At 48.1% G+C, this 70,724-nt stretch overlaps 3 protein-coding genes and 2 pseudogenes across 5 annotated transcripts; 3 read left to right on the top strand and 2 right to left on the bottom strand.

The window, feature by feature from the left end:
* The first annotated feature begins 3,364 nt into the window (after positions 1-3,364).
* LOC124697546 (UDP-sugar pyrophosphorylase-like) lies at positions 3,365-10,992 on the top strand. Of its 2 annotated transcripts, XR_007000806.1 has the most exons (18): positions 3,365-3,499; positions 3,945-4,049; positions 4,310-4,426; positions 4,630-4,770; positions 5,636-5,732; positions 6,499-6,626; positions 6,723-6,794; positions 6,910-6,974; positions 7,163-7,223; positions 7,299-7,416; positions 7,658-7,782; positions 8,125-8,201; positions 8,636-8,741; positions 9,383-9,442; positions 9,923-10,003; positions 10,087-10,329; positions 10,419-10,645; positions 10,738-10,992. XR_007000806.1 is itself a non-coding variant. In XM_047230124.1 (17 exons), exons 1-17 carry the CDS (start codon positions 3,365-3,367, stop codon positions 10,584-10,586), a joined length of 1,899 nt encoding a protein of 632 aa, XP_047086080.1. In that variant the 3' UTR covers positions 10,587-10,992. The 2 variants fall into 2 exon arrangements, 1 of the variants encoding a protein (XP_047086080.1); XM_047230124.1 differs by having other exon boundaries at positions 10,419-10,992.
* A 1,341-nt stretch (positions 10,993-12,333) lies between these two features.
* Positions 12,334-40,520, top strand: LOC124697531 (eukaryotic initiation factor 4A). Of its 2 annotated transcripts, XM_047230117.1 has the most exons (6): positions 12,334-12,465; positions 13,638-13,710; positions 13,848-13,954; positions 14,037-14,467; positions 14,855-15,272; positions 39,995-40,520. In XM_047230117.1, the coding sequence occupies exons 2-6, from the start codon at positions 13,640-13,642 to the stop codon at positions 40,210-40,212; spliced, it is 1,245 nt and encodes a 414-aa protein (XP_047086073.1). In that variant the 5' UTR covers positions 12,334-12,465; positions 13,638-13,639; the 3' UTR covers positions 40,213-40,520. The 2 variants fall into 2 exon arrangements, with proteins under 2 accessions (XP_047086073.1, XP_047086070.1); XM_047230114.1 differs by lacking the exon at positions 39,995-40,520 and having other exon boundaries at positions 14,855-15,794.
* Positions 23,059-38,451, bottom strand: LOC124698099 (putative disease resistance protein RGA3). The gene is made up of 6 exons (XM_047230622.1): positions 38,300-38,451; positions 36,475-36,916; positions 32,244-32,296; positions 23,511-25,759; positions 23,232-23,309; positions 23,059-23,153 (listed from the first exon to the last, which is right to left on the bottom strand). The coding sequence occupies exons 1-6, from the start codon at positions 38,449-38,451 to the stop codon at positions 23,059-23,061; spliced, it is 3,069 nt and encodes a 1,022-aa protein (XP_047086578.1).
* Positions 40,521-43,617: 3,097 nt separating the features above from the next.
* LOC124661209 lies at positions 43,618-49,382 on the bottom strand (annotated as a pseudogene).
* A 1,967-nt stretch (positions 49,383-51,349) lies between these two features.
* Positions 51,350-53,096, top strand: LOC124661199 (annotated as a pseudogene).
* Positions 53,097-70,724: the final 17,628 nt, after the last annotated feature.

Raw genomic sequence — 70,724 nt, 5'->3', positions numbered from 1 at the left:
ATGCCTTCTTTATTTGTCAATTGCCCAACTGTAATTCGTTCACCCAACATGCTATTTATCTTATGGGAGAGACACCACTAGTGAACTGTGGACCCCGGTCCATTCTTTACATCTAAAATACAATCTCTTGCAATACTTGTTCTTTCTTGTTCTTCGCAAACAAACATCATCTTCCACACTATACGGTTAATCCTTTGTTTTCGGCAAGCCGGTGAGATTGACAACCTCACATCGTTACGTTGGGGCAAAGTACTTTGATTGTGTTGTGCGGGTTCCACGTTGGCGCGGAATCCCTGGTGTTGCGCCGCACTACACTCCGTCACCAACGACCTTCACGTGTTCCTTGACTCCTACTGGTTCGATAACCTTGGTTTCTTACTGAGGGAAAACTTGCTACTGTATGCATCACACCTTCCTCTTGGGGTTCCCAACGAACGTGTGTTAACTGCACGCATCAAGTCCGTCGTAGACATTCGGAACTGATGCGTTCTTCACGTAGAACCATCTGGCGTTCCAGTACCAGACGAACTCGTGGGAATCGTGAGGCGGATACATGCGGCCGGAGCGGTGCATAAATGTCATACTCCCACAGTTCAACATGGCTTTGTCTTTCGTCTCTTTCTTCACTCGGAAGAAAAACTGCCACAATGTGACATTTGGTCGGATCCCAAGATGCCCTTCGCAGAGAGTTGCGAAGTTGGAGAGGAGGAGGTACGAGTTTGGGCAGATGTTGTGGGGTTGGAGCCCGTACGTGTCGAGGACGGAGAGGAAAAACTCCGAACAGGGGAGCGATAGACCGCGCTCAACCCATGCCTTGGTCATGACTCGTTCGTCCGCATCGGGTTTGGGGACGTCGGAGTCACGCATGAAGCTCCAGTGCTCGGAGATCATGCCCTCATTCTGGAGCTCTCTAAGCTCCGCGTCAGTGGTCTCGCAGGGCCACCATTGACCCCTCACGCCTTCGCGGATCCGGGCCTTGGATGCCTTCTTATTTTCCGATTCCTGAACCTTGGCTGCCATTCTAGCTTGGCCTTGAAGTTCTTCTTGGAGCTCTTGTGCGGTTGGAATCCGGCCTAATATGGTACTGGAAGAGGCGGAGAATGGTTGAACAAGCCTAATGTCGGAAACGTATGGTGGCATATATGCAATGGGATCCGGACAGATTGGTTCTACAGTACTGGGTTCCGGGCTACTCGGAGAACTACCAGTACAATGCGGTGAACCATGCGGCATGCTTCCGGCTGCACCCATGCAAACTAGTTGAGTAACCGGAATCTACACTAGTCTACTTCTTCTTCTACAAGGCCGGTGCACGTACCGTTAATGGCGCGGCGGACCGGCGAGGCCCCGGTGAGATGAAGGTCGCCGAACTTGGAGCAAGCTTCGCACTTTGACCACGGATCAGCGGCGCGGAAGGATTCCCGGTCAACCGTGGTAATCTCAGTGCGGAGGGAGGCTTGGAATGGCGGCGCGCGAAGCTCTCCGTGCGGAAGCTCGCCGGAGTTTAGATCCAATGGGCGGCGCGGCGCGAGGTGGAAGATGATGCGGTGAGGATGCGGTGAAAGAATGCGAAGTTACCGTGCGTGGGGGTATTTATAGACCTCGCGCGGAGATTCATGATTTGGATCCTACGGTGGGAACGGAACGGTCACACCGTCAGATGATCGACACGTATCTTAGGTCAAAAACGGTAAAACGACGTGGAGGTAACTTAACTGTGCGCTCCCGAAATTTCCGGCTAAGGATTCGCATCTCCGAAAATTTAGCGCGGGAAAAAAGGAAGTTGTGCGCGGGAAAAGTGGAATCTCCGTTGCATTACCAATTCAGAAGAAAGGAAGGTTTCCGAATGGATGATACCGGAAACAAGTAAAGTTTTGAAGCTCTTCAAGATTCTCTTCGGATCTGAGCTGAATGAAGTCGGAGGAATGATGAATCTCGGAGAACTTCGGGGGCTACTGTTGTGGGTATACTTTATGGGTATATCAACGGCACAGCCTAGATCCGGCAAACCCGGGTGCCCCATAGATGGTGATGTGGTATGTGGCCCATCGGGCGGCCCAGTTGCTGTAGATCCTGAAGGATGAAGTCCAGCCCAGGAACAGGAAGCCGGATCCCAACCGATCTACGAAGGAGGCCGGATCCGTGAAGGCCCATGAAGTATCCGGATCCAGCACGTTCTTAGAGGAAGGCGGATCCTTGACGTACACGGCAAGACATTGTACCGTAGTTAGGCAACTTGTATTCCGGCTAGGACTATCCGGGTAAACCCTAGATCCGTGCGCCTTTATAAGCCGGATCCCGGGAGCCCTAGAGGGACAACCACAACTCATTGTAATAACGCGAAAGCGTCCAGATAATTTCAGACAAAGCAGCAGTAGGCTCTATCATCGTGCAGGTGTTCCGAAGCTGGGTAAATCGCGTACCACCGTCCCGAGTGCACTCCGCCCTATGGCCCCTACTTCTTCTCCCCCTCGTGAGGATTCCTCCTCCGAGGTACCGTCGAATAGGCAACGACAGCAGGCCAAGCAGTAGAGCAAGAGTAGCAGTAGTAGCAGGCACAACAAGGAGCAGCACGGCATGGACATCATCCTCAGAGAGGGAGGCATGGCCAGTGACCAATGCATGGAGAAGGAAAGGAGAAGAGAGGAAGAAGGGAACATGAGGCGTACCTGGAGCATGGCGCTGTAGGCGTGCCATGGTGGCACGGCGGCACACGCCTGGTCATGGCGGCGTCAGGCGAAGACCAAGCCGTGGTTACGCTGAGCACCACCGCTCCGGCACACCACCAGCAACTAGTCGGTTTGTCCCTGTCCGATCGGCCTGCTGCAGGCCGACTGAGTCATATTTTTGGAAAATTTTGAAAACGCTTGGTAGTCCTGGGAATTAAAAATTAATTCGTACGGAGTATTATTTTTAAAAAATCGCCTATCCACGTGGGGTTATGCGGTGAAGGTTGTGCGAGATGCTTGATAAAATTCCCCTGTTCAGCGATCAGCTGCCAGTAAAACTAATCTTATTTTACTCATCATCAAACTAATCTTCTCTAATCCATGGAATAGAGCAGAGGAAGCCGCATAGCAGCGCAGGCGCCTCTCCTCCGCCGTCTCCTCTTTGCTGCCTGCCGGGATCACACGGACGCCGCCCCATCAGGCGAGGGCGAGGCGACCTCAAGCACGAATCTGACAGCCTGGCCCCACGCACCAGTCTCCATCCGTCCAACCGACCCTCTTCAAGTCGCGACGCCACCGCAGCGGAGCAAACGCCAACGGTTCTGCCCCGACACTCTCTTCCGCCGGCGCGAGACGACGACACAGACCACCGCCGCCGCTTCACCGTCGTCGTCCGCCTCCCCGTCCCTCGCGCGATGGCTTCCGGCGCCGTCGACGCGGCGGCGGAGGGCGTCGCCGCGCTCGGGATCTCCGCCGGCGGCGGCGACGACGAGTGCGCCAAGCCGAGCTCCCCGCTGCGGAGGAACCTACGCCTCCTCTCCGACGACCAGGTTACCAACTCCACTGCAAACTTCTAGCAACTCCTACTTACTTGCGGTGGACCGGTAGTCGCAGCAGTATCCCTTGACCATTCCTTCCAAATTCACTCTTTTCTGGCCTCCCTTTTCGGATACTTTAATCACGAAATTTTGGTGCGACGGTGTTCGCCAACTACCTCGGCGCGCTGCGGTTTAGTTCCCTCACGTGCTGATGCTCACTGCCTCGCCCGGTCCACTCTCACCTCACCTGCTGCAAAGTTAACTTTGGAAGTGCGATTTTTGGCCCTACTGTACTTCATCGGTTCATCCGGATCAAATCTGAATATTGAGCAGACATTGTACTGTTTGATTTCACGCATGGATTATGCACATAAGCACATTGTTTGGGTTCGGGAGTTCTGTACTATATTTTTCGTGTAAAATGTGTTCCGTAATACCTGTTGCCTGGTGGCTGTAGGTTGAACTTGCCAAGATGCTACTGAGCGAAGGCCAGGGCCACCTGTTTGAACACTGGCCGGAGCTGGGCGTCGACGACGACAAGAAAAGGAGCTTCCTTGACCAGGTTTGTCTTCGCTGTATCCATGGAATATCTCAGTCACATGGATTTGTAGGATTTGTGCCAAGAACCTAAGAAAAGTGGTAGTTACTTTATTGTGAGAAGAAGTTTTAATACCAGAGGCACCTACGAATTCTTATGCTACCCGCTTTCTATTGGAAGTTAACAAACTTTTTTTTTTACACAGCAAGTTAGCAAACTCCACAAGCACAAGTGCATACAAAATTTAAGATTCTTCTTTTCCTGCTAAAGTTTACATTATATAGGTCCGGCGACTTCATTCAAGCTATCCTGGTGGGCTGGCATCATACATCCAGAATGCCAAGAAGCTTTTAGCTGATTCCAAGGCAGGACAAAATCCATATGATGGTTTCACGCCTTCGGTAAGTCCTGTAATGCCCCCTTTTTCATGAATTTACTGGTCTGTCTTCAGATTCACTTTCTTGTGTTGTATGTGATCTCAATTGTCAATTCCAGATTCTTGATTGCTTCTTCTTTTACTACTCTGAACCTTTGTGTGTACTGATATGCCTCCTGTATTATGTGAAAGCAATGCATGGTGTTAACAGAGTAACTGTACTTTCAGGTTCCCTCAGGGGAAGTATTGACCTTTGGTGATGATAACTTCCTTTCGTTGGAAGCAGCTGGGGTAAAAGAAGCACACAATGCTGTATTTGTTCTTGTAGCTGGCGGGCTTGGTGAAAGACTTGGTTACAAAGGAATTAAGGTAACGTGGGCTGAGTTCCTAATGCAAAACTTATAGCCAAGAATTGGAAAGATTGTCATGTGAACATATCACAGTTGAGTTTTTCATTCATAATTTACTATTTTAGCAGGTATACGCTAATTAGCTCTTCCACTTGATGTCTAGATGCCTTAGAGCATCCGCATCCTAGGTGCTAAAGGTTAGAGAAACTCGATAACACCAGTGCTAAGGGATGTGAGGCTAGGTGCTAAGATTACTTAGCACACAATGCTATACCAAATAAATTACCTTTAAAATGAAATTATACATATCAAATTTTAATTTGCTATAAATTTAAAGAACTTAGAATAGGTGGTGCAAGGCATGTGGTAAAAGATGCCCAAAGAAGTGAATATAGAGAGAAATCTGATGTATCCACACCAGTGCTTAATTTAGGAACGCTAAGGAAGCGGATGCTCTAAGTAGATCTAGTGTTTTGCTGTCATGCAGCTGTTTCAATCGAATATTTCCATCTTCACACCTTATATTTATGCTACAACTTTTTTTCCTTCATTTGTTAGTTAGCAATATCGCACATTGCGCGAGACATAGAAAATAAAAATGCTGTTCAGAGCAAAATTTACAGAAGCACAATGAACATCCATCTCCACAATTCAGCAAGGCACACACACACGTTGAAGTTAGCATATGATTAAGAATGCTTGAGTATCGCTAGACTTGGCATTTTGAGCCCATTATTAACTTGTAAGACTATGCAGCAGATAATTCGTGTAGGACTTAATTGCTTGCTGACATGTAAATCATTCCCTGTGGACCTCTATTGTTTTGTCGAGCAAGCTTATGAATGTACCATTTCACCGATTTCAGTAGTTATTTCATTGCACAGGTAGCACTCCCAAGGGAAACAACCACTGGGAAATGCTTTCTTCAACACTACATAGAGTCTATTCTGGCTTTACAAGAGGCCAGCTGCAAACTGGAGGGTACGTAGACTATGGTACATGTGCAATGGATTAGTCACTTGCTAGAATTCTTATAATGATTGTCATTGTTGATTAGTTTTCACACTGACACTTTTTGTATATTTCCTATGAAACTTGTCATTGTTAATACTAATTTTTGTGTAATATTTTGGATTTCACAGTAGGCACCGACACTATTTCAATGTTTACTCATTTTGCTATAGTTGAAAATTTTCTCGAGACAAACTACCAGTCTGTACAACGATGATCTTGGAGGGTTTTCTCTGTTATGTTTCCTGTTGTTTGGTTTGACTGGTCTGAATGAGCTAACCTGAGCTTGTAGAAGTAGCTTGAATGGCTGTTGTTATCATCTAATGAAAGGGTGTCATTCAAATACATACATATCACTAAGAATGTGAGGCTGAGACGCAACATTGTATTTGTACTAATAATTTGATATAATTTACTTATGTATACTAAACCAAGAACCTAGGCCCAATTAAATACCTAAATCAGATAACTTAGTGTTAAACCAATCTTCCTTGGTATCTGGTTTTTAATTCTATCCGCGCATTGATAGGATAGAATTGTACCTCTCCTTTTCCCAACCTTATAGAACTTCAGAGAACAGGTTGCATATAGAAACATTTTTGTTGTTGTTGTAAATGGTTCATCTAGCATGATTTTAACTGTTTAGTTTAATTATTAGAAATTCTTTACATTGGCTGGCCTCAAGAAAATTCAGATATTGCAGTAGCTGATTATTTTTCATTCCTTGTGTGTGCAGGGGAATGTCATACAAAGATCCCATTTGTTATTATGACTTCGGATGATACAAATGCACTGACCATCAAGCTTTTGGAGTCAAATTCCTATTTTGGAATGGAACCATCACAAGTCAAAATTCTGAAGCAGGTGGCTGTCTATTTTGCCTTCTATACCATGTGCTTCTTAGGGGCAAAAAATATAAAGCTGTTACTGTTGGTGCTGACTAATTCTTATTTGTTTCAGGAAAAAGTGGCATGTCTAGCGGACAATGATGCAAGGCTTGCATTAGATCCAAATGACAAGTACAAGATCCAGGTGCCAATTTTGATAGAATGATCATAACTATCGCGGTTCAAACTCCGTGATGTCTTATTGCTGTTTTTGTGTTTCCGAGTTTGCATTTCTTTTACATCTGTTTTGTGATTGGCAGACAAAGCCACATGGGCATGGAGATGTTCATTCTCTTCTTTATTCAAGTGGTTTGCTTGAGCAATGGTATGCCTGTTGATTCAAGAACTGGCTACGTTTTCTCATTGAAGAAACTTTCTCAATCAGACAAGTTGCCTTGTTTGAAGAAAATTAACCGTTAACTGAAATATTAGTGAAGTAACCAATCAAAGATCAACCATGTGCACATAAATCATATGAATATTTTGTTATGATGCTTCACATTGTTTTGACAGGAAGAGTACAGGGCGGAAATGGGTTCTCTTTTTCCAGGACACAAATGGATTGCTCTTCAATGTTTGTACAATGCCTTTACATCTGTATTACAATTATTGTAGGGAACTGGGAACTTATTTTTACCATCTTTTGTAGGCAATACCATCAGCATTAGGTGTCAGTGCAACCAAGGGCTACAATGTTAATTCTCTTGCTGTTCCTCGAAAGGCAAAGGAAGCCATTGGTGGAATAACCAAACTTACTCATGTTGATGGTAATTTTGCTATATTCACCTCAATTCATGTGAGCTACTTACAGGTCCAGCTTTTCTGATAAAGTAGACAGTAATGTTATGAATCAAATAGTGATTCTAGAGCAGATCAGTACTGAGGAAATAAAAAGAATCTATAATTCTGACGAAAGAATGCATTTTCACATGTTTTTTTTTTACTTATGTTCAACTGTTTTGTTCTGTCGAAGTTGACCTGGAGTCATGGATATGTTCTTATGTGTAGGTAGAACAATGGTGATCAATGTTGAGTACAATCAGCTTGATCCACTTCTTCGCACAACTGGGCATCCTGATGGAGATGCAAATAGTGAAACGGGTTATTCTCCATACCCTGGAAATATAAACCAGGTAACAGTTTTGTTAAAACACTATGGATTTGTCAACTTCCTAATGATTTGTTTCATTGGGTCTGAAATACTGAAAACATGGTGCTTAACCTGTTTATTAATATCATTAGTGTGATCCTTGGTGTAGTATCAACACCAGTATGACATACATGTTAAAAAAACATAAGAAAACACCACAATGAGATACCATGGGTGTTGATGTCACCTAAATTGTAGTATAACCGCTGATTAACAATTTACATGTTCTTCATCGTGCTGAAAAAGAACAATATTCTGTTGTGAGCTTTTGTGTGCGTAATGTATCTTCCTGTTTTTATGCTGACTTCATGCCGCACTTTTGCAGTTGATACTGGAGCTTGGACCGTACATCGAGGAGCTCAAGAAAACACGTGGTGCCATTTCTGAATTTGTAAATCCAAAGTAATTATTCGGCACATTTGCTCCAAGGACTTCCTGTTTGCTGCTAATTATTGCAACATGTGTCCCACTTTCAGTTCAGTTGTGGGAGTTGTTTCTGTCAGTGTCATTTAAGGTTGCAGAATGAACTTGCTAACCTAATTTATTGGTATTTTTATCATTTCTTTATGCAGCACTTGCTCTAAAATTAGTTCCTCTCCTTGATATTGGGTCCAATCGGTGTACATTAATTTATCTTATCTGCCTGATAACATGTGTTTTTGTACTATCTTCCTAGATGCATCATTGATTAAGATTTACAACTTATCTTAGAAGTACTGTTTATAATTATTTCTGATGGTGTTCATATCTCCTGATGTGATATTGTCAGTTTTGTTGACAACAACTCAAAGTACTTATTCTAATCTTTTTCCACTTTCACCATATTCCCTATTTAGGTATACTGACTCTACAAAGACAGCATTCAAATCCTCCACTCGTCTTGAGTGCATGATGCAAGACTATCCAAAAACACTACCTCCAACAGCGAAAGTTGGTTTTACGGTAAGGAATTGCTTACAGCTGAGACCCCTCTTGAAAGAATGATTCTTGCTAGCTGATAAACTTTATAACTTCTGATTTTATATCTTGCACTAGAAGATGTCGCTTCTTCCCTTTGCTTCCTCCACTTTGTCTTTCTAAATCCTACTGTGTTGCATGTGGTGAATCTAATTCTAACCTGCCATAAGTAATGCTGGTGTACCTAATTACTTAATGGTGCATATGAGATCTGCAAACTCTTAATGGTGCACTTTGTATGCCACATAGATTAAATGGGATTTGGATTCTCTGTGTTATCTGCAGTCTCTTCGTAGAATTTGGTATTACATTGTATGATCTTTGTCAAGACCACTTTGTTTCAAACCATAGAGCCGTGGCAGGAACTGCAAGTTCATATACCTTCCATGAAATAACAAACTGAAGCACCCACACGCCTATAGAAATAGGCATGTGCAATCATGCGGCTGTCTTTTTTTCTAGGGAGGGCATGATCACCATACATGGTCCTTACATTGATCCTATCAGTAATTTCGTATATATGATCAGATGCAAAAGAAGAAAGTTTCCTCTTGAGTTGTAAGTTTTCATGTTTTGTGTCCTTAATGCTCTATTCTCATCCTTTTGCCATTCTTTTTTTAATGTAGGTGATGGATACTTGGCTTGCGTATGCTCCTGTAAAGAACAATCCTGAAGATGCAGCCAAAGTATGATTTCTGCCCTTTACACTGAATTTATATATTTCACGTCACATATACCTGTAGACCTGCATATGAAGTATTTATGCATGGTAAGCAGAAGAGGGAGTTAGCCTTGCTGTGACACGTGGATAACTAAAAGTTACTCTGCGCTTCAAAACTTGCATAAAGAGGCATTTATGATTGGTAGAAAAGAGGGATTGATCTGAATGTATGCTCACATTGATGAATTGTGATCCAGGTTAAAGTATGTATCTTGATAGCCATGTTAGCTGTCAGTATTGACTTTGCGTGGTTGTGAGTCGTTGAGAACTAAAGTTCCTCTGCACTCTTATGGTGCCATCTGTATTTCATATGCATATTGATGTCACTATCATGAGTAAAGAAATTGCACCTGGTTACAATTATACAGATATTATTATGCAAGAGTCGTTCTTCAGTTGGCTTTGGTACTTCTGTACCTGACGTCTATTGGTACACCTGTTGTAGGTTCCAAAAGGCAATCCTTTTCATAGTGCAACCTCAGGAGAGATGGCAATCTACAGGGCAAACAGCCTTATTTTAAGAAAGGTGATGACATTAGCAGGCACTTAATCCTTGTCAACTTGTCTGCTTTCCAGCTCAACAAGCTTTTTTTCCCCCTTCTTTTCCAGGCTGGTGCACAAATATCAGACCCTGTAATCAGTACTTTCAACGGTCAAGAGGTGGAGGTTTGGCCACGCATAACCTGGAGCCCGAGGTGGGGTCTGACATTCAAGGATGTCAAGCAAAAGGTGCACGGAAACTCTTCTTCAGTATCCCAGAGATCAGTCTTGGTTATCAATGGCCAGAACATCATCATCGACGGTCTTTCCTTGGATGGTGCTCTCATTGTCAACTCCGTCGACGAAGCAGAGGTAGTTACACGAAACACTGGTAACCGAGAGAAAACTACCCAATTTCTGTGGTTACTGCCATCTTAACGGTGAATTATTTGTTACCCCAGGTCAAAGTCACTGGTCATGTAGAAAACAAGGGCTGGACTATCCGGCACGTCGACCACAAGGACACCTCGGAGAAGGAAGAGACCAGAATCCGCGGATTCAAGTTCGAGAAGGTTGAGCAGCTGGAGGTGAATTACACTGAGCCCGGGAAGCATTACTTGAGCTCGTGAACAAGCATAACTGGTTGCAACATGGTCCCTGCCAAATTGTATCTGGGAGTAGTACAAATGTGGGTACCATATATACCTTGTCCTCCTAATATTGGGTGGCCTTCATTGTGTAATAATAGCAATAAGCTGAAACCATTCTTTGAACTTGCAGTCACCGGGTAATAAGAAGCAGAGCTGCTTCACCAACCAGGCAGTCACTGGCTCACCGCTCCTAATGTAAATTTGTAACTTTATTTACTTATATATAGTGGCCATTCACCTATCTTTGTAAAGTATAGTAAACAGTTAATAGTATTTGCATATGGTTGGCATCTGAGTCTGATTTATTATTTTTTGTACTCAACACTTTGCACTGAAGAAAATAAAGTTTGTTAATTGCTATTGACTCCTATCATGGAGGCTCTCATTGCCACGTGCAGAACTGTATGTATGAATTGAATACTCCCTCCTTTGCCAAATTGTATCTTGGTGGATGTAAAATTCATGAGAAATCTACGGGTTCCAAATTAAGATTTCCTTGGGCGTTGCAGCTAGAAAAGATGCCTAGGACCATTTCCTTTTCCTTCATTGGGCGTTGCAGCTAGAAAATATATGTGGCTGTGGTCATAGAGCGAAGATGGACCTTTCCTTTTCCTTTAAAGAATGGGGAAAGTATGGAATATGACCATTCTTGCTTGGCCTTTGTAGATTCGGCAGTGCTTAAAGCATCTGCCTCCTCCACACGATCAGATCGGAATTGTACTTTCTCCCCCTTTAAAAAAGGCAATCATGGAAACAAAACAATTATAAGTAAGTAGCAAAACAAAACTTTGTAGCAGCCAGCATCTTTTGTCAAATTTGGTAGCTCGGAACAATTGTCAGCTAAACAAAGAATACTTGTACAATGTACCCTTTGGTTTCATAGTAGTTGTCGCTTATGAGTTCCAGACATCCGGCGAATGGAATAATGCATCTTTTGCTTGGAGTTTGCTGGATCGGGTGGTATTTGATCGCGCGCACCTATGCTTTTTATTTCGATCGTTTCGTTCCGGAGGAGCGGCGCGAAGCTCTGTTCTGTGTTGCCATCAGATGGCATTCTGATTCATGATAAATCAGAAGCGGAGAATATCATGAAGATCGGATTGGAGGACTAGCAATGGAGGTTCGAGTCTCTGTAATGTTGAGGGACTTTCTTGGTGTTCTGGTTCTCACAGCAGCACTATGCAAGTGGGGCGACATCACATTTCATGGTGAAAATCCAAGGCTTGGCCATAATTGGTAGTGTCTGGCAATGACCTTGTTGAAGACATTGTTTTCAGAGCGGGGACTATCTTTAGGGTGAAAACCTAAGATCTTTTGATCGGGCGACGAATGTGCTTGTGCACTGTTTTCTTCTTGGTGGAGTCGCCTTTGGAGAGTCTGAAGTTTAGGTGTTGTCTTGGTGGTAGATGTCTTGCTCCTGCTAGGGCTGGATACCGTAGCAGGACTTTTTATTTTTTAGTTTTCTTTTTCTTTAGTTCTTGACATGGAATTTCAATTATATTTTTTTTAAGTATGTCAAGATCGTAAACAAAAGGAAAAATAAAACAAACTTTTAAAAGAAGGAATTAGTATAAAACAAGAAAAAGGAAAAAAAAACAGAGTCCTAGATCGAAACGGGCTTCGGCCCTAGAGCCCAGGAAGGGCCCGGTGAGGGGCAGAAACCCTACCCCCAGAGTCTCGCTCCACTACGTGCCCTGCGAATAAAAGGCGGCTCTCCCCGCCGTCGCCCAAACCCTCTCTTTCTCTCTCCTGCCTCATCGCCTCCGCTCCGCCGCCGAATCCGAGACCTCGATCTCGGATTCCTCGCTGCGCAACCCCGGCGATCCGCTCCGGCAGCTCCTCCTCACCGACGCTTCAGGTTCAGCTCTCCCTCCCTTGTCTGCCCTCTCTCTTTCTCCGTTGGGTGCCGTGTCCCGCTTCTCTTCGCCGCCGGACCGATCTGTATCTGCGGGCGTTCTCGCGGGATTCGGCGGATCTGGCCCGCTCGACGGCTGGATCTGCGCCGGGTCGCTCGAATGGGTTAGGTTTCTGGCCGTGGTTTTAGGGTTGCGTCGGCTGTTTGACGCTGATAGGGTTTGTCTGCGGCCGGCGGATTCGGTGTAGCGCGTGTCTCGGTTGATACGTGCTTGCTTTTTGGTCTCGCTAATATGGATTTTGTTTACTTTGGATGCGCGATGCGATTAGGGAGTTTTATTCCCTTGTGCAAAAAAGCTTGTGAGTAGATAGCTGGCTCCAACCTGCGTCGAGCTGTGTTTGATTATGGTTTGATGTCCGGTTGGCTTTGTGAGCTTGCTTGCCTGTGCCTGCTTGCTAAAGTTGTGTTTTTTTATGCTGGAATATGAATGAAACCTTGATGGCATTCTGTTGCGAGGTCACCTGCAGTGGAAACAGCACATAAAAGAGGCTGCTTCGGAGCTTTTCCAGTTATGTGTAACGCGAGATTGGCTAGTTACGTCTAATTACGTTACTGTTTGCTTATTTTATAATGTAAAAACCATCGGATATAAATTATAAGTGTATTTCTAATCATGAAGTTATGTTGTTTTGCATTCGCTTGAACAGTATCAGCATGGTTCTGTTTAGACTCGCCCATAAACAGAACCAGCTATGTGTAGTATTATTAGATATGTTGGATGTTACCACATGGTGTATGTGGTGAGCAACCTAAACAAACAAATATCAAGATATGTTGGATGTTTTTATTTTTCTTCTATTTTCAATGATTGACTCTGCTTGTTGTGATCAACCATCTGTTCTTTTTGTTACCATGTGTAAGTTTCCAACTTCCCATTATATGTTTTGGTTTATATCCTTGTAGTGGCGAACTGATCAATCTGATATGCTTTGTTTCTCTATGTTTGCTGAGCTTATCTTCTTGAATGCATGATGTACGCATTCATATTACACGAGTCTATTTGTCAGTATTGGGAGCTTTGTACTACAGTTACTGTTAACCAAAGATAACTCTTTTATGTTGCACTTGCCTTTTCCTGCGGATGGTTAAGCTAACATATGTTTTTCATGCTGCAGCCATGGCAGGAATGGCACCAGAAGGTTCCCAGTTCGATGCAAAGAACTATGACTCCAAAATGCAGGAGCTGCTGTAAGAAATTTTAACTTTAGATTTTTTAATGTTTGCTCCTCATTTTTATCAGCTGTAGCTTGCATTTAACCTTGTTGCGGAGTGGGGTTTTGCACTTCTACTGTCTACTATTTTCTTACCTACACTCCTTTCTACAGGAGCCAAGGTGAGACTGAGGAGTTCTTCACCTCCTACGATGAAGTTCATGAGAGCTTTGATGACATGGGTCTCCAAGAGAACCTTCTCAGGGGAATTTATGCTTATGGTACGTGTTGTGTTGGTTCTCTTTTGCTACTTTGGTCTGTTAATTGACATTCATCTCACATCATCATCTTTTTGCCGTATAGGTTTTGAGAAGCCTTCGGCCATCCAGCAGAGGGGCATTGTTCCTTTCTGCAAGGGTCTTGATGTTATCCAGCAAGCACAATCTGGAACAGGAAAGACTGCTACCTTCTGCTCTGGTATCTTGCAACAGCTTGACTATGGTTTGGTTGAGTGCCAGGCCTTGGTCCTTGCTCCCACCCGTGAGCTTGCACAGCAAATTGAGAAGGTCATGCGTGCACTTGGTGACTACTTGGGCGTGAAAGTTCATGCGTGTGTTGGAGGAACCTCTGTCCGTGAGGACCAGAGAATTCTTGCAAGTGGAGTGCATGTTGTTGTTGGCACACCTGGTCGTGTGTTTGACATGCTTCGTAGGCAGTCTCTTCGCCCTGACAACATCAAGATGTTTGTTCTGGATGAAGCTGATGAGATGCTTTCTCGTGGTTTCAAGGATCAGGTCAACACTCTAATCTGTTATTATATTTTTTATTTATTTTGCAGTATGCTATTTATTCTGCCTGTAATTTGATCTGACACCAATGTAGTAACTGAACTGAAAGGAAGTATGAACATAGTGTTCAGTATTTCTGGTTGAACTTTATGTACCAGTTCCTTTGCCTGTTAGCACCTACAAAGGTTCTTATAAATGATCCAAAACCAGAGGAATAGGTTGGAAAGCTTAAGTTTTTAAGTATTTTTTTTATCTTAAACAGATGTAACGATACATATTTGCATTTTCAGTCATAAATTGGTTCTCCAAGTAATTCCATTGTAGTTCCTTTCACCTCAAATTCTTGATCTGTATATGATCTGTGTTTTAATCTTCATTTTGTTGTGTGTGCAGATTTATGACATCTTCCAGCTGCTCCCAGGAAAGATTCAAGTTGGTGTCTTCTCTGCTACCATGCCCCCTGAAGCCCTTGAGATCACCCGCAAGTTCATGAACAAACCTGTTAGGATCCTTGTCAAGAGGGATGAGCTTACCCTTGAGGGTATCAAGCAGTTCTATGTCAATGTGGAGAAGGAAGAGTGGAAGCTTGACACACTCTGTGACCTGTATGAGACTCTTGCCATCACCCAAAGTGTCATCTTTGTGAACACCCGCCGCAAGGTGGACTGGCTCACTGACAAGATGAGGGGCAGGGATCACACAGTTTCTGCTACTCACGGAGACATGGACCAGAACACTAGGGACATCATCATGAGGGAGTTCAGATCTGGTTCTTCACGTGTGCTCATCACCACTGACCTGCTTGCTCGTGGTATTGATGTCCAGCAAGTATCCCTGGTCATCAACTATGATCTTCCGACCCAGCCAGAGAACTACCTCCATCGTATTGGTCGTAGTGGTCGGTTTGGAAGGAAGGGTGTTGCAATCAACTTCGTGACCCGTGAAGATGAGCGTATGCTGTTTGACATCCAGAAGTTCTACAACGTTGTGATTGAAGAGCTCCCAGCCAACGTTGCCGACCTCCTGTAGATCAAAGCTCTTCCGAACATATGGTAAGGAGCCTGACAGGGCTTTGTTTTTGTTGAAACGTCACCAACTTTCTTTCTTGGGGGGAAGTGATAAATGGTCGGGGGTTCTACTTTAAGGTCGTGGTTATGGACAATTTCGGATTTATTATGCCTTGTTTTGGGGATTTTTGTAGTTGCTAGGCTGTGCTATGTGCTGCTGTGTTTAAGCTTGAGGATGAAGCTTGGAGTCCTCACTTTATTATTTCTTAAGAAGACTATGTAATGACCGAATGATGTTATTTATTTGTGTCATCCTTGACTCTTCACCGCAATTAATCCTGCAAATCGCTTCTAGTATACTCCTGCTATTATGTGTAAAAACGGTTTGCTATTCCCAGCAAAGAGTGTTGCCCATCTGGTGATTCGGTTAGTTATTCCTATTGCTATGTTGGCTATTAATATTAAGCAATGGCTAGGGAATCAGTGTCTTCTCTAACAATGCGCATCTCCAGATAGATCGTGTAAAAAATCTCACTTTCTCAATGCTCACATCATTGCTGAGGTGACAGCTGATGAATCATCATACCCCCTTAAATTGAACAAATATCACAGTGTAGCCATGCGGATCTGCAGTAGGTGTTGTCTGGAAAGCTGGACAACATTGTTTGGCATGGATGCTGACGATGGCTTTCGCAGATTATTAGGGGATTCATGGCCATAGTCGCCTGGGTGGGCGCCTAAAGAACTGCTTTTGGACAGCTTAATGGTGAAAATAAGCTAAAGCTCAAAAGAACTGGATTTTAAGTCGTTTTTGCGGGCAGCCGTTTTTGGGCATTCCTGTGTAGTGGGGGAAAGCCACCCTACCCCAGCTTCCCGAGCTCCACCCGGATCGGTATTTGAGCTTGCCCCTATTTCTTACGGTATTTACAAGCAATTGCCACCGCGTGGAACAGTTGTGCCTCCGAAGCGTTACTCGCATGTGACAGATATTTATTTTCCTCTCCTATCTCTCGTCTCTGTCCCGAGCTAGGGTTCGTCAGTTCTCCGCCGCCGCCGCCTCTAACCACTCTGGTCGTCGCCTCCTGGCCCGCCGCGCCGCCGCCAACAGAACCTTCCCCGCGCCACCCCACTTCCATTCCATGGCGGAAGGATCCCCCGCCACTCCATCTCGTCGGCCCAGATCAAGCCGGACCCGAGCTCGCCGGCCGGGGCTCGATTCAGTGCCGTCATCCACCTATGCTCCTCCGGCAGACGTTCTGCTCCCGCGGACGCCCATCTCAACCTCAGCCTGCATCGCTTGCTGCTGGCTGAGCTACACCGACCCGAAGTAAATTGGAAGCTGGAATATGTTGTGTATTCACGGTGTGCAGGACTGGGTAGCAGCTGCTGGTGTCAACAAGCATGGGTGACATTCAGACATAGCTAGTTGAGCGATGCACAAATCGTAGTGCTGCAATTTTATAGATTGCATTGTGTTGATTTCTGCTGCTCTTTGCTTACGACGGAACAAATACGAGTAATATTTTTTTAGCTGAACAAAGTCACTATTCAGTGATGCTCTAGAATTGTTTTACGCCCGAACTTGCCACAAAACAGTAATAAACAACTCAAAATTAAGTAGTCAAAGCACAAATCATTAGAGGGGCATTATAGACTTTTTATCATATAGATTCGACAATAAGCTGGACAGTGGAAGCCAAAAAGAACTGGAGTGCAGTTTCTCGCGAGCTTATTTTCACTGCGGTTTCTCTGGACAGCTCAAGACGGTGTGGCTTATGCACAAGCTGGAGCCGAAAAGAACTGGGCCTAAGAGCATCTCCAGCCGCGTCCCCCAAAGCGATTTGGGACGCGCCGGACAAAAAACGTTCCCAACCGCGTCCTCCAAAGCCCATTTTTGTCCGGCGCGGCCCGATACGGTGTCCGGCGCCCCGAGCCCGGCCCCGTCCCACATGGGACGCACCGGGGACGCCGGACACACCGAAAAGCGAGGCGAACCGACGCGGGCCCAGCGCGTCAGCGGCTCAGTGAAAAATCGTCTCCCACTCCCGCCAAATCCTGCCCCTCCCGCCATATCGCGCCTATCCCGCCGCGCATTTCTGGCCTCGCTGGCCGCAGGGGGCCGCTCGAATTCGACGGCGCCGGTGCTGAGGGTGCTGAGGAAGAGGGCGGGGCTGAGGACGAGGAGGACGATGAAGAGGAGGGGGTGGAGGACGAGGACGACGACGAGGACGAAGAGGGCGGCGAGAAAGAAGACGAGGAGGGTGCCGGTGACGATGATCTCGTGGAGGTCGACGCGAACGGCGTGAAGAAGAAAAAGAAGAAGAAGGCGTCGGGCACACGAGGCCCCAAGTGGACGGTTTTGGAGGATCTTTGTCTGTGCGAGTCGTGGGCGACGGTGAGCCATGACTCCATCACCGGCGCCAACCAAAAATACGGGAAGTATTGGGCGAGAATCAAGGCCGAGTTCGAACGCAAGCTCATCAAGAGCGACTACAACAAAGTGACAATGAAGAGGAGCCAAAAGGCAATGTCGACGCGATGGGCCATCATCCAGGCGTCGGTGAACTCCTTCCATGGATACCATCAGGACCTCCTGAACAGAGCCGAGAGCGGCGCCGACCTCTCCCAAATGGTACGACTCTTTCTTCCATAATCTGTAGCGCCTACATTGTGTTCGATGAAATGATTCCGCTTCCTGTGGCTAGTTTGATAGGGCCATGGAGGTTTACGTGAAGAACTCGGATGGGCATAAGTCGTTCGCGCTGATGCATTGCTATACCAAGCTCAAAGGGAACGAGAAATGGCGGTTGACGCGCCTGTCGCTGTCTAAGGGGAAGGACGGCATTGACCTGGACACGCCGCTGGCAACGTCGGCAGGGCGTCCTACTGGCAACAAGGCTGCCAAGGCCGCCTTGGCCGACGCCGCGTCGTGTGAGAAGACGCAGGCGTCGATCACGAAATGCCTCGCGGACGTCTCCTCGACCTTTCTCTCCCGCGACAAAAAGACCGACGAAAGGTGGGCGGAGCTGCTCAAGAGGTAAGAGGAGAAGTTGGAGCTCAAGAAACGCAGGGACGACATGTCCCTGCTGAGAACGTCGACAGAGGGAATGTCTCCCCGGACGCGGGCGGCGCACAACTTCTTCAAAGGCCAGATCCTCGACGACATCGAAGCCAAAATGGCGGCGGCCGACGGGCGGCCTAGGAAGCGGCAGCGGCAGCAACCGCGTCGCAAGAGCCGGCTGACGCGTCTTCGACTGCTACACCATCGTCGGCCTACGCGACGGCGGCGGAGCAGACGGAGCATGCACAGCACCAGGCAGATCGTGACGAGGTCATCGTGATCGACGGGCCTGCGTCGACTCAGGATACGTCGCCGTCGACCAACCCTTCTTCTAATTTAGCATGCACTATGGTCTGTAATATGATCGCGCGCCTACTACTTTGATCGCCGCTACTCTGATCGCGACGATTCGGTGGGAACGATCTCTTGTGAATGTAACAATTTGAATTCCTGATTGGGGGCGGCGTTTGGGGGACGCGGCTGGGGAGCGACGTCCCCCAAAGACGGCACGAACAAAACACGTCCCCCAAACACTCAATCCGGCGCGGTTTGGGGGACGCGGCTGGAGATGCTCTAAGTGCTTCATTGCCAGCAACTACTGGAGGATCTTTTTCTCCCCTCGGTCCCCTCGGGGTTTTTATGCCTGTGCGCTGACCCCGTGGCTGGAGAAACCTTATCTAGGTACATAATTTTCGGATGGCACATTAACCAATTTGATGGAGTGTGTTGTGTGCGATTCGTACAGGGTTAGTAGTATAGAGGGCAAACGTGGCAGGTCGATGTTTCCTACTCCCTCCGTTTTAAAGTAAGTGTCAACTTTTGTCTACATACAACTGAGTATTGATATTCATGTAAATCTAGATAAGCTAGACATATATTTTAGCACGGAGGGAGATCGCCGAGGAAATATTGGCTGATGTGTTGAGATCTGCCAAGTGAGAACAAGATATAGGCTTTTTTTTGAAATCATAATTTTTTTTTTTGAAATCTGAACAAGATATAGGCTATGCTCGCCTTCTGATGCCTGATGCCAACAACGCCATGCAGGGAGGAAAGCTGGGGCGCGGTTGTGATGATTTTGACAAAAATAACCTTTTGGCGAAACTATTGCACAAAATAACCTTCCGATCTTTTAGCGAAACTATTGCACAAAATAACCTCCCGATGAAACTATTTCGCTCGACTAACCCTTTTATGTGGTGTATATGTGAGCGGCACCACAATTCACAGACACCCGAGTGAGCGACGCCACACATCGTGTCTTGCGTGTGCCTCTGTGGTGGTCGGGACCGATGTGGCAGAACGTGTGGCGCTGCTACCTCGGGTGCCACACTTCCACTTATGTGTGGCGCCAAAGCGACCATAGCCTGACCTAGCCCCATTTCTTCTTCTCTGTTTCTTTCTTCTCCTCTCCCCAATCAGGCGCCCCACCTCTCTTCCCAACCCAAGTCCCTCTCAAATCCCTTAGTTTTTGTAGATTTTTCCGTGGATTGCGTTCGCAACCCGTCCCTTAGGGTAATCTCCTATGATCCCCTTGTTGTCATCCAAGATTTTCATGGATTTGGTTAGATCTAGATGTGAAATCCTAGCTTGATTTCCCAACTCTAGTTTTTTTTTTTTTTTTGGAATGTTAGGGTTTGCTGGACTAGGAGAAGTGTTAGAGTTTGATTGTATGACTTGATTTGTTTTGTCTTTCTATGGCTAATTATTGAACACATCTATCTATTTGTTGTAGGAATTATGATAGGGATGGCAATAATTGTTCATGTTCCTCATGTAGACAATGATGCTTTTTTGAAAGGAAACATAGAGCCGGGCTTGAATGATCTTGAAAGGAAACATAGTGGCTCGCCCTGGATAGGAAGTCCAAAGATCATGGAAACATCCTGAAGTGTAGGGGTCTTCTTGCCGGCCCACAAGTGAAACGTGTGCGTTTCAAGCCTCCATCGGTCGACAAGTGCGGTGATTACCGCGGCGTTGAAGTTCAGCGCCGACTGACGTACACGCGAGATGAACGGGAGGAGACCAAGAGTCTCGATGTGCTCCGTGTACCGCTCATCATACGACATGTCCAGTACTTGCCCCGTGAAAATGAATCTTCAAGAGCTCAAGAACCTACAAGCATATATAGAACACATAGTATTATGCCATATCCAATGGAACAACACAAGTAGTGTTAACAATAAAAAAAATTACTACCTTCCCTAGCTCTGCCTGATGATAGGTCCGGTGATCAATGTCATAGTAATCATCGAGAAGTCGCACCACCGTACATTTTTTTTTCACAAATACACACAGTAAATAATATCATACTATCACCATACATATTCTAGATTATGGTTTTCTAAACAAATACAAGGCATTTGTAAGAAAATATGAGGCATTTGAAAGCAAATAGGAGTCATTTCTAAGCAAATATGTTGCATTTCTATCACCATACATATAATACAACACAAATACATGAAAACTAGGGTTGGAAAAACCAACCATCACATGTAGGGATTCATATCTAGGGTTCCATGTCTAAACCAAATCCAAATCCATGAATATGAACCATCACATCTAGGATTTCACATCTAGGGTTTCATGTCTAAACCAAAGCTTTGGAGCTTCATACCCGCATCCGTCCTGAACCGGGTGTCAAGTGGGATCCCACCTAAATTTTACTTGTAGTACATTTTACTTTTTATAGTGTAAATTTTAACACCGGAATTTGAGTTAGAAAAACCAAAATACACTATAAATTATCCCACCGGGATCCCATCTTAACACCCTACCTAAACCCTATCGCCAAACCCTGTCGCCCCATGAGACACCGTAAACTAGATAGCTTGTTCGGTAATGGAGTACAAATGAAGCTAGATTCTGTCCAAGGCTAAAATAGAAAACGAGACCAGTAAGCACATCGGTTGTACTCCGTACTTCAATAGATGCTTTAAATCACCAGGAAATATGCGGACGGAGGCCGATAATGCGCCTCACCGTATACAAAACACATTTTGCTGGTCCACTATAACCACATCTAAAATCTAACCCAACAGATTCGAGCAATATGTGAATAGTTCTACGCAACAGAACAATGTTTACCGACCAATACATAGAGGGAAGAAATATCTTGTAATGTATTCATGCAAGGACGCGCTTATATTTGGACAGTGTATTCCAAGCCATATGGAACAAAACAGATTGGGTGTTCAACATCGTAAAGTATTAATTTACAAACCATATGAGACGCCTAAGGTCAGTGTTCATGGTTTCACAGCATTATTACAGGACTTAAAAAAAATTGAATTCGATGCTCACGTTATTTAGGACCATAGTCTACGGCCTGTAGGAAACAAATAAATTCGGTATTCATAATTGGCACACATCAAGTTTTGCACCGTGTGTGGCCTGATGAGTGGAGCAGCACTTCACTTAGGCAGGTTCAATGGTCACAACTTGACGCAATAGGACCGGAAACCCCCATTGTAGGCCATGGATCATTAAGACGGACCTTGGCCGTTCCCCTTTCTCCCGTCCACAGGAAAGGCGAACTTTTGGGCGACCCGAGTCTCCCCACCTCGCTCGCCGTCGATCCGTGGATTCCTCCGCCTCCGGCGGCCGCTCTGGCGGCGGGAGGTAGGGGAATCCAAGGATCTAGGCCTGTACATAGTGTAGGGGTAGGTTTGGTGCTGGCCGGTGGCGTCTTGGAGGCGGAGTTGTCGTCGGCTGGTGTTTGGTTTGCAGGTGGCGGATCTCCTCTCCGGAGTCGACGTTCTGTGGAGCTTCGACGCCGATCCGTCATCAACCTCGTCCTCGCTCCTCTGTGGAGGTGCCGTGGGCGTCTTCCCCGTGTTAAGCTCCGAGGGCGGCGGAGTTTGCAGGTCAAGATCTTGAAGAAGAAGATGAGGCGCATCGGACCGACTGCGGCGGCGCTCGATGGTGTAGGTCCTTTGGGGCCGGCGCTCGGCGACTTCCCGCTCGCACTGGGGACCGCCTCCGATCCAAGGCATCGAGGGAGGCAGCGGCGGCGGCGCGCCACCGACGGCAACGGCGTGTCGATGACGTGGTCAACTTGCAGAAGGACGAAGCTGTAATTTTGTGTTTGTTGGGTTTCTTTCTGTAATATCTCCGGTGTAATTCGTCTTCTTGTTTCCACAAAAAAAAAAGGAAACCCCTATTGTAGCCCGGGCTGCATGTATTTTTTTTTCTTTTCTAAAACTTCAAAAAATTGATTTTAAAGTTTCAAAAATCAGGAAAAAATACCAGGACATAGAAAATGTTGTATTCTATCAGTGTGTAAATTTTCAGAACAAAATATATTGTATTGAGCTCTCAGTAAAAATGATAAATCTCACCAATGTTGAAATCAAGATTTGTCATTTTTGCTGAGTATAAAATACAACATATTTCTTTTTGAAAATTTATACACTGGTATATTTCAATTGTCTACATCATAGTATATTTTCGATATTTTTTGAATATTTAAATTCGAATTTTCAGATATTCAAAAAAGGTCTCCATGTAGCCCGAGCTACAAAAGTCCACTAGAACCGCACGGGTACAAGTGACGATAAGTCCTTCAGGTCTTGTGCAACTCCCATTTTCATCACGCAGCCTACTCCTCGGTCGGTATTACCGTCTAGAAAACAGATACGGGAATCAATAATGATGTTATGTGAACAAGAAAAATGAAAGTACAGCACTATACTTGATTTACCATATATTGATGCGTACGGGATGTGCTTAATCTTCTGCCAATCTGGATCTCCAATTGTTTTGCACGAACACGCCAACACTGTTTCAAGGGTAATCAGATGGAATTCCTTGATAGACTGGGGCAGTGCTGGAAGCGACCGAATACTATCGCAGAATTGGATGGCCAGGCTCTGCAGTGACCTCAGGTGCTCTATGCAACACGAGCTCATCGACACCATAATGCAGCCAAGCAGTCTGAAGTGTTCAAGAGACTGTGGCAGTGCTGGAAGCGACCTAATACTACCGCAGTCATTCAGGTCTAAGCGCTCAAGAGATGGTGGCAGTGCTGGAAGCGACCGAATATTCTGGCAGGACTTGATCTCCAGGCTCTGCAGTGATGTCAGGTGCTCAATGTAATCTGGCAAGGCGTCCCAACTGCAGCCCACAATCCCGAGCTCACGTAGATGAGCGCAAAACCCAACAAGTTCAGGACCAGGTTGTGCCCTGCATCCGTAGAGCACGAGATGGTTCACGTGCTTTGGGCCACCATTGTGCATCCAGCTTGGATACGTCGAACATTGGTAACCTTCGATAGTCAGTGATTCGAGATCCTTGGGAGGGCAAAGACCTTCTAGTACTTGTGCCTGAGATTCTGGACTCGCTTGAACTCTCTCCCAGGACAGTTTCAGTGTACCCAGCCCTTCCTTACCGGCCAGATTGGCCTCGAGAGCTTCCGCCTTGCTTTCAACATTTTCCAAGCCCCTAATCGAGAGTTGCCCCCGAAGCTTGATTAGGTTCCCGAGTTGCTTTAACTCGTGGCCTTGTTGCTTTCTTACATTGAAGACTTTCATCGATAGGAGTGACGTCAGCTTGCCGATGTTTGGGATATCCAGAAGGTCTGAGAAGCGTACATGCCGCAAATTGACGAGGTCACCAATATCTTCAGAAGTTGAAAACTCCACATTCTCAAAGCGCTTAAAATCCAGAATCTGCATGTGGTATAGCTTGCTAAAAGTGGCCGGTAAAGTCAACCTTAGAATTCCACGACTAAAAAAACTAGCACGTAAAGCAAGATACCTCAGGTGTGTAAGCTGACCAATACATGCTGGGACTCGGACATCTAAGGAGACACAACCTCCCTCCTTTGAATATCTGGGACTTATGATAAGCACACGCAACTTCCTCAGCTTCTTAAACATGCACTTCAGGTCTTGCTCCCCAACTGCTCCTTGTATATTTTTACCACCAATGATGAGAGTGCGTAAGTTGTACAATTTGCATATCTTCATGGTGACCAATTCTTCATTATAGGTCTCAACAAATAAATGTCGGACGTTTGGAGGAACTTCCACTGCTGTACATTTTCTTTGCGGTTTCCAACTATTTTCGATTCTGAAACAGTCGCTTCCAGCGGCCTTCTCCGCTAGATCATGCAACAGATCATGAATTAAATAGTACTCCTTCTCAAGGGGATTCTCCTTTGCTCTAAGTTGCAGAAATGAGGCTGACACTAGTTCATCAAAGTATTCCTGGCAAACATCTTCCATTTCCCCCCCTTCACTAGTGCATCTGGCAAACCCTTCTGCAACCCATAGCTTTACCAACTCGTGACGTTTCAACAAATGTCTTCGAGGAAATATACTGCAGAAAGCAAAGCAACGCTTGACCTGCTCACAAAGATGATGGTAGCTCCACCACAGAGCTCCCATGGTCTCGTTCAAAAGGTCCCGGTTTCGAACGCTTCTCCAGAACTCAACGGTTTGCCTTATACGCAACTGTGCTCCAACTATTCTGGCTGCTAGAGGTGACCTCTTCAGCTTTTTTGCAATCTCTTTTCCAATATCTTCCAGTGTTCTACGAGCATGATCGTCAACAGGTACGCCATGGAGTGCATAATGCATGAGCAAATTGCAGAAGACATTTTCATCTAGGACTGGTATGGGAATACATCTCTGCTTCGCGACACCGAGAGCTAATAATGCATCTTCAGTTCGACTAGTCACAAGGATCTTGCTTCCTGCCTCTCCAGCCTGCAGCGGCGAAAGTATCTGTTGCATACTTTCAGACTGCGTCACATTTCTAATATTGTACCAAACATCATCTAGTACCAAAATGAAACGTTTTCCATGCAGTTTCTTCTCCAATATATCTTGTAAGGTGTCACGATTACTCAATTGAGGGCATGAAGTACCTGTAGCAGCTTCAAACATCTGCACGTAAAGGGCATCCACACAATAATCCTGAGAAACATGAACCCACATTACAAGGTCAAAATGGGCATCCGTTTTCTCACGGGCACAAACAAGTTGCGCAAGGGTTGATTTCCCAGAACCGCCGACACCATGAATGCCAACAACAGTGTAACATGGAGCACTATTGCTCTCAGGCTGACCATGTTCTTCCTTCTCATGAAGCATTGCTACGATCTTATCACAATCTTCATCTCGTCCGATTATCTTTGATAGAGGCCTTGAAGTAGTGACGCTACCTCGTGATTTAGCAGCAACACCATGGCTCTGGTTTGCACCACTTAGGCTTGGCAGGTTCATCAGTTCCAAAACTTTGCATGCATCATTTATGATCTCTTCTAATACAAGGCGTTTGGGTAAGCCCTGAAGTGTCACGGGGTGTGGAGGAGAGAGCGTGAGGAGAGAGAGAGCGTGAGGAGAGAGAGAGCTGCCGGCGCCTCGCCGGCGCCCGCCGGAGGAAGATGAGTCTTGGTGAGCGTGTTGCCCTGTCGGCCTCCGACCTGTCCTCGTTCCCTTCGTCGGGCGGCAGGGGCCCTGGAGGCGCTGAGGGAGGCCGGCCTGCGGCGGCGGAGTGGCAGAGGGCGGAAGGGTCGCGTCGGCGCCGCCGGATGCTGAGGAGGCAGGAGCAAGGGAGGCCGTTGCGGCGCAAGCAGCTGCCGGCGGCGCATCCGCCGGCGCACCGGTACATGCCGGCGAAGCTTCATGGCCTGTGCTACCACTGCGCCAGGCCGGGGCACATCTCCAAGGAGTGCCCAAATGACGTCTGCTGCATCGTCTGTGGAGAAGAAGGGCATGTGTCGCGGGGTTGCAAGCGGCCCAGGTCGCCGTCGGGATCTGAGCAGGAGCGGGCGGCTCGGCCCTGTCCTGAGCCTGCGCGGGTGTTGGTGGGCTCTGGGCGAGATAGGTCTCCCGACCAGATCTTGCCGCCGCCGCCGCCTGGTCCGCCGCCGCCGGGTGCTGTGAGGATGGGACGCCAGTGGAGCAGGGTCGTCCGCGAGGGCTCGGAGGAGAGCTCTGCGCGGGGCCCTGTGTTTGGCGTGCCGTTCGAGCAGTCTCGGGTGCAGGCGGAGGCGGTCCCTCGGCGTGCGCCGCCGCCGGCGCAACCGTCACCAAGGCCGTGTTTTTTGGAGTACTCGGAGGAGCTCCAGCACATGGAGGAGCAGTTGCGCAGGGCGGTGGTGGTTACTATCACGGGCAGCCGTCCGGCGGTCAAGCTGAACGACGCGGCGGCTCTGCTCCACGCGGCGTTCCAGGTTGGGCCGGGGGACATGTCCATTAGGGCGTTCTCCCCGGAGGATTTCCTGGTTCTGTGCGGAGACGTCCGGCTGCGGGACCGGATGGTGGCGAGGGGGCTCGTTCACGCGCCCTGGTTCTCGCTGTCGCTGCGCGGCTGGCTGCGGCAAGCTCACGCAACCGCAGTGTCGCTGCCCTTCCTTGTGCCTGTGGAGCTAAAGGGGGTGCCAGGGCATGCGTGGAACCGCCGCACGGCGGACATGCTGCTCGACGGTTTTGGGTTCGTGGTGGATGTGGCGCCGCCAACGGCGCGGCGCGATGACATGTCGGTGTTCTTGGTGTGGGTGCGCGCTCTGGATCCTGCCAGTCTCCCATCTTCCAGGTGGCTGTTTGTGGAGGAGCCGCCGGTGGGCGCCAGGCCGGCAGGGCGGCACAGGGGACGAGCGGCAGTGCCTAGGGCCAAAACACTCAGGTACTTGGTCACCATGCGCGTGGCTGCGGACGCTGTGGAGCCAGGGACCTCTGACGCCCCGTCCTCGCCATCTCCCCCGCCGCCGCGTTCGCCGAGGTCGCCTCGATCGCCGCCGCGGTCGCCGCGGTCTCCTTCGAGGTCACCACGGTCGCCGTCGCGGTCGAACTCTAGCCGTGGGAATGCCTATGGCGGGTTTTCGCCGCCGCAGGAGGTCTCTGGTTCGGCCTTCGACTCCCCCAGCCTGGGTCTGCAGGGACCTGGCTGCGGTGGAACGCCGGATGTCTCGCCGGCGGCGCCGGCGCCGGTGGAAGTGGTTCAAAGTGGAGTGGGGCCCGTGGGTCAAAAGGAGCTTTTGACTGGCTTTTCTTCGGTCCTTGGTGCAGTGGGCTCTCCGAACGTTGGCGAGCAGAGGGCACAAAGCGACACGCCTCTGTCAGTCTGCCAGACAGGCAGCCAGGCCACGCGACAAGAAGCTCCTGATATGCTGTCTGCTGCGCCTCGGACGGTACTGAGTAACGTGGTGTCCTCCGGTTCGTCGCGCCACTCCGTGTGTGGGAGACAGGAGGTCGTGGTGGGTCTCTCGCACAGATCACCCTGCTCTGTTGCGGGCCCGTGGATTGGACCGGTCATTGGGGACGCTCCCCAAGCCGACCAACGAGGAAGATCGCATGGGGATCTGCGCGGATCGGATCGGCGGTCGCTTCTGGGCAACTCCTGTTCCCAACCCAGGGCACCCGGATCATCTGTGCAAGCCAGTTTTGTGGCTGACTCTCTGGAGTCTGTGGACCTGAGAAGTGGGGCTCGCTCGGCCTCTAAGCTAGGAAGGCGCGCCCGTTCCTTGACGCCGCCGCGATCTGCCTCGCTCAGGAGGACCTGCAGAAGCGACTCTGCCTCCCCGCCGCCCCAGTCTAGGGCGGTCTCGCCGGCGCCGGCCTCCACACCCGCTCCGGCCAGGGACGCTGCAGACGGAAGGACTCCTCTGCAAAGCATCATCCTGCAGATCAAGCAGCACATCGCCAATCCCCTGCTACCTTTGCCGGAGGTCCAGAGAGGCCGGCGTAGGCGCCTTTTCGTTCCAGAGGAACAGTGTAGACGCAGCGCACGGATTGCGACGAAGACTAAAGGAAGACCTGCCTGTCCGATCAAGAGGGCGCAGATGGTGCTCAGCGCTAGGTTGGGAATCTGTGATGTAGAGGGGGAGCCAATTGTGGATTGCCTGGAGAAATACGCGCAATTCTTCGACGGGCCACTCTCCCAGGCGCGTATCGAGGCTTTGGCAAAGATGTTCTTTCTTGATTGCTCGGCGCAGGAGGACCCCCTCTGGTCCTAGGTGTTGGTTGCTTCTGGTGGTTTGTAGACATTTTTTCCATCAATGAGTCTTCCTAATGAAAATATTGTGGTGTGGAACCCTCGTGGCCTTAACGCCCCAAATAGAGGGACGGTGGTGCGCACGGCGGTGGAGGATGCGGCGGCATCCATTGTGTGCTTCGTGGAGTCCAAGCTCGCCCATATCGATATCTATGCGATCAATAGAATTCTTGGACCTCGGTTTGATAAATTCGTGGCGTTGCCGGCGACGAACACGGCTGGTGGAATCATTGTGGCCTGGCAGGATTGTAGAGTTCAAGTTCTTCGCTCCCAAGTGGATCTTTTCTCGGTCACGATCGAGCTATGCTTCCCGGGTGGTGAACCGTGGGCACTATCCACTGTTTACGGACCTACGCAAGACACTTTGAAAGTCCAGTTCCTCGAGGAGATTAGAGCGGTTCGAGCGGCGTTTCCGGGCACGTGGGCTATTGCAGGGGATTTCAACTTGATCCTTGATGCTGCGGACAAGAACAATGCCATGCTAAACAGAAGAATGATGGGCCGCTTCAGGAGATTGCTCAATGATTTGGAGCTGAAGGAGCAGCCCCTGATGGGTAGGCGTTATACATGGAGCAATGAGCGCCAGGCGCCAACGTTGGAAAAGCTCGACAGGTGGTTTGCTACGGTGGAGTGGGACATGAGCCATCCGGATTGCCTGCTCCAAGCTCTCTCTTCCTCTATGTCGGATCATTGCCCAATTATGCTCTCCACCAACGTGTCCATCAATCGGAAATCGAGGTTTCACTTCCAGAGCTTCTGGCCCAAGATTGCTGGGTTCAGAGAGGCAGTGGCGGCAGCTTGGTTCGAGGAGGAGCAGCATCAGGATCCCTTCATCGACTTGCAGAGAAAGCTGAAGTCCACCGCGCGCGTGTTGACTAGGTGGAGTCAAAGAAGGCTTGGGAACGTCAAGGAACAGATTCTGTTGGCCAACGAGGTCATTCTGCAGCTGGATAAGGCCATGGACAGGAGGCAACTTACTGTGGATGAACGATGGTTGCGTGGACAGTTAAAGAAGAAGGTGCTGGGGTTGGCTTCGCTCGAACGGACAATCGCGAGACAGAGATCACGCATTGCTTGGTTGCGGGAGGGCGACGCAAATACGGCCTTCTTCCACATCCATGCAAGCGCCCGGAGGAAGCGAAATCACATTTTCCGTCTGAGGAGCGGCGACTCTATAGCAACGGTGCCAGAGGAGATGGAGGACTTGGCCACTCAACACTTCACGTCGCTCATTGGTGAGCCTGCTGCTAGGGAATTCACCCTGAATCTTCAGTCGCTGCACCTCCCTGCTTTGGACCTGGAGCATCTGGAGATGCCACTCTCTGAAGACGAAATCTGGGCCGCCATCCGTGCTCTTCCAGCGGACAAGGCGCCAGGGCCAGACGGATTCACAGCCAGATTCTTCCAAACATGTTGGTCCACTGTTAAGGAGGCGGTCATGAGGGCTGTGAGCTGCTTCGACTCTGGCGATGCCAGGGGCTTTGCGCGCCTAAATGACGCTTATATTACTCTGCTTCCAAAGAAGGACGGGGCCGTTAGTGTGGGCGATTTTCGACCTATCAGTCTTATTCACAGTGTCGCCAAGATCGTTTCCAAGGCTATGGCAATGAGGCTTGCTGATCCTATCTCCCAGCTTGTGGATTCAAATCAGAGTGCGTTCGTCAGGGGGCGATCGATCCAGGACAATTTCTTCATGGTGCAGAACTCGGTCCGGAGTCTACACAGAAAGCGAGTGGCGGCGCTCATGCTCAAGCTCGACGTCGCGAAGGCGTTCGATTCCGTCTCATGGCCTTTCCTCATTCAGATTTTGAGACACAGGGGCTTCGGACCAAGGTGGATAGCGAGACTCATCACGCTACTGACAACCGCCAACACTAGGGTGCTGATTAATGGTGGTGCGGGACAGCGGTTTTGGCATGCTCGGGGATTGAGACAAGGCGATCCAATATCGCCCACACTTTTCATTGCCATGATGGACACGCTAAATGCGGTGGTCAGGTTGGCGGAGGAGCGGGGCGTTTTTGCGCCTTTCACAGGGTCAGGAATCAAGCATCGCCTATCGCTTTTTGCGGACGATGTTGTGCTGATCATCAAGCCCACGACTCAGGAGGCGGAGGCGGCGGTTCAGCTTATGCAGGTCTTTGGCACCGCTTCAGGTTTACACTGCAACCTGGCCAAAAGCACAGTTTCCCCTATTCGCTGCGAGCAGATCGATCTCGCCCCCATCGTCGCCTTGCTCAATTGTCCGGTGAAGCCCTTCCCCATCCAGTACTTGGGACTACCTCTCTCCCCGATCCGATTGTCCAAGACAGATCTGCAGCCGCTGGTGGATAAACTGGCCCGTCATGTGCCGACGTGGAAATCGAAGCTCCTTGAGCGCAGTGGGCGTCAGGTTCTAATCAACTCCACCCTGACTGCAACCCCCGTCTACCACATGCTATCCTTGGACCTGCCGCCATGGTTTTTCAAATGTGCAAACAAGCTGATCAAGGGGTTCTTCTGGTCCGCGTCTATGGAGGCAAGAAGGGGCCAATGCATTGTGGCCTGGGACTCCGTCTGCACGCCCAAGTCCCTTGGTGGACTAGGTGTCAAGAATCTGCGACTGCTAAATTTGGCACTGAGGATTAGATGGAGATGGATGGAATTTGGGGTGGAAGATAAGCCATGGCAAGGCCTCTCCTTCAAGATTCAGGAGGAGGCGGAGGAACTTTTTCAGGCTGCGGTGGAGTGCAGGCTTGGTGACGGGCAGAAACTCAGGTTCTGGACAGACAGATGGATTATGGGGCGCAACGTACAACAGATCGCGCCAAATCTCCTTCGTTTTGTTGTGCCTGCTAGACTGACTGACTGTGTCGCAGATGCCCTCGTTGACAATAGCTGGGCACAAGCTCTCCGCGGCAACCCCTCGGTTCAGGCGATTGTGGAGCTTTTCTCGCTCTGGGATATGGTGCAGGTCTTCACCATTGACGAGCAGGTGAAGGACACTGTCACCTGGAGGCAAACGCCGAGCGGATCTTACACGGCCAAATCAGCTTATGAGCTGTTCTTCGTCGGCAGGACCGCTCTCGCAGGAGCACGGGAGCTGTGGGCTGCAGGGGCGCCACTGAAGCACAAGATGCACATGTGGCTTGTCCTGAGAGATCGTCTTTGGACCGCGGACAGATTGGCGAGGCGTGGACTCCAGCACAATCCCCTGTGCCCGCTTTGCTGCCAGGAAGCGGAAACTATCGAGCACATCACAGTCCAATGCTCCTACTCTAGGGAGGTTTGGTATCACATGCTTCTCCCTAGGCGCCTGCATCGTTTCACCCCTCCGGCGACAGCGCAAATCAAGCTTTGGTGGCCGGCGGTTTCGGCGGGAGTGCCTAGAAAGCACAGGAAGGAACTCAACGGCCTCATCGTCCTGATCTCCAGAGAGCTTTGGCTTGAGCGGAACGCCCGCGTGTTCGACAAGATGGCCACCATGCCGTCGGAGCTTTGCAAACGGATAAAAGGAGAATTTGCGCAATGGGGAAGAGCTAGGCTTTGGGATGCCGGCGGTGGAGTGGATTCGAGAGTAGCGAGAATTACAACTTAGTGGAGTGTGGGTGTTTGGGAGAAGATCGAGTTGTTCGCGACTTGATCTCGCTCCCTGCTTGTAAAAACCTCCTTTCTTTCTTAATGAATGAAGACACGCGATGCTCGCGCGTGTTCTTGAAAAAAAAAAATGATCTCTTCTAATGTGTCTAGCTTCTTTTTCAACTTAACTTTTGACATACCACTCTCCTGCAAAACAAAATGACACTTGAGAAACCATTGTACGTAGAAGCGAACATAAAAAACGAAGGAAATTCATTTTTGTAGCTTCATTTGCACTTAAGTCGAGAAGGCATCTCCATGTTCGTCACTGATTCTATTTTTTTTACTCCCTTTGATAATAGTATCACTCATAGCATGTTATTTTTTGTGTGTTCTACACAGTTTGGGTAGAGAATGCATGCGAAATCGTAGAATACCATGCATGTGCCCAATAGTCGTGTTTTCCAATAGTTTAGAGAAGACGGAGAAACTTTTGATTTTTATTCACGACATCAAGAATACTGTGAACATAACCATTGGACTACCCACCGAACCGGACAGAACAAAGACAAGAAAGACGACCCAAGGTGTTTATGGTCTCCGTCGCCGGCAACACTGCCGGCCACCCCGCCTACTTTCGACGTATGGCGGACCCTGGCCTCTCGCCGGCGAGAGAGTTTCTGTTACTTTTGTTTGTTTCTTTTTGTGTCACCGTCAGAGTATTAAGGTGACGGTGACATCCTGATGACGAATAAGGTCCTCATTTCTCTATTCCCATTTTCGGTGGCGCGCCTAACGCCGTTGGGGTCGTATGGAGTTGTTTGCTATATGCATCCCCTGGGATCAGCGGCAGATCCATGATTGAGTTACGTAGGGGGGGGGGGAGAGGCGACAACACAACACGATTGTAGCATTCACATTAACTTTGTCCAAGAGCACAAAACAATTGCAGACGGAATGTGTCTACCTAGCTATAGCTAACAACAACAACAACAACAACAACAACAACAACAAAGCCTTTATTCTCAAATAAGTTGGGTTAGGCTAGAGGTGAAATCCATAAGATCTCGTAACCAACTCATGGTTCTGGCACATGGATAGCAAGCTTCCACGCGGCTCTTTCCATGGCTAGTTATTTGGTGATACTTCAGTCCTTCAGATCTCTTTTTATGGACTCCTCCCATGTCAAATTTGGTCTGCCCCGGCCTCTCTTGACATTATCAACACGCTTTAGCCGTACACTATGCACTGGAGCTTCTGGAGGCCTGCGATGAATATTCCCAAACCATCTTAGACGATGTTGAACAAGCTTCTCTGCAATCGGTGCTACCCCAACTCTATCTCGTATATCATCATTCCGGACTCGATCCTTCCTTCGTGTGGCCACACATCCATCTCAACATGGGCATCTCCGCCACACCTAACTGTTGAACACGCTGCCTTTTAGTCGGCCAACACTCAGCGCCATACAACATTGCGGGTCGAACCGCCGCCATAAGAACTTGCCTTTTAGCTTTTGTGGCACTCTCTTGTCACAAAGAGTGCCAGAAGCTTGGCGCCACTTCATCCATCCGGCTTTGATCCGGTGGTTCACATCTTCATCAATATCCTCATCCTTGTGCAGGATTGACCCCAAGTATCGAAATATGTCCTTCTGAGGCACCACCTGCCCATCCAGGATAACCTCCTCCTCGTGCCTAGTAGTATTAAAACCGCACTTCATGTACTCAGTTTTAGTTCTACTAAGTCTAAAACCTTTCGATTCCAAGTTTTGTCTCCATAGTTGTAACTTCCTATTGACTCCCATTCGACTATCAGCGATTAGGACCACATCATCCGCAAAGAGCACACATCATGGGATATCTCCTTGTATATCCCTTGTGACCTCATCCATCAACAAATCAAATAGATAAGGGCTCAAAGCTAACCCCTGGTGTAGTCCTATTTTAATCAGGAAGTCATCGGTATCGCCATCTCTTGTTCGAACACTTGTCACAACATTATCGTACATATCCTTGATGAGGGTAATGTACTTTGCTGGGACTTTGTATTTCTCCAAGGCCTACCACATGACGTGTCGCGGTATCTTATCGTAGGCCATCTCCAAGTCAATGAACACCATATGCAGTTTCTTCTTTTGCTCCTTGTATCTCTCCATTAGTTGTCGTACCAAGAAGATGGCTTCCATGGTCGACCTCCCAGGCATGAGACCAAACTGATTTTTGGTCACGCTTGTCATTCGTCTTAAACGGTGCTCAGTGACTCTCTCCCTTAGCTTCATTGTATGGCTCATAAGCTTAATTCCACGGTAGTTACTACAACTCTGAACATCCCCTTTGTTCTTGAAGATTGGTAGTAATATGTTGCGTCTCCATTCTTTTGGCATCTTGTTTGCCCGAAAAATGGAGTTGAAGAGCTTAGTTAGCCATACTATCGCTATATCTTCGAGGCCTCTCCACACCTCAATGGGGATACAACCGGGGCTCATTGCCTTGCCTCCCTTCATCCTTCTCAACGCCTCCTTGACCTCAACTTCTGAATTCGCCGCACAAAACACCTACTGGTATCATCAAAGGAGTTATCCAGTTCAATGGTAGAGCTCTCAGTCTCCCGATTGAACGTCATCTATGCTTAATCTCCTTGTCCTTCACCACTGCTCCGTCCTTGATGCATTTAACTTGGTCAACATCCCTCTTCTTCCTCTCTCGGATCTTGGCCATCCTATAGATGTCATTTTTGCCTTCCTTCGTGCCTAACCGCTGGTAGAGGTTCTCATACACCTGACCCCTTGCTTCACTCACAGCTCGTTTTGCGGCCTTCTTTGCCATCTTGTATTTCTCCATGTTGTTTGCACTCCCAGGTACAAGTATAGCTAACAACGGTGAAAAAGTCTACATATGCACCATGTAGATAAACTTGATACTCAACCTACTAAAAGAATATGACATGACCTGAAACTTAGTTGTGATAAAACATTTTCCTAGGAAAACAATACATAAGTAAATGAGAGTTGGCTTGAGTGGTCGTTGAACTATAATAATTTGCGATACATTTATGTCAATGCAATAAAAACCGTATGCATCAATTGATGCAGAGGCTAGGCCTTCACCATTTTAAAAAAAGAGTACGTAATCATATATAACTCGACGGACCTCGCTAGCATTTATATTGCTTTGGATAGAAAATCATCATTGGTTGGACGAGAACTGAAATTACATACTCAAACCGAACATATGGGATGAATGAACTAATGTTGTTTTGTGACAAATGATCAATGTTGCCGGGGTACATATGTACGGGGAACTAAATCCAGGCCATGTTTGCCCCCTCCGCCACTGAGTAGAGCCTCTAACTCAATGATTGTAGGACTAGCAATGGAGGTTCAAGTCTCTGCACTGGTGGACTTGCTTGGTGTTTCGAACTTCGAAGCAACAGTATGAACGTGAGGACGACAACACAAGTGAAGTTCAGAGTCTGATCTCTTAGGCCAAGGTCTGGCCTTAATTGGTTGTGCCTGGCAATGATCTTGTTGAAGGCATTGTTTTGAGAGCAGAGACTATCTTCAGGGTGAAAATAACCTAAGATCTTTGATTGGGCAACGACGTCGCTTGTGCACTGTTTTCTTCTTGGAGGCGAACTTTTGAAGAGTCTGAAGTTCAGGTGTTGTCTTGGTGGTGGATGTATTATTGTTGTTAGGGCCGGAATACGTAGGAAGACTTTTATTTCTTAGTTTCTTTTTCTTTTTTTTGGCTGAGTGCATCCGTATTACTATTAGGATATTACGTTGTTGCAGAGGCTGGGTGTTGTTGTAGAGGCCGAGAGTATTTGATATCTTCCTGATATTAATATATTCTCTTTATCAAATAAAATCTACTACAACGCCATTTTCTGGCTACTACGAGGAAGGGGCGAAGACTGGCGCAGCTCGCTCTAGTGATTGTAGTTGTTTAGGTGGTCCAAGCAAAGTCTGATGAACCAGATAAATCACATAGATTAAGCTAGCAAAATGCAAAGCAAATTAGTCTAGACTATCACAGATCCATTGGGTTCTGATGAACCAGGTCGCCTGTGCTAGTGATCGATACGGTTATGTATCAAGCAAAGTCCTGTCGTTGCCGCCTTTTGCAGGGAAGGTTATGGCCACGAGGGTGTAAAGCCACTGTGCCCAAATAAATCAGAAAAATCAAAGGTTCAGTGAGAGAAATACTAATGTTCTTTTCATGTATTCCCTCCGATTTGTAATAAGTATCATGGCTTTAGTTTAAATTTGGATGAAATTGAACTAAATCCTCAACACACACACACACTTATTATGGATCGGAGCGGGCGCATACCAAAGCTTCTGGAACCTAGATAAATATGAACACATAGAGGGAGGAAAGGACCTGATGTTTTAGTGGAGAGCTCTTCGTCACGGCAGACAAGATCTGCTTCAAGCGACGTGAAGGCCCAGCGACCTCTGACTTGAGCTTGTCATCTTGTATCTTCTTCTCGAGACTGTAATACTCAACATCATCCAAGATTTCCTCTGCTTCGTAGAAAGCAGATTTAAGTTTGTTGTACAGTCCCTCCAAACGAGGCCTGCAAGGGCTCCCCTCAACCGCTCCCATCACCCGCTCCAGCAATAAAATCTTTGGCTCAAGCTCGCTCAGCTTCTCCGATGCATCAAAGCCGAGATAGGAGGATGCTTTCTTGAACAGGTCGGAGATGATGGGCGAGGCAACCCACCCTACGGCTTTCATGCCCCATCCTATTGCGACAACTGCAGTCAATGCTTCCGCCATTAGAAGCCCCAAGCGCTTAGCAGTTCCGAGCGATTTCTTGCAACTACGCACGAGATTGTGAAGGAAAGCTTTCTTGGAATGCCTAAGGACATGTCTGGGCGGCGTCAACTAATTTGAGAGGGAGGTAGTACCTTTTATTAAACTGTATAACTAATCATGTGAAGTTAATTCAAACAAGCAACCACGAGATGTAGATTTTTTTTTTAAAAAAAGCAACCACGAGATGTATATTGGAATTATTGGCCAATGGGCCTAAAAAAAGAGAGGGGAAGGCGACGTGGGAGAATTAAAAAAAGAGAAAACGCGTGAGGAGTCTTGGGAAGAAACTTCGTCCTGGTTGGAAAGCTTTCTTGGAATGCCAAAGGACATGTATGGGCGAGGTCAACTAATTTGAGATGGTGGCCGTACCTTTAATTAATTTATTAACTGTTTAGTAATCATATGAAGTTAATTGAAACAAGCAACCCCAGAGATGTATTGGAATGATTGGCCAATGGAACATACCGAATAAGAGCATCTTCACTCGTCTTCCCGAACATGCCCCCGACGTGTCATTTTTTCATCCGGACGGCGAAAAATGGCCCAGCCGCGCCCCCGGTTCCTCGTTTTTCGCCGGATTTGGGCTTTCATCCATCCGGCGAGCCCACACCAACCCCGGCCTACCGGGGAGCGCTCGGGGACTCCGAACGAAGCGAAAGCGCGAAACGCCGAGAAATCTCTCCCGCGCTTTCGTTTCGTCTTCGCCGCGGAGGTGGCCCCGACCGGTCAGCGACACGCGCATCGTCTTCCGCGCGCAGTAAAGGCTGCCGCCGGTTAGCTCGCCGCGGACGCGTCGCATTCCACGCGGCATTAATCGCCGGCGCCAGCCGCGCCTATATACGCCGTCGCTCGCCGCGACGCGTACCCCTGCTCCACTCTCCCTCCACTCTCCCGATGGCGTTCAACGACGAAGACGGCGCAACCAACAACGGCTTCCCCCGTCGGTCGCTGCACGCGTGGGAGGGGCACCTCCTCCACCAGGCGGGGTACCCCTGCCCGCCGGACACCGAGCCTCCCGGCGGCGGGTGGCGGCTAAGCGGCCGGCGGCGTGCCAATCCCGCCGCCGCCCCAGGGCCACGCCCTCGACGCCGCCATCGAGGAGGCTCGGATGGCGATGACGGAGGAAGAGCGCGCCGACCCGCGCCACCACCCCGAGAACTACACGCGGTGGAATTCCTTCTTCCTCCGGCGGTGGGAGCGGGAACTGGCATCCTACGACGGCCCGCCGCCTCCGCCTCCGTGCAACAACGCCGCGGGTCACCGGCGATGGTGGAGCGCGCCGAATAGGACGCTCCACAACGTCCTCGAGCACATCGAGGGCGGCAACACCCCGGCGCTCACGATGCCCCCTCCATCGAGGGCATCTGCCAACCGTCGCCGGGGAAACAGCTGGCAGCCACGGCGCATGGCTGCCAGCTCGTCGTCTTCCGACACGGCGTCGAGGTCGCTCTCGAGATCGGCGCCATCCTTGGCGCCGGTGAAAAAGGAGCCGGCTTCGCCGCCGAGCAACCGCACGCGCGGTGGCGGTGGCATCGTCATCCGCGAGCCCTCGGCGGGGGCGGCACAAGGACGCCTCCGCCCGAAGCGCGAACAGGACACCTCCAGCGAGCGGAAGCGCAAGCCCGCAAAGGTGAAGGTGGAGGAGGCCGAGAGCGCCGAGGACACGACCATCCTCGAGGCCGTCATCGCGAGGTCCCTCCAGGACCTCGTCCCCGCTCAGAACGCCATGCCGCTCGACCAGGCCTGCGCCTGGTCGAGGGAGCAGTGGGAGAAGGAGGAGGCGGAGCGGCAGGCGAGGCTCCTCCAGGACGTCGCCCGCTACCGCCGGCCTGCGACTCCTTCATCCGGCGCCGCCATCCCAGTCGTCGACCTCGAAGCCTCCGACGATGACCTGTACAGGCCATCGCCGTCCCCGCCTTGCACCAGTGGCCGGTGGGGAGACGCCGGCCAAGGCAGCAGCCAGGGGGCTTCAGCGTCGCCGTAGTTCGACGACGACAGTTTCGACGACGATGGCGGCGACGGCGACTACATGGTGTTCTACCGCCATTTCGGCATGTAGAGCGCCGTGTTTTAATATTTACAGTTGTATTCCCCTAGACGAATTCGAAATATAGTCGAATTCGGTCCTCTATGTATGAACTTCGCCCTCTATATAGTAAATATCATTAAATTTAGTCTAAATTCGACCGTTTTATGCCGTAGTTTGTCAAGTTTCCGTTTTTCAAATTTAGATCGCCGTCTTCGCCTGAGATCGCGGTTGGGAAACTACTCCTCCCCACACCAAATTTACGTCTAATCCGGACGTAAATTTCCCTGAATTTCAGCGTGGGGAGGCAAACGAGTGGAGATGCTCTAACGAGTTTGCCAGTGCTTGAGCCTAAAAAAATTAGGGGAAAGAGACGCCGGAGAAGACTTTGGAAGAAACTTCGTCCTGGTTGGTCGATCGGCCCTCGATGGGGAGACAGTGGAGGAAACTTCCCACGCCACGTTGCTGGCTTCGCGGAGTTTGCCGGTCCGGCCGCCGCCGCTGCGCTCACCTCCGGAAACGAGTCCGCTCTGAAGGTGACCCACGCCGTCCCCTCCGCCCACCTGCGGCCGCTACCGCGGCGCCCACCTCCGGCAACGACGGAGCTTTGGAGGTGACCCACGCCGGTCCGTCCGCCGCCGGCTGCTCGTTCCTTCCACCTCCGCCGAAGCATTGGACTGCTCTCCGACGCCCCCGTATGCCCTTCCTTGCTTGCTGTTTGTAGCCAGGAGCTGAAGATCGATTACGCAGACGTCCAGATTGCACAGCGCACCACAGTTTTTCAGACTGCCAGTAGCAGAACAAGGAAACTGAATTGTGTTCAGCTATTAACACTCAAACGGCAGAACATCAGGCCAATTTCAGTTCAGCAAAACAACAACAAAGGGGCAAAACAGCAGTATGTCATGGAGAGGCCGCAATCTGACGACGAGCTTGATGGCGCCCAGCGACGCGGGAAGGAGGACTGCTGATTCGAGGGGTCTGAAAGGGGGTCGTCGGAGGGAGCTGAACTGCGGAGGCGGAGGTGGCCAGCGCCCACTGACCTGCTTGTTCGTGGTATTGATGTCCAGCAAGTATCCCTGGTCATCAACTACGATCTTCCGACCCATCCAGAGAACTACCTCCATCGTATCGGTCGTAGTGGTCGGTTCGGAAGGACGGGTGTTGCCATCAACTTCGTGACCCGTGAAGATGAGCGTATGCTGTTTGACATCCAGAAGTTCTACAACGTTGTGATTGAAGAGCTCCCAGCCAACGTTGCCGACCTCCTGTAGATCAAAGCTCTTCCGAACATATGGTAAGAAGCCTGGCAGGGCTTTGTTTTTGTTGAAACGTCACCAACTTTCTTTCTTGGGGGGAAGTGATAAATGGTCGGGGGTTCTACTTTAAGGTCGTGGTTATGGACAATTTCGGATTTATTATGCCTTGTTTTGGGGATTTTTGTAGTTGCTAGGCTGTGCTATGTGCTGCTGTGTTTAAGCTTGAGGATGAAGCTACTGTTGGAGTCCTCACTTTATTATTTCTTAAGAAGACTATGTAATGACCGAATGATGTTATTTATTTGTGTCATCCTTGACTCTTCGCCGCAATTAATCCTGCAAATCGCTTCTAGTATACTCCTGCTATCATGTGTAAAAACTGTTCGCTATTCCCTGCAAAGATTAGTGTTGGCCATCTGGTGTTTTGGTTAGTTATTCCTATTGCTATGTTGGCTATTAATAGTAAGCAATGGCTAGGGAATAAGTTTCTTCTTTAACAATGTGCTACTTCAGATAGATCATGTAAAAAATCTCACTTTCTCAATGCTCTGCTACATCTTTGTTGAGGTGACAGCTGCTGAATCATCATACCCCTTCAATTGAACAAATATCATAGTGTAGCCATGTGGATCTGCAGTAGGTGTTGTCTGGAAAGCTGGACAACATTGTTTGGCATGGATTCTGACGATGGCTTGCGCAGATTATTAAGTGCTTAATTGCCATAGTCGCCTGGGTGAGCGCTTAAGTGCTTCATTGCCAGCAACTGCTGGAGGCATCTTTTTCTCCCCTCGGTGGGTTTTTATGCCTCTGCACTGACCCCGTCGCTGGAGAAACCTTGTCTAGGAGGACATGATTTTTCGGATGGCACATAAACCAGTTTGATGGAGTGTGTTGCGTGCGATTCGTACAGGGTTAGTATAGAGGGCAAACGTGGCAGATCGATGTTACCTACTCCCTCCGTTTTAAAATTAGTATCAACTTTTGTCTACATACAACTAAGTATTGATATTCATGTATATCAAGATAAAAGAGACATTCATTTTAGCACGGAGGGAGATCGCCGAGGAAATATTGGCTGATGTGTTGAGGTCTGCCAAGTGAGAACAGATATAGGCTATGCTCGCCTTCTGATGCCTGATGCCAACAACGCCATGTCAAAGGAGATAGACAACAATGGTGGCAGGGAGGGAAGCTGGGGCGCAGTTGTGATGATATTGACAAAAATAACCTTTTAGCGAAACTATTGCACAAAATAACCTTCTGATCTTTTAGCGAAACTATTGCACAAAATAACCTCCCGATGAAACTATTTCGCTCGACTAACCCTTTTATGTGGTGTATATGTCAGCGGCACCACAATTCACAGACACCCGAGTGAGCGACGCCACACATCGTGTCTTGCGTGTGCCTGTGTGGTGGTTGGGACCGATGTGGCAGAACGTGTGGCGCTGCTCCCTTGGGTGACACACATCCACTTATGTGTGGCGCCAAAGCAACCATAGCCTGACCTAGCCCCATTTCTTCTTTGTTTCTTTCTTCTCCTCTCCCCGATCAGGCGCCCCACCTCTCTTCCCAACCCAAGTCCCTCTCAAATCCCTTAGTTTTTGTAGATTTTTTCGTGGATTGCGTTCGCAACCCGTCCCTTAAGGTAATCTCCTATGATCCCTTTGTTGTCATCCAAGATTTTCATGGATTTGGTTAGATCTAGATGTGAAATCCTAGCTTGATTTCCCAACTCTAGTTTTTTTTTGGAATGTTAGGGTTTGCTGGACTAGGAGAAGTGTTAAGAGTTTGATTGTATGACTTGATTTGTTTTGTCTTTCTATGGCTAATTATTGAACACATCTATCTATTTGTTGTAGAAATTATGGTAGGGATGGCAAGAATTGTTCATGTTTCTCATGTAGACAATGATGTTTTTTTGAAAGGAAACATAGAGCCGGACTTGAATGATCTTGAAAGGAAACATAGTGGTTCGCCCTCGATAGGGATCATGGAAACATCCTGAAGTGTAGGGGTCGTCTTGCCGGCCCACAACTGAAACGTGTGCGTTTCAAGCCTCCATCGGTCGACAAGTGCGGTGATTACTGCGGCGTTGAAGTTCAGCGCCGACCGACGTACAAGCGAGATGAACGGGAGGAGACCAAGAGTCTCGATGTGCTCTATGTACCGCTCATCATACGACATGTCCAGTATGCCCCGTGAAAATGAATCTTCAAGAGCTCAAGAACCTACAAGCATATATAGAACACATAGTATTATGCCATATCCAATGGAACAACACAAGTAGTGTTAACAATAAAAAAAAATTACTACCTTCCCTAGCTCCGCCTGATGATAGGTCCGGTGATCAATGTCATAGTAATCATCGAGAAGTCGCACCATCGTACATTTTTTTTCACAAATACACACAGTAAGTAATATCATACTATCACCATACATATTCTAGATTATGGTTTTCTAAACAAATACAAGGCATTTGTAAGAAAATATGAGGCATTTGAAAGCAAATAGGAGTCATTTCTAAGCAAATACGTGGCATTTCTATCACCATACATATAACACAACACAAATACATGAAAACTAGGGTTGAAAAAACCAACCATCACATGTAGGGATTCATATCTAGGGTTCCATGTCTAAACCAAATCCAAATCCATGAATATGAACCATCACATCTAGGATTTCACATCTAGGGTTTCATGTCTAAACCAAAGCTTTGGAGCTTCATACCCGCATCCGTCCTGAACCGGGTGTCAAGTGGGATCCCACCTAAGTTTTACTTGTAGTACATTTTACTTTTTATAGTGTAAATTTTAACACCGGAATTTGAGTTAGAAAAACCAAAATACACTATAAATGATCCCACCGGGATCCCATCTTAACACCCTACCTAAACCCTATCGCCAAACCCTGTCGCCCCATGAGACACCGTAAACTAGATAGCTTGTTCGGTAATGCAGTACAAATGAAGCTAGATTCTGTCCAAGGCTAAAATAGAAAACGAGACCAATAAGCGCATCGATTGTACTCCGTACTTCAATAGATGCTTTAAATCACCAGGAAATATGTGGATGGAGGCCGATAATACGCCTCACCGTATACAAAACACATTTTGCTGGTCCACTATAACCACGTCTAAAATCTAACCCAACAGATTCGAGCAATATGTGAATAGTTGTACGCAACAGAACAATGTTTTCCGACCAATACATAGAGGGAAGAAATATCTTGTAATGTATTCATGCAAGGACGCGCTTATATTTGGACAGTGTATTCCAAGCCATATGGAACAAAACAGATTGGGTGTTCAACATCGTACAGTATTAATTACAAACCATATGAGACGCCTAAGATTAGTGTTCATGGTTTCACAGCATTATTACAGGACTTCAAAGAAACTGGAATTCGGCGCTCACGTTATTTAGGACCATAGTCTACGGCCTGTAGGAAACAAATAAATTCGGTAGTCATCAGTGGCATACATCAAGTTTTGCACCGTGTGTAGCTGATGAGTGGAGCAGCACTTCACTCAGGCAGGTTCAATGGTCACGACTTGACGCAGTAGGACGTCACAGCAAAAAGTGACGATCAGATATCTTTTCCGCTTCCTTCTGGTCTTGTACAACTCCCATTTTCATCGCGGTTTCTTCTATTTTCATACTATTGCCTAGAAAACAGATTGAGAAACGATCATACCATCTCTTGATACGGGAATCAATAATAATGTTATGGGAACACGCAAAATGATATTATACTTGATTTACCTATTAATACGTATGGAATGTGCTTAATCTTTTGCCAATCTGGATCTCCAGCTGTTATGCACGAACTCAGCAACACCTCACACTCGGTACGGAGGTTGAAGTCCTTAATAGACTGAGGCAGTGTTGGAAGCGACCGGATTCTACGGCAAGAAGAAATCATTAGCGTCTGCAGTGATGTCAGGCGCTCCATGCAACACGAGCCCATCGACACCTCATTGCAGCGTGTCAGGTCTAAGCGCTCAAGAGACAGCGGCAGTGCTGGAAGCGACCGAATATTTTGGCAGCACGAGATGTGCAGCGTCTGCAGTGACGTCAGGTGCTCCATGTAATCTGGCAAGGCGTGCCAGTCGCAGAACTGAATCGTGAGCTCACGGAGATGAGCGCAAAACCCACCAAGTTCAGGACCAGGTTGTGGGCTGCATCTGATGAGCTGGAGATGGTTCACGTGCTTTGGGCCACCGTTGTGCATCCAGCTTGGATACCTCGAGCCTTTGTAACTCTCGATAATCAGTGATTTAAGATCCCTGGGTGGGCAAAGACCCTCTAGTACCTCTGCCTGTACTTCTGGACTTCCACCTCTCGACCACCAGGACAGTCGCAGTGCAGTGAGCCCTTCCTTACTGGCCAGATTGGCCTCCAGAGCTTCCGCCTTGCTTTCAACCTTTTCCAGGCCCCTGATCAACAGCTGTCCGCGAAGCTTGTTTAGGTTCTCGAGTTGCTTTAACTCATGGCCTTGTCCCCTTTTTACATTAAAGACTGCCATTGTTCGGAGTGACGGCAGACTGCCGATACTTGCAAGATCCACATCTCGGAAGCAGATTACATGCCGCAAGTTAACGAGGCTACAAATATCTTCACAAGAGGAAAACACCACATTCTCAATCCAACCAAAATCTAGAATCTGCATGTGGCATAGCTTTGTAAAAGTGGCCGGTAAAATCATGCTTCGGCCTCTATTCTGATAAAAAACAGGCCGGAAAGCAAGATACCTAAGGTGGCTTAATTGATCAATACATGCTGGGATTGGCACATCTGAGGAGATATCACAACTCATAAAATCTCCGGCTTTTATGGTAAGCACACGCAACTTTCTTAACCTCTTAAACATACACTTCAAGACTTGCACCTCAACTGCTAGATTATTTGCACTACCAATGATTAGAGTGCGTAAGTTGCACAATTGGCATATCTTCTTAGTTATCAATTCTTCAGTATAGGTCCGAACAAAGATATGGCGGACGTTTGGAAGAACTTCCACTACTGGGCATTTTCCATGCAGTTCCCAACTATTTTCGATTCTGAAACAGTCACTTCCAGCGGCCCTCTCCGCTAAATCATGCAACAAATCATGAACTAAATAGTAGTCGCTCTCATGGGGATATTCCTTTGCTCTAAGTTGCAGAAATGAGGCTGACACTAGTTCATCAAAGTATTCCTGGCAAATATCTTCCATTTCCTCTCCTTCACTAGTGCATCTTGCAAATCCTTCTGCAGCCCAAAGCCTAACTAACTCATGACGTTCCAACCAATGTCTCCGAGGAAATATACTGCAGAAAGCAAAGCATCGCTTGACCTACTCGTGTAGATGATGGTAGTTCCACCACAGAGCTCCCATCGTCTCATTCAAAAGGTCCCGATCTCGAACACTTCTCCAGAACTCAATGTTTTGCCTTATACGCAACTGTCCTCTGACTATTCTGGCTGCTAGAGGCAACCCCTTCAGCTTCTTCGCAATCTCTCTCCCAATGTCTTCCAGTATTCTGCTAGCATGATCATCAACACGTACGTCGTGGAGTGCATAATGCATGAGTAAATTCCAGAAGACATCTTCATCTAGGACAGACATAGGAATACATCTCCGTTTCGCTGCACCTAGAGCTAACAATGCATCTTCAGTTCGACTAGTCACTAGGACCTTGCTTCCTGCCTCTCCAGCCTTCAGCGGTGAGAGTATTTGTTGCAGGTTCCGAGACTGCGTTGCATCTCTAATATTGTACCAAACATCATCTAATACCAAAAGGAAGCGTTTTCCACATAGTTTCTCCTCCAACATATCTTGTAAGGTGTCAAGATTTCTCAATTGAGGGCACAAACTACCCGTAGCAGCCTCAAACATCTTCATGTAAATGTCATCCACGCAAAAATCCTGAGAAACATGAACCCACATTACAAGGTCAAAATGGGCATCCTTTTTCTCACAGCCACAAACAAGTTGCGCAAGGGTTGATTTCCCAGAACCACCGATGCCATGAATGCCAACTACAGAATAACACAGAGCACTATTGGTGTCAGGCTGACCATCTTCTTCCTTCTCATGAAGTATTGTTACGATCTTATCACAATCTTCATCTCGTCCGATTATCTTCGATAGAGGCCGCGAAGTAGTGACACTACCTCGTGAGTTGGCAGAAACAAGATGGCTCTGGTCTGCACTACTTATGCTTCGCAAGTTCATCAGTTTCAAGACTTCACATGCATAGTCTACGGATTGAAGCCCCACCCACACCTTAGGCGTTATATGATTCATCGTTCCGATATGTATTTCGCCTAGATTTTTTAGTTTGGCATCTTTTTTGAACTCGAGACCTCAAAGAAACGGCTGTGTGCATCCTGGTTATGCAGAGGCTGGATGTAATTGCTTTCTCATAAGTAATAAAGCATCCTTTATCAAAAAAAAAAAAAAAAAAAAAAAGACTTCACATGCATCATTTATGACCTCTTCTATTCTCTCTAGCTTATTTTCAACTTAAGTTTTGACATACCGCTCCCCTGCAAAACAAAATGGCACTTGAGAAACCGGTGTATGTAGAAGGCCCAAATAAAAGAAGAAATCAGTTCATTTTTGTAGCTTTTTTTTGTGGGCCATTTTTGTAGCTTCATTTGCACTAAAGCTAGTCCAGATTACATGTCCAAGTTCGTTACAACTTCTATTTTTAGTTTTCTCCTCTTTGATGACAGCATCATTCATAGCATATTATTTGTTGGGTTTTACACAGTTTGGATAAAGAATGCAGGAGAAATCGTAGAATACATGTGCCAAAGTCATATAGTTGCTTTTTTCAAATAGTTTAGAGAAGCCGAATAAACTTTTATATCTTTATTCATGACATCAAGAATACCGTGAACAGAACCATTGGATTACCCACGAAACGGTAAGTAAGAGCAGAGGAGACAAGAAAGGTGACCCGAGGTGTTTATGGTCTCCGTCCCCTGCACCGGTGAGTCGGTGACGCTGCTAGTCCACCCCACCTCCGACAGCCTTGCAGTCCTTCGAGGTGCGGTGGACCCTGGCTTCTCGCCGACGCGAGAGTTCGTGTTACTTGTTTAAGTTTGTTTGTGTGTCATCGTCAGAGTATTGAGGCGGCGGTGACATCCTGTTGTTAGAATAAGATCCTCCTTGTCCTATTCCCGCACCGGTGATGCGTCCAGCGCTGCTGGGGCGCATGGAGCTGTTTTTCGATGGATTCCCTGCCTCCCTGGAATCAGAGGCGAATCCATGATTGATTTAGGTAGGGGGCGAGGTGATGGGTCAAAAAGTCCACGTATGCACCATGTAGATAAATTTGATAGTCAACCTACTAAAAAAATATGACATGACCTGAAACCTAGTTGTGACAAAATATTGTCCTACGAAAAGTAAAGATAAGTGAATGAGAATAATCATATATAACTAAATTGATGGACTTCGCTAGCATTTATACTGCTTTGGATGGAAAATAATCATTGGTTTGGCGAGAATTGAAACTTGACATACCGATGCGCACGCATAATGAAACATATGGGGTGAATGAACTAATGTTGTTTTGTGTGAAGTGATCAATGTTGCCGGGCTAAATATGTACGGGGAACTAAATCCATGCCATGTTCGACCCCCTCTGCCACTGGGTAGAGACATAGAGTTAAAAGTTGAATCAGATCTGCTGGTCATCAACTCGACGAAGCACCCGAGGGTCCGAGCTTCCTATTGATTATGTCTATGGTAGACAATGCCGCCTTTGATCGATCTGTTCACAGAATCGATCGTGTCTAATCCACTCAGGTTAGCGTGTGCATCAATGACGTTTGGCTAATTGGTTTGGGCTTTGGTCCATTCTGCACGTAGTGCACCTGAAGGTTAAGCCTCATCTTGGATAATGGCCAAATATTCCGTTTAACATCAGTTTAGCAGTGTAGCCCCTGGTGGGGGGCGATCCATGGCGGGGCCTGGCCACCGCTTGCCCCTCCCTGGATCCACATCAATGCCTTATTAGGATCTGGCCAGTTTCCGTGTTTTTTTTTTGGTATGCTTTCAGTTTTAAAACTTTTGATCTACAACTCTCATCATTATCGACGTTTGCTACCCTGATGTGTTAGACAACTTATCGTTTATCTACTACAACAAGTTTTACTACATAGCCTATACCCGGCTACTGTGAGGAAGGGACGAAGACTGTGGTGCACCTTCAGCTTGCTCTAGTGATTTCTATTACTTTAGGTATTTTTTATTACTATATATGATTATTAATAGATGGGTGAACCTTTTTGCAAAAAATAGAACCCATTTATATCACATTGATTAAGCTAGCAAAATAAGTCAATGGGTTTATCAATACAAAACGATGAGATCTGGTTAAGTATAAATGGTTACGAGAAGCAAATTAGTCTAGAATAGCACAGATCAATTGGATTCTGTTGAACCAAGCCCTTACATGCTAGCTCCGCCAGGTCGCCTGTGCTAATGATTGATACGGTTATGTATCAAGCAAATTCCTGTTGTTGCCGCTTTTTGCAGGGAAGGTTATGGTCACGGAGGTGTAAAGCCACTGTGTCCCAAATAAACCAGAAAAATCAAAGGTTCTGTGATAGCAATACTAACATTCTTTTCATGTATTTCCTCCGATTTATAATAAGTACCATGGCTTTAGTTAAAATTTGGATAAAACTGAACTAAAGCCTTTATGGATCAGAGCGAGCAATTCTTTTGCATATAAAAACTTCTGGAACGGAGATAAATACCAACACATAGAGGTAGGGAATGACCTTATGTTTTAGTGGAGAGCTCTTCGCCACCGCAGACCAGATCTCCTTCAAGTGACGTGAAGGCCCGGCGACCTCTGACTTGAGCCTGTCATTTTGTATCTTCTTCTCGAGACGGTAATACTCAACATCATCCAAGATTTCTTCTGCGTCATAGAAAGCAGATTTAAGTTTACTGTACAGCCCCTCCAACCGAGGCCTGTAAGGGCTCTCCTCAACCGCTCCCATCACCCGCTCCAGCAATAAAATCTTCGGCTCAAGCTCACTCAGCTTCTCCGATGCATCAAAGCCAAGATACGAGGATGCTTTCTTGAACAGATCGGAGATGACGGGGGAGGCGATCCACCCTGCGGCTTTCATGCCCCATCCTATCGCGACAGCTGCAGTCACTGCTTCCGCCATTCAAAGCCCCAAGTTCTTGGCAGTTCTGAGCGATTTCCTTTAAAGAAAGATTTCTTGGAATGCCTAAGGACATGTCTGGACATGGCGAGTTCTTGGTGCAGCTACGTGGTTATCTGTGAGCCGGAGAGGCATCTTCCTGGAAAGAAAGAGGCATGTTAAGCAAGTTGTTCAAAGTTCAGGTCCAACTTTGAATAACTATTGGAGAAAATGATCGAACACCTTGTGTACGGGGCGGGAGCGAGGTGGTCTCGGAGGGTTGATGGGATGTGTGACTTGCGGCGAAGGTCGAAGAAGAAGAGTCGAGCGAGTAAAAGGGCGGAGCTCAAATGGTGGTGCGGAGGCAGCAAAAATGTGTGGTTGGAGATGCCGACGGCCGGATCCAATGTGTGCGCCCCTGCGGGAGCTCTGTAGGTTCCCAAAAGTCGGCGACATCGGCGGTGTCGGATAGGCCTGCGCGTGGTCGCTAGGTGGCAGCGTTGTCCAGGCTTGTGCGAACCAAGCCAACTCCGATGATTGAGATAGACAAGGAGTTGCATACAAAAAAAATTAAGGGCCCCTAATTTATTCTAAAAAAGTGTGGCAAATTATAAAATTCCCCAAAATTTCTTGGGATAGTACATGATTTTTGTCCCTTATACTAATGAAATTAAAAAAAAAGCGTGTGAAATGATCAAATATCCCGCCACCTTCGGCAATATGGAGTAGAGAAAAACTCGGATCAAGGTGCTTGGACCGCTGGAATGGAGGAAGACGCTAGATTCTGGTGCCCCGACAGCTGGAGTGGAGGAAGACACTGGATTTAGCTGCTTCGGCCGAGAAGTGGAGGAAGACGCCGACTCCGGCTGGTGGCTAGCATCCCAATTTTTGATAATGACCGTCGCCTCTACCCCTCCAACGCTAGCCACGCCGGACCCAAGCACGAGCGACCTCATCGCCGTGTTGGTGGGAATGGGTTTGGAAGAGACGTGGTGACCGGCAAGGGGAAGAGTGCTTGTCGGGTTCGGGAAAACCATGGTATCCCGAACCCACTGAGTTCGGGTCCATGTGCACCTTCACGGGGCGTCGATCTGGTTTACTAAGATCGGTTATCAAGCCCAAGAAGGTACCCCGAATCCATGGTTTCGGGGAGGAATCGCCATCCTAACGATCGTCCCTAGCCTGCATGAGCTGTGACTCGGGTTCGACTCATCCTTGACCACTTTATACATGGTCTGTCGAGGATTAGAGGGAGGCAGATGTCGAGTCTGTGCCTTCTAGCCTAGTTATCAGCTATGTCGTCCCGGCGTAAGCACATCTCGAATCGTGTTCAAAGTGCAACCAAGACCAGAGGAGAGAGATTGTAACCAAGCCGTTTCAAAAAGGTCTATGCGTAGGACGGTGCAAAGAATCCCCAAAGAACAATGAAGATAGTTCTTCGGGAACAGAAAGCATGCCGGGTTAGGGACCATGGTCAAAAGACAGGACGGGGCGAGGATAGAGCGTTTGGCTGATAGCGTTCGTCGCCTGTATGGCGCCGCCCACCCGCTGCTCGTCTTGTCGTGTAATGGATAGCTTTTTCTTCGTCACTTCCAGTAAAGAGTCGAGGCACAGTATCATGTCGGCCACTGTGGTATCCCCTTGGCAGTATAAAAGGAAGACCGCAACCAAAGGAGAAGAGAGATGACTCCTAGCTAGAATCTCCGACAACTACAAGGAGTTCACATTGTAATCGACCACCAAAGAATCAATACATTTAGGCAAGTGTAGGTTTGTTATCCTCCAGGTGGCCCGAACCTGGGCAATCCTTGTGTTTTCTTGCAGTTCGATGATGATCTAGAGTTCCTTTGCCGCTCCATACCAAAACTCTTAAAGGGGTATCACAATAACTTTGGTGTCCGAGTTTCGAAGCTCGAAATTTGGCACGTGGGGGCGCAATTGCTCTACGATCCGTCATCCCAGCGACAATCATGGTCGAAACAAGATCCGCCATGAAGCCCGCCTTGCGTAGGATGAAGAAGGTGAGCGCTCGTAACAACCCAAATTTTGGCCCTCCTTAAATTTTCTAGACAAAACATTTTTCCCTACTTCAAATATTTTGTTTGGATTTCTATGTCTTCTTAAATTCTCAAAACCTTAGCAAAGCTTGAGAAAATTTTGATTTGACCTCTTACAATTTTGAGCCTATGACATGATCCATTGCATATGTTTTCCAGCCTCAAAATTATTTTCTAGATTTATTTTAAGAAAAGCTTTTGTTCCTAGCTTTACAAACGAACCCTAAGACCTATGCTTCTGAAAATTCACCAAAAATCATGGATTGACCCCTAGACCCCACTTCTCTAAAAATATCTCATCGTCACTTTGGGACCAACACAAAAATCCTCCAGCCTTTTGTTTTTGCCCTTCTTAATCTTTTTCAAAATAGTTTGCAAAGTAAATTTCTTTCCAGATCCAGTGCCCAAACTAGGTGCCCCTATAGTATACCCAACATATGCACAAACCTTGGATCAATTACTTGTTGAAAGCCTCAACAAAACCTTCTAACCATTCTTATGCTGGTTCGAACTTTCAAAATATTTGCATTACCAACTATTTTTCCTAGATGGACAAGTATACTTTAGGATGCACATTAAAAAGGCCTACATCATACCAAACCCCAACTTCAAAATATTTCATCTTTTTCCCCAATACCACTTCTGATTTTTTTGCTAGTTCTGAACTTCTGAAAAAACTCCATTCCGCGCTTTCGAATCTTGAAGAACTATAGATACCAAAGTTGTGGAGCATCTTCCTATTCACAGAACCGCCAAGCAGCTACGTGACGGCGCTGCTGCAGAGCTCCGGCTCACCGTCCCTCTGCTCGCCCAATAAATAGAACACACAAAGGTTCCTTTGCTGTGTTAGCACCTCCAAAGTTTCTCTTAAATGATCCAAGTCAACAGGAATAGGTCTGGGCCTGCCATGCTTAATTTTATTAAGTATGTTTAGCTTAATTCCATTGTAGTTGTTCTTTTCTCTTCAGATTCATTTCTTCCATAAATTATGATCTGTGTCTTGATCTTCATCTTGTTGTCTGTGCAGATTTATGACATCTTCCAGCTGCTCCCAGGAAATATTCAAGTTGGTGTCTTCTCTGCTACCATGCATGCCTCCTGAAGCCCTTGAGATCACCCGCAAGTTCATGAACAAATCTGTGAGGATCTTTGTCAAGAGGGATGAGCTCACCCTTGAGGGTATCAAGCAGTTCTATGTCAATGTGTAGAAGGAAGAGCGGAAGCTTGACACACTCTGTGACATGTATGAAACTCTTGCCATCACCCAGAGTGTCATATTTGTGAACACCCGCCGCAAGGTGGACTGGCTCACCGACAAGATGAAGGGCAGGGATCACACACAGTTTCTGCTACTCATGTAGACATGGACCAGAACACCAGGGACATCATCATAGGGAGTTCAGATCTGGTTCTTCACGTGTGCTCATCACCACTGATCTGCTTGCTCGTGGTATTGATGTACAGCACGTATCCCTGGTCATCAACTACGATCTTCCTACCCAGCCAGAGAACTACCTCCATCGTATCGGTCGTAGTGGTCGGTTCGGAAGAAAAGGTGTTGCCATCAACTTTGTGACCCGTGAAGATGAGCGTATGCTGTTTGACATCCAGAAGTTCTACAACGTTGTGATTGAAGAGCTCCCAGCCAACGTTGCCGACTTCCTGTAGATCAAAGCTCTTCCGAACATATGGTAAGAGCATCTCCACTCGTTGGACCTGCCCAGGACGAAATCCGGACGAAACTACCGTCGGATTGGACGAAATAAAGTCATGGGGAGTACCGTAGTTCCAGTCGTCTACCCGGAGTTCGGCGGACATAGTTTAAATTCAAACAAACCATCGTCCCGCGCTACAAATACGGCCAGTTGATCGGCAAAAAGACCAGCAAAAGGATCAGCCACAGATCGGCGATAGGAGGAAAATTACACGGAAACAGGCTCATCGGCAGTCCCGGCTGGCACGGCGGTGTCCGACGGACCAGTTTCCTCACACGCCGTGGTCGAAGCGGCGACAGTCGAGGACGAAGCAGCGGCAGTCGACGTCGAAGCAGCGGCAGCCGGCGTCGAAGCAGCGGCAGTCGACGTCGAAGCAGCGGTAGTCGACGGCGTAGACGGCAAGGAAGACGAGGTAGGAGCCGGCGGAGACGATGAAGAACTGGCCGGAGTGGGTCGGAGGATGTCGCTGCGGTGGCCCTGGTACCAAATCCTCGTCTCCTCGTCCATCAGATCCGTGTTCCCGCCCATCAGAAATGCCAAGTCAGTGTTCCTCTTCTTCGCCGCCGTCGTCGTCTTCGGCGAGGCGATCCGGGCGCCTTGGTTGGCGAGCATCTCCCGCCACCTGCCGTCGAACTTGTCGTCCCTCCCGGCGGCGTGCGTCCTCGCGTCGGCCCAGCACTTATCGAACGACGCCCGCAGCCTCGTCGGCGGGATTGCCCGTCTTTTTGAGCTCTTTGAGCTTCTTCTGGCCGAGTTCCGGGCGCCCATCCGCCGAGCCAGCCGCCGGAGCGTCGGGGTTGTACTGCTCGGTCTTGCTCTTCGAGAGGGTCTTGCGGGTTTCCGCCCACTTCTCGCACTTCTCGATGCGGGCGTAGACGTTCAGGAACTTGAACTGCATGCCGGTGTCGTTCACGTACATTTCCAAAGCACGGCGCAGCTGGGGAAAAAGAGCACAGCGATACGGGTCAGCTCACGACGATCTTCACGGTGCACAGCTAACCTCGGTGATGCAGGGTCGACGGAGCATACCTTTTGCTCCAAGTCGTGGCCGCTTATCGGCCGTTCTTCGACCTCCTCCTGTATGCCGTGCCATTTGCTGCACGCCGTCTGTATGATCCCCCAATGGGTGGCCATTGCCTTGTCTCCCCGGTTCATGATCGTCTTCCTGAAGTAGGGATCGACGAGCTTGCGTTCGTCGAACGCCGCCTTCACTCGAAGCCAATATGTGTCGAACGACTGATTGGTCCCGGTTATGCCGTTCATGGACACGGTCATCCAAGCTTCGGCGAGGCACTGCTCTTCCTTCGGCATCCATTTGATACGCGGTTCGGCAGGCGGCGAGTCCTTCTTCCTCTTCTTCTTTCCCTTCGACAGGTTGGCGGCGGCTTTAGTTGGCTGTTCTTCTTCTTCGTCTTCTTCTTCGATGGCTTGGCTTCCGTCGGCCACATCCTCCACATACTCGTTGCGCGCCGCGACAGCCTGCCGTCGCCCTCGCCTCCTCTTGCGTGAAGAACCCCGGGCTCGCAGCGGCGGCGGCCATGAAGAACCCCGGGCTCGCAGCGGCGGCCATGGAGCCGGAGGTGATCATCTCGTGGATCTCCTCGTCGTTCGGCGCCGCCATCGCACCGAACGGGAGCGGCCCTCATCGCAGGGCCGGCGAGGTGCCCTCATACTGGTTCCCGCTGCCGATGTCGAGCTCGGGCGGCGACGGCGTGAACCTGGATGGTTGGACGTAGGCGCCCTCTTGGAACATGGCAGGCGGCGACGGCGAATAGATCGAAGGGGAGAAAGTCGATGGGGAACTGCTTGTACCTTGCGTCAGCCATTGGCCGGGGAACATGGCGCCGCCGCCGTGAGCATGGCCCATGTTCATGGCCATGCTGATCTTCCTCTCTTGTTCGTCCTGGGCCGCCGCCGCCGCCCTCTTGGCGGCGGCTTTTTTCACCCTCTCCACCCTGCCGCTTGTTTCGACCTCGCGCCGGATCTCGTCCGCCGCCCACTCTGCGTTCGACATACCCGACGGCCGCACCTTCTTCGCCCGCGGCTTCCTCTCCTTCGGCGGCATGGTGGTGGACGAGAAGACGAGGAGGAGAACGACGGTGGACGAGAAGACGAGGACGGGAACTGGAACTGGAAGACGAGGAGGAGAATGGCCAAATTTGGCGGGAGAGTTTGGGGATATGGAAGCAAATTGGAGGGAAATCGACAGGATTTGGCTTTCCTGTCGCCGACTACGAGGGTCCACACGACGTTTCGCGCCAAATTCTTTCGTCCGGAGTCCCCGAGCGCGCCCTGGGGGACCGGGGATGTCGTGGGCTCGCCGGATGGATGAAGGGCCAAATCCGGACGAAAAGGAGGAACCGGGGGCGCGACTGGACCGAATTTCGCCGTCCGGATGGAAAAAACGTCGCTCGGGGGCCTAGTCGGGGAGACGAGTGGAGATGCTCTAAGTGTTAGATGTAGTACTGTGCCTGGAGTCCTTCTCCCCTTCTCTCCCGTGATCGCTTGTGATACGGACTTGTACGATACCGACTTGTACGATATCCCCGACTCCTCCCTGTACTCCTTCGATGTAATCCAAATATAATCAACCCTCGAGCACCTTGTGGTGTATCGATTGTTCAAGCAAAATAGTTACGTTCATATGGTATCAGAGCCTCGCTCTTCCGACGACATCTAGCTCGACAAAATAACCTGCTGCCGCTGTGTTCCCAAACGCCGCCGCCGCCTCAAACAGCCGATAACAGCCGCCGCCGATCTGGCCGTCGCTGCTCCTTCCAATAGACGATAATCAATATCCAATACTCCCTGCTGCTGTTGTGATCCTCCAGATCGCCACCGTGCAATGGCTGCATCGTCGTCCTCCTCGGTTCCGCTCAACCTCGGCTCTCCTCCATCCACGAAGCTCACTCGGAGCAACTTCATCTTCTGGAAAACGCTCGTCTTCCCCATCCTTCGAGGTGCCCAGGTGTACGGGCTGCTTGATGGAACAGACAAAGCCCCTGAGAAATTTTTGGAGATTGAAGATAGTGAAAAAAAGAAGAAGATCATCCCCAATTCAGAATATGCTGCATGGGTTGCACGTGATTAGACTGTGCTTGGATATCTGGTCAACTCCTTCTCTCCAGAAATTGTTGCTCATGTTTCTGGTCTTGAGTCCACCGCTGAGGTCTGGGCAGTCATCACCAAGATGCTCTCATCTCAGTCTCGTTCTAAAGTGAATCATCTGCGTGGCGCTCTCAATTCCACCAAGAAACTTGATCTTACAACTGCCCAATACTTTGCCAAGATGAAAGGATTTTGCTCGGAGCTTGCCTCTGTGGGTAAACCTGTTGATGAAGATGAGCTCGTGGGGTACATCACTCATGGGCTTGATGGTTCCTACAATAATCTTGTTGCTGCTGTCAATGGCAACCCTGGCACTACGCTTGATGAACTTTTTGATCAGATGTGTGCACATGATATGCGCCAAGCTGAGCTTCTGGAGTCTGGAGATGTTTTTGTGTCATCCGCCAATGCCGCCCGCCGTGCTGCCGACAACCGCCCGCGTGGCCGCTAAGATGATGACCGTTGGCGGCGTGACGAGCCGCGTCGTGATGATGATCGTATGCGCCGAGATGAGCAACGTCGCCGTGATGATGGGTGGCGTCGTGATGAAGGATGCCGCCGTGATGATTGGTCTCGCTGTGATGAGGGCCGCCGCTATGAAGATCGCCGGGATGATCGTCGAGATCGTCGTGATGAGGGTTGCCGCTATGATGATCGCCGTGATGATCGCCGGGACCATCGTGAAGGTCGCACTCGGGTTCGTGGTCGTGCTCCTACTCCTTTTGTGGATGTCACTTGTCAGATATGCACTATACATGGGCACCCGGCTAGTGATTGCTGGTGGCGATTCAAACGTGATGGATCGATGATAGGCGCCCTGACAAAACTGCCAATATTGCCTCTTATGGAGTTGATACAAATTGGTACACCGATACTGGAGCTACAGATCATATTACAGGACAGTTGAACAACTCTCTACTCATGACAATACATTGGGCGTGATCGTGTTCAGACTGCTGAAGGCAATGGTATGGTAATTAGTCATATTGGTCATTCAATTTTGCATACCCCGATACTTCTTTTTATCTTGATGATATCTTGCATGTTCCTAGTGCTTCTAAAAATCTCCTATCGGTTCATAGATTCACTCTTGATAATCGTGTTCTCATTGAGTTTCACCCTTACTTCTTTTTTATTAAGGATCTGGACACAAGGAGAATTCTGTTTAAAGGACGTGTTATGGTGGCCTCTATCCGCTAGTGCCTTTTTCTACCGGATCTTCCAAGCAAGCTTTCATTACCATAAAGCCTTCGTCTTCAACGTGGCATCGTAGTCTAGGACATCCTTCTTCATTTATTGTTCAGCAGATTCTTAGGAAATATAGCATCTCTCATACCCCAGAAATAAATCCCTATGTTTGTGACTCTTGTCAATTAGCAAAAAGTCACCAGTTGCCATACCCTATTTCCACTAGTATTTCTACTTTTCCTTTGGAACAAGTGTTCTCTGATATATGGGGTCCCGCACCTGCTTCCGTTAGCAAACTCTCTTATTATGTAAGCTTTATTGATGATTATAGTAAATTTACTTGGATCACTTTGTTAAAGAATCGTTCTGAAGTTTATCAAGCTTTCCTTAACTTTCAACACATGGTTGAAAGGAAATTTGATAGGAAGATTATAACTATGCAAACTGATCGGGGTGGTGAATATGAAAAACTCCATGGTTTCTTCCAAAAGATAGGCATTACACATCATGTTTCTTGTCCTCATGCCCATCAACAAAATGGATCTGCTGAACGTAAACATCGTCACATTGTTGAAGTTGGTCTTGCTTTGCTAGCCAATGCATCTATGCCTCTTAAGTTTTGGGATGAAGCTTTTCTTACTGCCACGTTTCTCATCAAATTGCTTCCTAGCAAGGTGATTAATAATGAAACTCCTGTTGAACGCCTCTTACACACCAAACCAAACTATGAGTCTCTTCGTGTTTTTGGATGTGCTTGTTGGCCAAATCTTCGTCCCTACAACAAACGAAAGCTTGCTTTCCGTTCTACACGTTGTGTGTTCCTTGGCTATAGCCCTCTTCATAAGGGTGTTAAATGCCTTGATCTTTCCAATGGTCGCGTATATGTTTCTAGAGATGTTGTTTTCGATGAAAATGTTTTCCCCTTTGCTGCCTTACATCCTAATGCTGGCAAGCGTCTTCGAGAAGAGATTCTTCTTTTACCTTCATCATCTACTCATGGGGATGCAAATATTGATGATCATATTCCTATTCCTATTATACCAATTGTCACTAACAATGTTCGAGATACTTCAGTTCATATTACTGCAGATCATAGTTCTTCATAAGATTAAAGATTATACTGGAGGTGAAAGTTTCATGCAAAACGGAGAAGAATCGAGCTCAAACGAGGCTGACACTGATGCAGAATTTGATGCAACAGAAAACTCCTCCGCGGACAACGAGGATGATCCTCTGATTGCCTTGGATCGCGCGGGCACAGGCGTATCTTCCTCGCCCTCCGCGCCCACCAGTCCGCCCCTGTCTCCTGGCCCCGCGACAAGATCTGCGGATCCCGCGCCTTCTCCGGTTCGCGTGGACGCGGTTCGCGTGGACGCGCCCTCCGCGCCTGATCCCGACGCACCTTCGACGGTTCGCGTGGATGGCACGCCTGCCTCGGGTCGCTCGTCTGCGTCGGACTCTACGCCTTCTTCGGATCACGTAACCGCGGCGTCTCGCTCGCGCCAAGAGTCTCCTGGACGCCACGAGCCGGACCAACATGCTGCTGTTGGATCTTCTATGCATCCTGGTACTGCAGCCACACGTGTGCTGCCTGAACTAGTGGCTCCTCCAGTATCTGGTGTGTGTACTCGTCTACAGAAAGGTATTCGACATCCAAAAATTTATAAAGATGGCACGGTCCGCTATGGCATGTTTACGTCTACAGGTGAACCCATCACTCTATCTGAAGCTCTTGGAGATTCTCAATGGCGCCAAGCAATGGGGGAAGAATATGATGCATTGCTTCAGAACAAGACTTGGCATCTTGTTCCTCCCAGCTCTAACAAAAATCTCATTGATTGCAAATGGGTTTATCGTATCAAAAAGAAGTCCGGCGGTACAATTGATAGATACAAAGCTCGTCTGGTTGCTAAAGGGTTCAAACAGAGGTACGGAATAGACTATGAAGTACTTTAAGTCCAGTTGTCAAAGCAGCTACTATCAGAATTGTCTTAGCAGTTTCAGTCTCTCGGGGTTGGAGCTTGCGTCAGCTAGATGTCAAGAACGTGTTTTTGCATGGTGTTCTGGAAGAGGAGGTCTACATGAAACAACCCCCAGGATTTGAGGATCCCAATGTTCCTCACTATGTGTGCAAACTTGACAAAGCTCTTTATGGTCTGAAACAGGCTCCACGTGCATGGTTCTCTCGCCTGAGTTCAAAGCTATATGATCTTGGTTTCACATCTTCGAAGGGAGATACATCCTTATTTCTATATCAGAAGGGTAGTATCACTATTTTTGTGTTAATCTATGTTGATGATATTATAGTGACAAGCTCTTCAGACCAGGCTATTTCTATCTTGGTTCAAAATCTCAATACAAGCTTTTCCATCAAGGATCTTGGTGATTTGCACTTCTTTCTTGGAATTGAAGTCAAAAGTATTTCAGATGGTTTGCTACTGACTCAACAGAAGTATGCATCAGATTTGCTTCATAAGGTTGGTATGTATGATTGCAAGGGTGCACCCACCCCCTTGTCCTCTTCGGATCCACTCTCGCTATTTGAAGGAGAGCCTCTTGGTCCTGATGATAGTACTCGATATAGAAGCATTGTTGGAGCTTTGCAATATTTACACTGACAAGACCAGACTTATCTTTCTCTGTTAACAAGGTATGTCAGTTTCTTCATGCCCCCACTACAGTTCATTGGTCAGCTGTTAAACGGATTCTTCGATATGTCAAGGATACTCTCAAGATGGGCATCACTTTTCAGAAGTCTCCTTCTACACTTATAAGTGCTTTCTCAGATGCTGATTGGGCCGGTTGCCTTGATGATAGACGTTCTACAGGTGGATTTGCAATATTTTTTGGACCTAACTTAGTTTCATGGAGTGCCAGAAAACAAGCTACAGTGTCAAGATCAAGTACTGAAGCAGAGTATAAATCTCTTGCTAATGCCATAGCAGAATTGATATGGGTTGAAGCTGTTCTTGCTGAGCTTGGTGTTAAGCTCAAAGAAAAGCCATTTTTGTGGTGTGACAACTTGGGTGCGACTTACTTGTCTGCCAACCCAGTTTTTCATGCTCGAACAAAACACATAGAGATTGACTTCCACTTTGTCAGAGAAAGAGTAGCCAACAAGAGACTGAATATTAAGTTTGTTTCAAGCAAAGATCAAGTTGCTGATGGCTTCACCAAGGCACTCCCAGTCAAACATCTTCATGAATTTAGACGTAATCTTAATCTTCTTCGAAGCTTAGATTAAGGGGGGCTGTTATATGTAGTACTGTGCCTGGAATCCTTCTCCCCTTCTCTCACGTGATCACTTGTGATACGGACTTGTACGATATCCCCGACTCCTCCCTGTACTCCTTCGATGTAATCCAAATATAATCAACCCTCGAGCACCTTGTGGTGTATCGATTGTTCAAGCAAAATAGTTACGTTGATAGTAAGGAGCCTGACAGGGCTTTGTTTTTGTTGAAACGTCACCAACTTTCTTTCTTGGGGGGAAGTGATAAATGGTCGGGGGTTCTACTTTAAGGTCGTGGTTATGGACAATTTCGGATTTATTATGCCTTGTTTTGGGGATTTTTGTAGTTGCTAGGCTGTGCTATGTGCTGCTGTGTTTAAGCTTGAGGATGAAGCTACTGTTGGAGTCCTCACTTTATTATTTCTTAAGAAGACTATGTAATGACCGAATGATGTTATTTATTTGTGTCATCCTTGACTCTTCACCGCAATTAATCCTGCAAATCGCTTCTAGTATACTCCTGCTATTATGTGTAAAAACGGTTTGCTATTCCCAGCAAAGAGTGTTGCCCATCTGGTGATTCGGTTAGTTATTCCTATTGCTATGTTGGCTATTAATATTAAGCAATGGCTAGGGAATCAGTGTCTTCTCTAACAATGTGCATCTCCAGATAGATCGTGTAAAAAAAACTCACTTTCTCAATGCTCACATCATTGCTAAGGTGACAGCTGATGAATCATCATACCCCCTTAAGGGCATGTACAATGGGGGCAGTATGTTGTGGTCGCCCCAGCCATCCACATACACAAAATAGAATGAAGCTACTGGTGTTAAACATATGTCTCCAATGGAAGCTACTGCATGTGAGGTCATTCTCCTACTTTTTGTACTGTCCAACTTTTCAGGCACACTGCAAATACTCATTTCAAACAATACAACCATTTATTTCAAATGAACTCACTCAGGGAATTAGCAAAATACCAAACTTAGTCTCAAATTTGATCCAAACCATGTTGGCTATTAATATTAAGCAATGGCTAGGGAATCAGTGTCTTTTCTAACAATGTGCATCTCCAGATAGATCGTGTAAAAAATCTCACTATCTCAATGCTCACATCATTGCTGAGGTGACAGCTGATGAATCATCATACCCCCTTAAATTGAACAAATATCACAGTGTAGCCATGCGGATCTGCAGTAGGTGTTGTCTGGAAAGCTGGACAACATTGTTTGGCATGGATGCTGACGATGGCTTTCGCAGATTATTAGGGGATTCATAGCCATAGTCGCCTGGGTGGGCGCTTAAGTGCTTCATTGCCAGCAACTACTGGAGGATCTTTTTCTCCCCTCGGTCCCCTCGGGGTTTTTATGCCTCTGCGCTGACCCCGTGGCTGGAGAAACCTTATCTAGTACATAATTTTTCGGATTGCACATTAACCAATTTGATGGAGTGTGTTGGTGCGATTCGTACAGGGTTAGTAGTATAGAGGGCAAACATGGCAGATCGATGTTTCCTACTCCCTCCGTTTTAAAGTAAGTGTCAACTTTTGTCTACATACAACTAAGTATTGATATTCATGTAAATCTAGATAAAAGCGAGACATGTAGACATATATTTTGGCATGGAGGGAGATCGCGAGGAAATATTGGCTGATGCCAACAACGCCATGTCAAAGGAGATAGACAACAATGCTGGCATGCAGGGAAGCTGGGGAGCGGTTGTGACGTTTTTGACAAAAATAACCTTTAGCGAAACTATTGCACAAAATAACCTCCCGATGAAACTTTTTTGCTCGACTAACCCGTTTATGTGGCGTATATGTGAGCGGCACCACAATTCACACACACCCGAGTGAGCGACGCCACACATCGTGTCTTGCGTGTGCGTGCCTCTGTGGTGGTCGGGGCCGACGTGGCAGGACGTGTGGCGCTGCTCCCTCGGATGCCACACATCCACTTATGTGTGGCACCCAAGCAACCATAGCCTGACCCAGCCCGTTTCTTCTTCTCTGTTTCTTTCTTCTCCTCTCCCCGACCAGGCGCCCCACCTCTCTACCCAACCCAAGTCCCTCTCAAATCCTTTTGAGTTTTTGTAGATTTTTTCTGTGGATTGCGTTCGCAACACGTCCCTTAGGGTAATCTCCTATGATCCCCTTGTTGTCATCCAAGATTTTCATGGATTTGGTTAGATCTAGATGTGAAACCCTACCTTGATTTCCCAACTCTAGTTTTTTTTTGGAATGTTATGGTTTGTTGGACTAGGAGAAGTGTTAGGGTTTTGTTGTATTTGTTTTGTCTTTCTATGGCTAATTATTGAGCACATCGATCTATTTGTTGTAGAAATTATGGTAGGGATGACAAGAATTGTTCATGTCCATCATGTAGACAATGATGCTTTTTTGAAAGGAAATATAGAGCCGGACTTGACTGGTCTTGAAAGTAAACATAGTGGCTCGCCCACGATAGGAAGTCCAAAGATCATGAAAACACCCTGAAGTGTAGGGGTCGTTTCGCCGGCCCACAAGTGAAACGTATGCGTCTCAGGCCTCCATCGGTCGACAAGTGCGGTGATTGCCGCGGCGTTGAAGTTCAGCGCCGACCGACGTACAAGCGAGATGAACGGGAGGAGACCAAGAGTCTCGATGTGCTCCGTGTACCGCTCATCATACTGCTGTTGGCGTCAGAAACCCACCGGCGGGCAGTGACTGGCAACACAGTAGAGCCGGGAACAACTAGGGCTGCGGCTGGCCCCAGTCCCTCAGAGCGACGGCCCGCAAAGCCTCCTGGTCACACGTCCGATGCTATCGCAAGGGCGTGCCACCTGACCTATACCTGTTCGGGAAGGTGTTGGATGATGCCTCGCTTAGTTTCCTGCATGGCATACACGTAAACATTAAATACGAGCCTCGATCGGCTCTCGGGTTATCCCGTGAATCGGCTCAAAGAGCCGATCCACCCATGATTCGTACAAGGTGTCCGAATATATGGTGGTCCTGCTTGATCAAGATAAAGCTAATGAGATCTACGACGATTTAGGGTTTTCACCGCATAATCGGATCATCCTACTCACGATTGGGCCTCGCGCTCGCGCACGGTGACCGTAAGCCGATCCTAGACAGGGCCTAAAAACCAACACGAGGTTGATCCCGGAACGTCTCGTCTAGGGCTAGCAAACTCCACCCTACATGCCGCTGGATCCTCCAACCCTTTGTAAGGCCTAACTATTGCGGATGTTAAACTAATCCTTGATGAACAAGGAGCAACCGTAACGGATCGGATCTACTAAACCGTGATCAAGCGGGGTGCCGCCCCTACACCTAGGACAGGTGTAAGGGCGGCTAGATGTATAAGGGTTGCACTACGACAGCATATGATACGAAGAACAATGCTAACCCTAACACATCTAAGATAACTACGTTGCTCGCCATCAAAAAGGCTTCAGCACGAGCAACGCATGAACAACGTGGGTAGGCTTGTGCTGCCTAGATCGCAAGATGCGATCTAGGCAGCATGGTGCTTACCGGAGAAACCCTCGAGACGAAGGAGTTGGCGATGCGCCGAGATTTGTTTGTGTTGAACGTTGGTTGTTGTTTATTCCATAAACCCTAGATACATATTTATAGTCCAAGGGACTTTCTAATTCGGGCGTGCACCTAACCGTGCACGGGTAAAACTCTAACTCCTAACCGACACGTAATCTAATAAGTTACATGATACAAGGGCAAACTAGCCCAAACGTCGCATACGAGGCCGATTCACGTACTTCTTTTGTATGTTTATTCTTCAAGTCCATCTTGATCGCGGCCCACCTCTGACTCGGTCAAATTCTGGTGATAACACATGCCCCCCTGGTTTTGGAAATGTCATTTCCAAAATCATTACGCTTTCCTTTCGTCGGGTCATGTCGTGGCGGAAGCGAAGCTGCCGCAGAATCTTCCATCATTACGCCTCGCCTCCTGGGCTTCTCTGTACGAATTGACAATTTCGGCATCACGTCCTCGAGAACCGTCATGGCATTAAATCTCCACTACACTCCTTTTATTTATCTGTGCCAAACGGTTCACCACTCCATCCCCTTGCTCTGCTCTGTCCACCAACGCCAAAAAACCCTCTTCCCCTGCAGCCATGTCTTCCTCTTCCTCCTCCGCTTCAGGCCTTCCCCTCCAATCGTCGCCGAAGAACAAGGAAGAGGACGACCTCCACTCCGGGGCGAACCCCATCTCCTCTGACAAGGAGAAGAAAGAAGGAGAAGCGAGAGAAGACCAAGGCCTCCCCACCGCCAGGCTCCCGTCGAAGAAGCGCTCCCGCATGTGGGCGGACAGCGAGGACGACGATGACGACGAGGAAGGAGAAGACGAGGAGGAGGAATATGATTCCTCCTCCTCCGCTGGGTATCCTCCAACGAAGCGCTTCCGCAGCTGGGCGGACAGCGAGGATGATGATGGCGAGGAGGAGGAGGAAGCCCCAGCCGACGGCTGGGACAGCAGCAGCGAGGACTTCTCCGGCAGTAGCGCCGATGGCGACGCCGACGACGACGCTAGCGAGGAGTAGTTATGTAGGATCAGTAGTCCCTTGAGCAATCGGCTCTTCTTTTGTTCTTCTTTTGAGCAGTCGGCTCTTCATTGTAAGAAATCCCAATATTAATGAAGAATTTCCCTTAACTTGATTTCGCCGATTTCTTTCATGCTGATTTAGCCGATTTTTCCTCATCTGACTTTGTCGACTGTTGGCCTAATCCATACTTAATGACTGATGGCAACGCATCAGTTTCTCACGATAATCTGCGAGACAGGCCAATTCAGTCATCCCTCCAAGCTAGCCAGCTCTGCCGATGACGATGGCACAGCCGATCTTAGTAGGCTGGCGACTTGATCTTGAGCAGGCGTCTTTAACAGAGCCCTGGAACTGTCTTGGATGCTCAAACTGATGACTCCGTAACAAAAACATCACTCTCTAGACCAGTTGCGATGTAGGGCTAGCCGATTCCAACCAAATCGGCTCCCCAGAGTCAGGATCTTTAGGGCGAGCTGCCCCCCGAGCCTTAATCAAGGCGAATCAGCCAAATGTGCCGCCATTGGCCTCAAATCATGACGTAGCCAGCCGATTTTAACAACATCGGCTCCCCAGAGCAGAGAACCTTCAGGGTGAGCTGCCCCCCGAGCTTCTTCAGTCTACTTCTTGCGCCTTGCTGGTCAGATCGGCTCCTTTCCTTCGGTGGATCTGAGGCAACCCACCCTTAGCCTGATCTGCACATCCATGCTGCTCTCGGCATTGTTCTTGAAGAGAGGGAGTTCTTCCATTAAAGTCTCTCTTCGTGGTCCAGTTCCTGCTCCATTGATCCTCTGATTATAATAGTTATATCCTTAAGTCGATGTCTGCTGCATCGGCTGTGCTTAAAAAAAATTTGAATTTTTTACGGCCGATTTATGTATCGGCCCCCATACTTCAATACCCATCATCAAAGGATATCTTAGGCTGCTGGGCTTTTGCAAGATACTCCTTCTTTATATCCTCGTGTTTTATCCACCTAGATGCCCCCCGAGCCGATTCTGTCAAGAGAATTGATGGTATCGGCTCTTTAGGTATTCCCTGTTGGATCAAATGTTGAACCCAAGCGAGAATGGAAGGTGAGGATAATTTTGGCCGATTGCTTGGAATCGGCCTCCATGTTGCTTGTTCGATGAAGGTTTTGTAATGTTCCTCCATAAACTTTTTGGGGCCGATCACAAGGATCAGCCTCGCCACGTTCGTCCATCGACGTTTGCTTTGTTACACGGTCGGGCCGGTGGATAAAACCAGCCTAACCCCGTTCTTTGTCACGTCGATGTGCTCGCGGTCGTCCAAATTGATGCCCGAGAGTGGCTCTTGGCCTCGATGTCTCCCAAACGTCCATGCCGACTGTTGAAATCTCGGCCGAATCATCTGCGTGGACGACTTCTACTTCATCTCCATCCCACTGTATTAGGCATTGGTGCATCGTGGATGGAATGCAACAGATTGGCGTGGATCCAATCTCTCCCTAGTAGGACAGACATAGGTACTCTTGCTGTCGACAATAAAGAACGTCGTAGGGACAGTTTTCCTTCCTACGGTCGGATCCACATTCAGAACACCTTGTGCGTCAGATGCTTGGCCGTTGAAATCGCTCAGTGTTACATTGGTCTTGATCAGATCCGAGCTGGAGCGTCCCAACCGACGTAGCATGGAGTATGGCATAATGTTAACTGCCGCTCCGGTGTCTACCAACATCTTGTTGACAGGCTGCCCATTGATGTAACCTCGCAAGTACAGGGCCTTCAGATGCTCGTAACTTCTTTCTCGCGGCTTCTCAAAGATGACCGGCCGTGGGCCGCAGATCCAATTGTGCCACGGGTGCTTCGTACAATCCTTGAGCGCTAAACTCCGTTGGAAGGATGAAGACCATGTTTGTGCCGGCCGATGTCTCATCATCGGCTTTCCTTTGCTTGGGGCGCCACTCTTTTCTTTGTGGCCGACCTTCTTCGTCCAGGGTTCGCTGAATTTTGGCGGCCAGATCAGGCCGTGCCTTCCTTAACGTGTGCAGGTATAATCTTTCAGCTTCCTCCAACCCACGCAGGCGCTGAACCCTTCGCTTCTGGGAACGGCTGAGCCCATCAGGGCACCACCTTGGCCGATGATACTTATCTTCTTCATCATCGTCCTCCAGTTCCTCGAGACCTTCCACCCGAGCGGACTCAGTATGCTTGGTCCGAGGCGGGAGAGGCCCTAGACGCTTGAACACGGACACGTTAGCTGCATCCTTCTTCCTTTGTTTACATTCTGGGCAATTGCCGATTGTTGGCAATCGGCTCATTCCTGAATCCCAGCAGTGTCTGAAGAAGGGGCAGTCCCAGTGCCTATCCACGTCGTCTTGCTCCCTCGACGTTTCTTTGGCGTGGCGCTCGTATCGCTCCTCGTCGTGATCATGCCGATGACGTCTACTGTCGTCCCTAGCCAGACGATCTTCATCATCATCGTCGTTGTATCGCCGGCGTTGGTCATACTGGCTCACATACTTGTTGAGGAGGTGATCAGAGAGAGGTCGCTGATATCTTATGTTTTTCACTTCTCCCTCTGTGACGTAGTGCTTGCCGTCTTGGCGGAGCCGATCGCGTGGAGCGGCTTTCTCTGTGTCTTTGCTATGGGAGCAACTGCCCTCATCTCCGTCCTTACCAGAGCGGTGTCCAGGTCCCACCATGTTGATATTGCACGAGAACTCTGGCTGGCATCCTCCATGGTAAGTACACTCTACCACATTAACGACGTATGCCGGTGAACTCGGCACTTCCGGTGCTGCTGATGCGCATGGCAACGGTGGACGGGACTGGAGTGGCACCTCTCCTTGACAGGTCCCGCGAGCTGGTCTTGGCAGAGGGTACTGATGGCTCATAACTTCCTGGATCACGCGCAGAGCGACACGCTCCAAAGTGTTCACCAGGCTCTCAGAGTGGCGGTGCAGCGAATGAGCCACCATGAAGCTGATCTCCTGACGCAGCGACCTGGTACGTTCTTCGGACGGGGTGGAAAGGTCCACTCCATCGAGTGCGCCTTCGGGTGAGAACCCCTTCCACCGACGCCATGGGAGCGGGTTATGTGGAAAGAGCCGATGAGTTCGGCTTCGAGGATTGCCTTGATCTCGTCATGTTTCTTCTTGAGCTCATCAGGCAGATCCTCGTACTTGACCGGAGTGCTTTCCGCCATCTCGGATGTAGATGGCGATGTGGTGGATGTCGAAGGTTGTCCCACGTGGCGTGCCAGAATGTGTTGGCGTCAGAAACCCACCGGCGGGCAGTGACTGGCAACACAGTAGAGCCGGGAACAACTAGGGCTGCGGCTGGCCCCAGTCCCTCAGAGCGACGGCCCGCAAAGCCTCCCTGGTCACACGTCCGATGCTATCGCAAGGGCGTGCCACCTGACCTATACCTGGTCGGGAAGGTGTTGGATGATGCCTCGCTTAGTTTCCTGCATGGCATACACGTAAACATTAAATACGAGCCTCGATCAGCTCTCGGGTTATCTCGTGAATCGGCTCAAAGAGCCGATCCACCCATGATTCGTACAAGGTGTCCGAATATATGGTGGTCCTGCTTGATCAAGATAAAGCTAATGAGATCTACGACGATTTAGGGTTTTCACCGCATAATCGGATCATCCTACTCACGATTGGGCCTCGCGCTCGCGCACGGTGACCGTAAGCCGATCCTAGACGGGGCCTAAAAACCAACACGAGGTTGATCCCGGAACGTCCTGTCTAGGGCTAGCAAACTCCACCCTACACGCCGCTGGATCCTCCAACCCTTTGTAAGGCCTAACTATTGCGGATGTTAAACTAATCCTTGATGAACAAGGAGCAACCGTAACGGATCGGATCTACTAAACTGTGATCAAGCGGGGTGCCGCCCCTACACCTAGGACAGGTGTAAGGGCGGCTAGATGTATAAGGGTTGCACTACGACAGCATATGATACGAAGAACAATGCTAACCCTAACACATCTAAGATAACTACGTTGCTCGCCATCAAAAAGGCTTCGGCACGAGCAACGCATGAACAACGTGGGCAGGCTTGTGCTGCCTAGATCGCAAGATGCGATCTAGGCAGCATGGTGCTACCGGAGAAACCCTCGAGACGAAGGAGTTGGCGATGCACCGAGATTTGTTTGTGTTGAACGTTGGTTGTTGTTTATTCCATAAACCCTAGATACATATTTATAGTCCAAGGGACTTTCTAATTCGAGCGTGCACCTAACCGTGCACGGGTAAAACTCTAACTCCTAACCGACACGTAATCTAATAAGTTACATGATACAAGGGCAAACTAGCCCAAACGTCGCATACGAGGCCGATTCACGTACTTCTTTTGTATGTTTATTCTTCAAGTCTATCTTGATCGCGGCCCACCTCTGACTCGGTCAAATTCTGGTGATAACAACTGCATGTTAGTACTTTCCCCGTGAAAATGAATCTTCCAGAGCTCAAGAACCTACAAGCATATATAGAACACATAGTATTATGCCATATACAATGGAACAAAACAAGTAGTGTTAACATTAAAAAAATTACTACCTTCCCTAGCTCCACCTGATGATAGGTCCGGTGATCAATGTCATAGTAATCATCGAGAAGCCGCACCATCGTACATTTTTTTTTCACAAATACACACAGTAAGTAATATCATACTATCACCATACATATTCTAGATTATGGTTTTCTAAACAAATATGAGGCATTTGTAAGAAAATATGAGGCATTTGAAAACATATAGGAGTCATTTCTAAGCAAATAGTATGTGGCATTTCTATCACCATGCATATAATACAACACAAATACATGAAAACTAGGGTTGGAAAAATCAACCATCACATGTAGGGATTCATATCTAGGGTTCCATGTCTAAACTAAGTTCAAATCCATGAATATGAACCATCACATCTAGGATTTCACATCTAGGGTTTCATGTCTAAACCAAAGCTTTGGAGCTTCACACCCGCATCCGTCCTGAACCGGGTGTCAAGTGGGATCCCACCTAAGTTTTACTTGTAGTACATTTTACTTTTTGTAGTGTAAATTTTAACACTGGAATTTGAGTTAGAAAAAACAAAATACACTATAAGTGAAATCCTACTGGGATCCCATCTTAACACCCTACCTAAACCCAATCGCCAAACCCTGTCGCCCCATGAGACACCGTAAACTAGATAGCTTGTTTGGTAGTGCAGTACAAATGAAGCTAGATTCTGTCCAAGGCTAAAATAGAAAACAAGACCAATAAGCGCATCGATTGTACTCCGTACTTCAATAGATGCTTTAAATCACCAGGAAATATCTGGATGGAGGCCGATAATAGGCCTCACCGTATACAAAACGCATTTTGCTGGTCCACTATAACCACATCTAAAATCTAACCCAACAGATTCGAGCAATATGTGAATAGTTCTACGCAACAGAACAATGTTTTCCGACCAATATATAGAGGGAAGAAATATCTTGTAATGTATACATGCACGGACGCGCTTATATTTGGACAGTGTATTCCAAGCCATATGGAAC

This window comes from Lolium rigidum, chromosome 1 (genome assembly GCF_022539505.1).
Source record: "Lolium rigidum isolate FL_2022 chromosome 1, APGP_CSIRO_Lrig_0.1, whole genome shotgun sequence".
NCBI classification, from domain to species: domain Eukaryota; kingdom Viridiplantae; phylum Streptophyta; class Magnoliopsida; order Poales; family Poaceae; genus Lolium; species Lolium rigidum.
This window is presented reverse-complemented; position numbering and strand designations above follow the sequence as displayed.

Excerpts from the sequence above, each read along its gene's own strand:
- LOC124697531 (XM_047230117.1), top strand. The coding sequence starts at position 13,640 with ATGGCAGGAATGGCACCAGAAGGTTCCCAGTTCGATGCAAAGAACTAT. Across the intron at positions 13,711-13,847 it reads TCCAAAATGCAGGAGCTGCT|GAGCCAAGGTGAGACTGAGG; the intron begins GTAAGAAATTTT and ends TCCTTTCTACAG. Across the intron at positions 15,273-39,994 it reads CACTGACCTGCTTGCTCGTG|GTATTGATGTCCAGCAAGTA; the intron begins GTATTGATGTCC and ends TGCTTGTTCGTG.
- LOC124697546 (XM_047230124.1), top strand. The coding sequence starts at position 3,365 with ATGGCTTCCGGCGCCGTCGACGCGGCGGCGGAGGGCGTCGCCGCGCTC. Across the intron at positions 4,050-4,309 it reads AAAGGAGCTTCCTTGACCAG|GTCCGGCGACTTCATTCAAG; the intron begins GTTTGTCTTCGC and ends TACATTATATAG. Across the intron at positions 7,417-7,657 it reads CAAACTTACTCATGTTGATG|GTAGAACAATGGTGATCAAT; the intron begins GTAATTTTGCTA and ends TCTTATGTGTAG.
- LOC124698099 (XM_047230622.1), bottom strand. The coding sequence starts at position 38,451 with ATGACGATGCCACCGCCACCGCGCGTGCGGTTGCTCGGCGGCGAAGCC. Across the intron at positions 36,917-38,299 it reads ATGCGCCGTGGCTGCCAGCT|TTGCAAGAAATCGCTCGGAA; the intron begins GTTTCCCCGGCG and ends TCTCGTGCGTAG. Across the intron at positions 32,297-36,474 it reads GCTCTCCACTAAAACATCAG|GAGAGTGGTATGTCAAAAGT; the intron begins GTCCTTTCCTCC and ends TTTGTTTTGCAG.